General features: G+C 36.4%; 2 protein-coding genes and 1 long non-coding RNA gene across 14 annotated transcripts; 2 read left to right on the forward strand and 1 right to left on the reverse strand.

Moving 5' to 3' along the window:
• The first annotated feature begins 17,632 nt into the window (after positions 1 to 17,632).
• On the forward strand, positions 17,633 to 35,023 carry LOC309719288 (uncharacterized protein). 12 transcript variants are annotated; one of them, XR_014280211.1, is made up of 9 exons: positions 17,633 to 17,647; positions 17,777 to 18,039; positions 19,633 to 19,663; positions 20,610 to 20,641; positions 21,767 to 21,793; positions 25,641 to 25,748; positions 32,519 to 34,565; positions 34,755 to 34,891; positions 34,978 to 35,023. XR_014280211.1 is itself a non-coding variant. In XM_082555299.1 (5 exons), exons 1-2 carry the CDS (start codon positions 26,207 to 26,209, stop codon positions 32,886 to 32,888), a joined length of 6,522 nt encoding a protein of 2,173 aa, XP_082411425.1. In that variant the 5' UTR covers positions 26,060 to 26,206; the 3' UTR covers positions 32,889 to 32,908; positions 33,001 to 34,565; positions 34,755 to 34,891; positions 34,978 to 35,023. The 12 variants fall into 12 exon arrangements, 5 of the variants coding, with proteins under 5 accessions (XP_082411425.1, XP_082411422.1, XP_082411424.1 ...); XR_014280212.1 differs by lacking the exon at positions 17,633 to 17,647 and adding an exon at positions 25,969 to 26,053 and having other exon boundaries at positions 17,749 to 18,039; XR_014280213.1 differs by lacking the exon at positions 17,633 to 17,647 and having other exon boundaries at positions 17,751 to 18,039.
• A 2,577-nt stretch (positions 35,024 to 37,600) lies between these two features.
• Positions 37,601 to 41,683, reverse strand: LOC309719507 (uncharacterized protein; the record flags this gene model as incomplete). Its single annotated transcript, XM_082555670.1, has 7 exons — positions 41,033 to 41,683; positions 40,366 to 40,465; positions 39,810 to 40,169; positions 39,454 to 39,522; positions 39,199 to 39,345; positions 38,544 to 38,723; positions 37,601 to 37,609 (listed from the first exon to the last, which is right to left on the reverse strand). Exons 2-7 carry the CDS (start codon positions 40,462 to 40,464, stop codon positions 37,601 to 37,603), a joined length of 864 nt encoding a protein of 287 aa, XP_082411796.1. The 5' UTR covers position 40,465; positions 41,033 to 41,683.
• A 40-nt stretch (positions 41,684 to 41,723) lies between these two features.
• LOC309719318 lies at positions 41,724 to 47,270 on the forward strand. The gene is made up of 3 exons (XR_014280220.1): positions 41,724 to 41,960; positions 42,356 to 45,820; positions 45,930 to 47,270. It is a non-coding gene; the product is annotated as an uncharacterized lncRNA (long non-coding RNA).
• The last annotated feature ends 24,819 nt before the right edge of the window (positions 47,271 to 72,089 follow it).

A 72,089-nucleotide genomic window follows, 5' to 3' on the forward strand; every position in this document is an offset into this window, starting at 1 on the left:
ACAGCTTCCCAGCCAGCCAATCATGTATGTGGGCTCCAGGCATTCAAATTTGCATATTGGGGAATTCGTGGCTTCTAAGTCAACAAGTCATCCGTGTCATATATCTCTAAAAATTCATATTTTAATGATAAATTGTCAACACTTGAAGATTCCCCCATCTCTTCTGAACAAAACGGTGTAAGAATGACCGTTCTAGCTCCTACGGTTAGGAAATTATGGTCATTTGTTTGAGGGGAGTCATCATTATGAGAAATAGACTGCAATGATCCTGTGTCTCTCTGTGCTGCGTGTGTAAAAAGGATGCACCTGTTTTGGAGGGAAAGAGTGCACAGGCTCTCTGATTGGTGGATTCAAATTCAGCAGCTCCCAGGCTGACCTAGAAACTCACTTTTCTCTCCCTGTGTGTGTGTGTGTGTGTGTGTGTGTGTGTGTGTGTGTGTGTGTGTGACAGAGAGAGAGAGAGAGAGAGAGAAAGGCTTTTAATGGGATGATCTCATTCTAAGATTTAAATTCAATATATTTAGACTGGTTGACTGAATTGGATCTTGTGTGTGTGTCTCTCTGTGCATGTGTGTTTTCTTATGTGTACATATTTGTGATTGTGTGGCTGTTATAGATTTTTTTGCTGATTTTTTTCATTTAACAAGTATAGTTGAGGGACGTTCAGCATGTTCATCATTTTTTCAGCTGTCCATTTTTGCTTTTCCAATTTTTCTGTTTAAGTTATTACTATTGTGCTAAATCATACCATTTCTGCTATTTTATAAGATTTGTGCCAAATACCGTATTTCTGCCAAATATAGTATTTCTGATTAATTATAGTTTTTTCTACCAAATCATAGTACAGTATTTCTGCTTTTTATAAAGTATTTCTGCTAAATTATAGTATTTCTACTTTTTATAGTATTTGTGCTAAATTATAGTATTTCTGCCAAATTATAATATTTGTGCTAAAACATAGTCTTAATTTAAAATTACAATATTCATAGTTCATCACAGTGTCTCTGGTAAATCACAATATTTCTGCTCTGTTGTACTATTTTTCTAAATCATAGTGTTTCTGTAATGTTTAAGTATTTTTGGCTAAATATATTCTTTCTGTTATCTTATACTATTTCTCCTAAATTCTTGTATTTTTGAGAAGTTATCATGTTTCTGGTAAGTTACAATATTTCTGCTAAATTCTGCTATGCTATTGTATTTCTGCCAAGTATTATGTTTCCTCTAAGATATTGCAGTTCTGCTAAGTTATTCCATTTTAGCAAACTTATTTTGCTTCTGTAAAGTTTTTACAATTTCTGCAACTTTTCAGCTTTTTCAGCTAGTTTTTGCATACAGCTTCAGCTTTAAGCATCCACACTGCATTTTCGCAGGAAATGCAAATTTTTCTAGTTATTATTATTCTTAGGACTTCCGTACACTTTTCGCCGTTAAACTACTTCCACAATTTTCAGCCGATTTTCACCGTTCAAATTTTAAACTATTCAGCTATTTTTGCTCTTTCCGGCTATGACTTTTGCTATTTTTAACTATTATACTTTTTTAAATATTCCACTTTTTTCCTTTAATTTGTCCCATTGAAATGAATGGGAAACTTCAGCAATTCTGCTAAAATTTGCTTGTTTTTGAAACTTAACTACTTCCTCATACTTTCACCTAGAACAACCATTCAAATTTTAAAATGTTCACAAATTATTGGGCTATTCAGGTATGATTCAGCTTTTTCAAATCTTTTACTGTTTTACTTTTATGCCTCTTAAAGTTTTGAGTTGCAAAATTGTGATTTTTCACAAAATACATGCGTTGTTATGGTTGCTATGCTCTTGGCTTCCAGTGTGCCACTGAAGCTTTTGCAGTCTTCTCTTCATGTCCGAACAACTGTTTGCTACTTGCTCAATATTCACTCAACTTCCACAAATTATACATCAAAACGTAGGTATTTTTTCTGGCTTTCAGAAAATGTCACTATCATTGTTGTGGTATTCATAGAACTTTCGCAAATCTCCTCAGACTAACACAAGGTCAGAAAACTCTCCATATAAAGTCAATGGAGAGTTTGTTCAAAATCACCGCTGCATTTCTGTAATGAGAGGCATATTCGAATCGTCATATCTCCTTAACGAAGCAAAGTTAAGACATGAGGCTTGTCCCGGCATATCTTCAGACACTCCTGACGCTCACAATTCAAGAATTTCTTTCTCAACTATTACCGTTCTGAAATGAGTTGGACTTGTTTGAGGGTAGGAAATTCGTCCTTCGCTCAGATTTCTTCAGATTTCAAAGTCTGGAAATGAACCACTTTTTTCTCTCGTCATAACTTTTTGTTGGATTTCCACAGAGACCTGAAAATTTCCATGATTGTTCACCAAAGCCTGCTGTCTCTTACGGTGAAAGAATGATATCGATACTCCAAATAGATTTCAAGTTACAAAGCGTTGTTTGAGGGCAAGTCAAGGCAGTTTTTGCTTCGCTCTACTCAGTTATGGTGCATTAGAAGTCAAATATCTTTAATAATTCATATTTTAATGATAAATTGTAAACACTGGAAGATTCCCCCATGTCTTCTGAACAAAACGGTGTAAGAATGACCGTTCTAGCCCCTACGGTTAGGAAATTATGGTCATTTGTTTGAGGGGAGTCGTCACTATGAGAAATAGACTGCAATAATCCTGTGCCTCTCTCTGCTGCGTGTGTAAAAAGATGCACCTTTTTTGGCGGGAAAACGTAAACAGCCACTCTGATTGGTGGATTTAAATTCGGCAGCTCTCTCCCTCTGTGTCTGTCTGTGTGTGTGTGTGTGTGTGTGTGTGTGTTTGTTTAGTGGGAGAGAGAGGACCCTGCCCTTATTTGGCAGCATGTCATTGTAGGATTTAAATTGAATATAGATAGACTGATTGACTGGATTAGAGCCTGTGTTTGTGTGTCCCTCTCTGCATTTCTGTTTCAATATGCCTCCATATTTGTAATTTTGTAAGTTATTGCTATTCTGCTAAATCATAGTATTTCTGGTACTTTTTGGTACTTGTGCTAAATACAGTATTTCTGCTAAATTATAGTATTTCTGCTTTATTATACTATTTGTGCTAAAACATAGTATTTCTACTAAATGTAGTATTTCTGCTTTTTATACTATTTGTGCTAAATTATAATATTTCTGCTTTTTATACTATTTGTGCTAAATTATAATATTTCTGCTTTTTATACTATTTGTGCTAAATTATAATATTTCTGCTTTTTATACTATTTGTGCTAAAACATAGTATTTCTACTAAATGTAGTATTTCTGCTTTTTATACTATTTGTGCTAAATTATAATATTTCTGCTTTTTATACTATTTGTGCTAAATTATAATATTTCTGCTTTTTATACTATTTGTGCTAAAACATAGTATTTCTACTAAATGTAGTATTTCTGCTTTTTATACTATTTGTGCTAAATTATAATATTTCTGCTTTTTATACTATTTGTGCTAAATTATAATATTTCTGCTTTTTATACTATTTGTGCTAAAACATAGTATTTCTACTAAATGTAGTATTTCTGCTTTTTATACTATTTGTGCTAAATTATAATATTTCTGCTTTTTATACTATTTGTGCTAAATTATAATATTTCTGCTTTTTATACTATTTGTGCTAAATTATAATATTTCTGCTTTTTATACTATTTGTGCTAAAACATAGTATTTCTACTAAATGTAGTATTTATGCTTAATCATACTATTTCTGCTTTTTATAGGATTTGTGCCTAATATATTATTTCTGCTTTTTATAGGATTTGTGCTTAATATAGTATTTCTGCTAAATTATAGTATTTCTGCTTTTTATAGTATTTGTGCTAAAACATAGTATTTCTACTAAATGTAGTATTTATGCTTAATCATAGTATTTCTATATATTTCTGCCAGGTCCCCAGGCAGCCAATCCTCTGTGAGGACTTAGACATTCAAATTTTCAAATCAGGGCCTGCACGGTTTCCCAGCCAATCATATATGTGTCCTGAGGCATTCAAATTTGCATATTGGGGCCTTCGTGGCTTCTAAGCCAGCCAATCATATCTGAGGGCTGAGGAATTCAAATCCACAAATCAGGGCCTGCACGGCTTCCCAGCCAGCCAATCACATATGTGGTCTCAGGCATTCAAATTTGCATATTGGGGAATTCGTGGCTTCTAAGTCAACAAGTCATCCATGTCATATATCTCTAAAAATTCATATTTTAATATTAAATTGTCAACACTTGAAGATTCCCCCATCTCTTCTGAACAAAACGGTGTAAGAATGACCGTTCTAGCCCCTACGGTTAGGAAATTACGGTCATTTGTTTGAGGGGAGTCGTCACTATGAGAAATAGACTGCAAAAATCCTGTGTCTCTCTGTGCTGCTGCGTGTGTAAACAGATGCACCTGTTTTGGTGGGGAAAACGTAAACAGCCTCTCTGATTGGTGGATTCAAATTCACCAGCTCCCAGGCTGACCTAGAAACTTACTTCTCTCTCCCTGTGTGTGTGTGTGTGTGTGTGTGTGTGTGTGTGTGTGTGTGTGTGTGTGTGACAGAGAGAGAGAGAGAGAGAGAGAGAGAGAAAGGCTTTTAATGGGATGATCTCATTCTAAGATTTAAATTCAATATATTTAGACTGGTTGACTGAATTGGATCTTGTGTGTGGGTCCCTCTGTGCATGTGTGTTTCCTCATGTGTACATATTTGTGATTGTGTGGCTGTAATAAAGTTTTTTTGCAGATTTTTGTCATTTAACAAGTATATTTGAGGGAACCTCAGCATGTTCAGCATTTTTTCAGCTGTCCATTTTGCTTTTCCAATTTTTCTGTTTAACTTATTACTATTGTGCTAAATCATACTATTTCTGCTATTTTATAAGATTTGTGCTTAATATAGTATTTCTGCTATATTTAGTATTTCTGATTAATTATAGTTTTTCTACTAAATCATAGTACAGTATTTCTGCTTTTTATGGGATTTGTGCTAAAACAAAGTATTTCTACTAAATGTAGTATTTGTGCTTAATCATACCATTTCTGCTTTTTATAGGATTTGTGCTTAATATAGTATTTCTGCTAAATTATAGTATTTCTGCCAAATTATAATATTTGTGCTAAAACATAGTCTCAATTTAAAATTACAATATTCATAGTTCATCACAGTGTCTCTGGTAAATCACAATATTTCTGCTCTGTTGTACTATTTTTCTAAATCATAGTGTTTCTGTAATGTTTAAGTATTTTTGGCTAAATATATTCTTTCTGTTATCTTATACTATTTCTCCTAAATTCTTGTATTTTTGAGAAGTTATCATGTTTCTGGTAAGTTACAATATTTCTGCTAAATTCTGCTATGCTATTGTATTTCTGCCAAGTATTATGTTTCCTCTAAGATATTGCAGTTCTGCTAAGTTATTCCATTTTAGCAAACTTCTTTTGCTTCTGCAAAGTTTTTACAATTTCTGCAACTTTTCAGCTTTTTCAGCTACTTTTTGCATACAGCTTCAGCTTTAAGCATCCACACTGCATTTTCGCAGGAAATGCAAATTTTTCTAGTTCTTTATTGTGTGGATGCTTTAAGCATCCACACTATTGAGTTCCTGTTTCTCTTTATTCTTTATTCTACTTTATTATTCCAGTTGCTTCCGTACACTTTTTGGCACTTAACTACTTCCACAATTTTCAGCCGATTTTCACCGTTCAAATTTTAAACTATTCTGCTATTTCTGCTAATGATCGCTATGACTTTTGCTATTTTTTGCTATTATACTTTTTAAAATATTCCACTTTTTTCCTTTAATTTGTCCCATTGAAATGAATGGGAAACTTCCAAAATTCTGCTAAATTTTGCTTGTTTTTGAAACTTAACTACTTCCTCATACTTTCACCTAGAACAACCATTCAAACTTTAAAATGTTCACAAATTATTGGGCTATTCATGTATGATTCAGCTTTTTCAAATCTTTTACCATTTTGCTTTTATACCTCTTAAAGTTTTGAGTTGCACAATTGTGATTTTTCACAAAATACATGCGTTGTTATGGTTGCTATGCTCTTGGCTTCCAGTGTGTCACTGAAGGTTTTGCAATTTTCACTTCATGTCCGAACAACTTCTTGCTACTTGCTCAATTTTCACTCAACTTCCACAAATTATACATCAAAACGTAGGTATTTTTGCTGGCTTTCAGAAAATGTCACTATCATTGTTGTGGGATTTATAGAATTTTGGCAAATCTCCTCAGACCAACACAAGGTCAGAAAACTCTCCATACAAAGTCAATGGAGAGTTTGTTCAAAATCATCGCTGGATTTCCGTAATGAGAGGCATATTCGAATCGTCATATCTCCTTAACGAAGCGACTTTAAGACATGAGGCTTGTCCCGGTATATCTTCAGACACTCCTGACGCTCACAATTCAAGAATTTCTTTCTCACCTATTACCGTTCTGAAATGAGTTGGACTTGTTTGAGGGTAGGAAATTCGTCCTTCGCTCAGATTTCTTCAGATTTCAAACTCTGGAAATGAAGCACTTTTTTCTCTCGTCATAACTTTTTGTTGGATTTCCACAGAGACCTGAAAATTTCCATGATTGTTCACCAAAGCCTACTGTCTCTTACGGTGTAAGAATGATATCGATACTCCAAATAGATTTAGAGTTACAAAGCGTTGTTTGAGGGCAAGTCAAAGCAGTTTTTGCTTCGCTCTGCTCAGTTATGGTGCATTAGAAGTCAAATATCTTTAATAATTCATATTTTAATGATAAATTGTTAACACTGGAAGATTCCCCCATCTCTTCTGAACAAAACGGTGTAAGAATGACCGCTCTAGCCCCTACGGTTAGAAAATTATGGTCATTTGTTTGAGGGGAGTCGTCACTATGAGAAATAGGCTGCAATAATCCTGTGCCTCTCTGTCCTGCGTGTGTAAAAAGATGCACCTGTTTTGGCGGGAAAACGTAAACAGCCACTCTGATTGGTGGATTTAAATTCGGCAGCTCTCTCCCTCTGTGTGTGTGTGTGTGTGTGTGTGTGTGTGTGTGTGTGTGTGTGTGTGTGTGTGTTTAGTGGGAGAGAGAGGACCCTGCCCTTATTTGGCAGCATGTCATTGTAGGATTTAAATTGAATATAGTTAGACTGGTTGACTGGATTAGAGCCTGTGTTTGTGTGTCCCTCTGTGCATTTGTGTTCCAATATGCCTCCATATTTGTAATTTTGTAAGTTATTACTATTCTGCTAAATCATACTATTTCTGCTTTTCATAAGATTTGTGCCTAATATAGTATTTCTGCTAAATTATAGTATTTATTCTTTTTATAGGATTTGTGCCTAACATAGTATTTCTGCTAAATTATAGTATTTCTGCTTTTTATACTATTTGTGCCTAATATAGTATTTCTGCTTTTTATAAGATTTGTGCCTAATATAGTATTTCTGCTTTTTATAGGATTTGTACCTAATATAGTATTTCTGCTTTTTATAGGATTTGTGCTTAATATAGTATTTCTGCTAAATTATAGTATTTCTGCTTTTTATAGTATTTGTGCTAAAACATAGTATTTCTACTAAATGTAGTATTTATGCTTAATCATAATATTTCTATATATTTCTGCCAGGTCCCCAGGCAGCCAATCCTCTGTGAGGACTGAGAAATTCAAATTTTCAAATCAGGGCCTGCACAGCTTCCCAGCCAGCCAATCATATATGTGGCCTCAGGCATTCAAATTTGCATATTGGGGAATTCGTGGCTTCTAAGTCAACAAGTCATCCATGTCGTATATCTCTAAAAATTCACATTTTAATGATAAATTGTTAACACTGGAAGATTCCCCCATCTCTTCTGAACAAAACGGTGTAAGAATGACCGCTCTAGCCCCTATGGTTAGGAAATTATGGTCATTTGTTTGAGGGGAGTCCTCACTATGAGAAATAGGCTGCAATAATCCTGTGCCTCTCTCTGCTGCGTGTGTAAAAAGATGCACCTGTTTTGGCGGGAAAAAGTACACAGGCTCTCTGATTGGTGGATTCAAATTCAGCAGCTCCCAGGCTGACCTAGAAACTTACTTCTCTCTCCCTGTGCATTTTTATGCTGATTTTTTTCATTTAACAAGTATATTTGAGGGACCCTCAGCATGTTCAGCATTTTTTCAGCTGTCCATTTTGCTTTTCCAATTTTTCTGTTTAACTTATTACTATTGTGCTAAATCATACTGTTTCTGCTATTTCATAAGATTTGTGCTTAATATAGTATTTCTGCTTTTAATAGGATTTGTGCTTAATATAGTATTTCTGCTTTTTATAGAATTTGTGCTTAATATAGTATTTCTGCTTTTTATATGATTTGTGCTTAATATGGTATTTCTGCTAAATTATGGTATTTCTGCTTTTTATAGGATTTGTGCTAAAACATAGTATTTCTACTAAATGTAGTATTTATGCTTAATCATACTATTTCTGCTTTTTATAGGATTTGTGCTTAATATAGTATTTCTGCTAAATTATAGTATTTCTGCTTTTTATAGGATTTGTGCTAAAACATAGTATTTCTACTAAATGTAGTATTTATGCTTAATCATAGTATTTCTATATATTTCTGCCTGGTCCCCAGGCAGCCAATCCTCTGTGAGGACTTAGACATTCAAATTTTCAAATCAGGTCCTGCACGGTTTCCCAGCCAATCATATATGTGTCCTGAGGCATTCAAATTTGCATATTGGGGACTTCATGGCTTCTAAGCCAGCCAATCATATCTGAGGGCTGAGGAATTCAAATCCACAAATCAGGGCCTGCACAGCTTCCCAGCCAGCCAATCATGTATGTGGGCTCCAGGTATTCAAATTTGCATATTGGGGAATTCGTGGCTTCTAAGTCAACAAGTCATCCGTGTCATATATCTCTAAAAAATTCATATTTTAATGATAAATTGTCAACACTTGAAGATTCCCCCATCTCTTCTGAACAAAACGGTGTAAGAATGACCGTTCTAGCTCCTACGGTTAGGAAATTATGGTCATTTGTTTGAGGGGAGTCGTCATTATGAGAAATAGACTGCAATGATCCTGTGTCTCTCTGTGCTGCTGCGTGTGTAAAAAGGATGCACCTGTTTTGGAGGGAAAGAGTGCACAGGCTCTCTGATTGGTGGATTCGAATTCAGCAGCTCCCAGGCTGACCTAGAAACTCACTTTTCTCTCCCTGTGTGTGTGTGTGTGTGTGTGTGTGTGTGTGTGTGTGTGTGTGTGTGTGTGTGTGTGACAGAGAGAGAGAGAGAGAGAGAGAGAGAGAAAGGCTTTTAATGGGATGATCTCATTCTAAGATTCAAATTCAATATATTTAGACTGGTTGACTGAATTGGATCTTGTGTGTGTGTGTCTCTCTGTGCATGTGTGTTTTCTTATGTGTACATATTTGTGATTGTGTGGCTGTTATAGATTTTTTTGCTGATTTTTTTCATTTAACAAGTATAGTTGAGGGACCTTCAGCATGTTCATCATTTTTTCAGCTGTCCATTTTTGCTTTTCCAATTTTTCTGTTTAAGTTATTACTATTGTGCTAAATCATACTATTTCTGCTATTTTATAAGATTTGTGCCAAATACCGTATTTCTGCCAAATATAGTATTTCTGATTAATTATAGTTTTTTCTACCAAATCATAGTACAGTATTTCTGCTTTTTATAGGGTTTGTGCTTAATATAGTATTTCTGCTAAATTATAGTATTTCTGCTTTTTATAGTATTTGTGCTAAATTATAGTATTTCTGCCAAATTATAATATTTGTGCTAAAACATAGTCTTAATTTAAAATTACAATATTCATAGTTCATCACAGTGTCTCTGGTAAATCACAATATTTCTGCTCTGTTGTACTATTTTTCTAAATCAGTGTTTCTGTAATGTTTAAGTATTTTTGGCTAAATATATTCTTTCTGTTATCTTATACTATTTCTCCTAAATTCTTGTATTTTTGAGAAGTTATCATGTTTCTGGTAAGTTACAATATTTCTGCTAAATTCTGCTATGCTATTGTATTTCTGCCAAGTATTATGTTTCTTCTAAGATATTGCAGTTCTGCTAAGTTATTCCATTTTAGCAAACTTCTTTTGCTTCTGCAAAGTTTTTACAATTTCTGCAACTTTTCAGCTTTTTCAGCTACTTTTTGCATACAGCTTCAGCTTTAAGCATCCACACTGCATTTTCGCAGGAAATGCAAATTTTTCTAGTTATTATTGTGTGGATGCTTTAAGCATCCACACTATTGAGTTCCTGTTTCTCTTTATTCTTTATTATTATTTTTATTATTATTATTCTAGTTGCCACTTTTTCTGCTTTCTTTGGCACTTAACTACTTCCACAATTTTTATGCTATTTTCACCGTTCAAATTTTATACTATTCTGCTATTTCTGCTAAACATCGCTATGATTTTTGCTATTTTTTGCTATTATACTTTTTAAAATATTCCACTTTTTTCCTTTAATTTGTCCCATTGAAATGAATGGAAAACTTCCAAAATTCTGCTAAATTTTGCTTGTTTTTGAAACTTAACTACTTCCTCATACTTTCGCCTAGAACAACCATTCAAACTTTAAAATGTTCACAAATTATTGGGCTATTCAGGTATGATTCAGCTTTTTCAAATGTTTTACTGTTTTACTTTTATGCCTCTTAAAGTTTTGAGTTGCAAAATTGTGATTTTTCACAAAATACATGCGTTGTTATGGTTGCTATGCTCTTGGCTTCCAGTGTGCCACTGAAGGTTTTGCAATTTTCACTTCATGTCCGAACAACTTCTTGCTACTTGCTCAATTTTCACTCAACTTCCACAAATTATACATCAAAACGTAGGTATTTTTGCTGGCTTTCAGAAAATGTCACTATCATTGTTGTGGGATTTATAGAATTTTCGCAAATCTCCTCAGACCAACACAATGTCAGAAAACTCTCCATATAAAGTGAATGGAGAGCTTGTTCAAAATCACCGCTGGATTTCTGTAATGAGAGGCATATTCGAATCGTCATATCTCCTTAACGAAGCGACTTTAAGACATGAGGCTTGTCCCCGAATATCTTCAGACACCCCTGACGCTCACAATTCAAGAATTTCTTTCTCACCTATTACCGTTCTGAAATGAGTTGGACTTGTTTGAGGGTAGGAAGTTCGTCCTTCGCTCAGATTTCTTCAGATTTAAAACTCTGGAAATGAACCACTTTTTTCTCTCGTCATAACTTTTTGTTGGATTTCCACAGAGACCTGAAAATTTCCATGACTGTTCACCAAAGCCTGCTGTCTCTTACGGTGAAAGAATGATATCGATACTCCAAATAGATTTCGAGTTACAAAGCGTTGTTTGAGGGCAAGTCAAGGCAGTTTTTGCTTCGCTCTACTCAGTTATGGTGCATTACAAGTCAAATATCTTTAATAATTCATATTTTAATGATAAATTGTAAACACTGGAAGATTCCCCCATCTCTTCTGAACAAAACGGTGTAAGAATGACCGCTCTAGCCCCTACGGTTTGGGAATTATGGTCATTTGTTTGAGGGGAGTCCTCACTATGAGAAATAGGCTGCAATAATCCTGTGCCTCTCTGTGCTGCGTGTGTAAAAAGAGGCACATGTTTTGGCGGGAAAAAGTACACAGGCTCTCTGATTGGTGGATTCAAATTCAGCAGCTCCCAGGCTGACCTAGAAACTTACTTCTCTCTCCCTGTGCATTTTTTTGCTGATTTTTTCATTTAACAAGTATATTTGAGGGACCCTCAGCATGTTCAGCATTTTTTCAGCTGTCCATTTTGCTTTTCCAATTTTTCTGTTTAACTGATTACTATTGTGCTAAATCATACTATTTCTGCTATTTTATAAGATTTGTGCCTAATATAGTATTTCTGCTAAATTACAATATTTCTGCTTTTTATACTATTTGTGCTAAAACATAGTATTTCTACTAAATGTAGTATTTATGCTTAATCATACTATTTCTGCTTTTTATGGGATTTGTGCCTAATATAGTATTTCTGCTTTTTATAGGATTTTTGCTCAAACATAATATTTCTACTAAATGTAGTGTTTATGCTTAATCATCCTATTTCTGCTTTTTATAGGATTTGTGCTTAATATAGTATTTCTGCTAAATTATAGTATTTCTGCTTTTTATAGTATTTGTGCTAAAACATAGTATTTCTACTAAATGTAGTATTTATGCTTAATCATAGTATTTCTATATATTTCTATATATTTCTGCCAGGTACCCAGGCAGCCAATCTTCTGTGAGGACTGAGACATTCAAATTTTCAAATCAGGGCCTGCACGGCTTCCCAGCCAATCATATATGTGTCCTGAGGCATTCAAATTTGCATATTGGGGCCTTCATGGCTTCTAAGCCAGCCAATCATATCTGAGGGCTGAGGAATTCAAATCCACAAATCAGGGCCTGCACAGCTTCCCAGCCAGCCAATCATGTATGTGGGCTCCAGGTATTCAAATTTGCATATTGGGGAATTCGTGGCTTCTAAGTCAACAAGTCATCCATGTCATATATCTCTAAAAATTCATATTTTAATGATAAATTGTCAACACTTGAAGATTCCCCCATCTCTTCTGAACAAAACGGTGTAAGAATGACCGCTCTAGCCCCTATGGTTAGGAAATTATGGTCATTTGTTTGAGGGGAATCCTCACTATGTGAAATAAACTGACAGAAGCAGGTCTATGTCTCTGTGCTGCGTGTGTAAAAAGATGCACCTGTTTTGGCGGGAAAACGTAAACAGCCTCTCTGATTGGTGGATTCAAATTCAGCAGCTCCCAGGCTGACCTAGAAACTTAGTCCTCTCTCCCTGTGTGTGTGTGTGTGTGTGTGTGTGTGTGTGTGTGTGTGTGTGTGTGTGTGTGTGTGTGTGTGTGTGTGTGTGTTTGTTTAGTGGGAGAGAGAGGACCCTGCCCTTATTTGGCAGCATGTCATTGTAGGATTTAAATTGAACATAGTTAGACTGGTTGACTGGATTAGAGCCTGTGTTTGTGTGTCCCTCTGTGCATTTGTGTTTCAATAAGTTATTACTATTCTGCTAAATCATAGTATTTCTGGTACTTTTCGGTACTTGTGCTAAATACAGTATTTCTGCTAAATCATACTATTTCTGCTTTTCATAGGATTTATGCCTAATATAGTATTTCTGCTAAATTATAGTATTTCTGCTTTTTATAGGATTTGTGCCTAACATAGTATTTCTGCTAAATTATAGTATTTCTGCTTTTTATAGGATTTGTGCCTAACATAGTATTTCTGCTAAATTATAGTATTTCTGCTTTTTATACTATTTGTTCTAAATTATAGTATTTCTGCTTTTTATAGGATTTGTGCTTAATATAGTATTTCTGCTAAATTATAGTTTTTCTTCTTTTTATAGTATTTGTGCTAAAACATAGTATTTCTACTAAATGTAGTATTTATGCTTAATAATAGTATTTCTATATATTTCTGCCAGGTCCCCAGGCAGCCAATCCTCTGTGAGGACTGAGACATTCAAATTTTCAAATCAGGGCCTGCACAGTTTCCCAGCCAATCAAATAAGTGTCCTGAGGCATTCAAATTTGCATATTGGGGCCTTCGTGGCTTCTAAGCCAGCCAATCATATCTGAGGGCTGAGGAATTCAAATCCACAAATCAGGGCCTGCACGGCTTCCCAGCCAGCCAATCACATATGTGGTCTCAGGCATTCAAATTTGCATATTGGGGAATTCGTGGCTTCTAAGTCAACAAGTCATCCATGTCATATATCTCTAAAAATTCATATTTTAATATTAAATTGTCAACACTTGAAGATTCCCCCATCTCTTCTGAACAAAACGGTGTAAGAATGACCGTTCTAGCCCCTACGGTTAGGAAATTACGGTCATTTGTTTGAGGGGAGTCGTCACTATGAGAAATAGACTGCAAAAATCCTGTGTCTCTCTGTGCTGCTGCGTGTGTAAACAGATGCACCTGTTTTGGTGGGGAAAAGTGCACAGCCTCTCTGATTGGTGGATTCAAATTCACCAGCTCCCAGGCTGACCTAGAAACTTACTTCTCTCTCCCTGTGTGTGTGTGTGTGTGTGTGTGTGTGTGTGTGTGTGTGTGTGTGTGTGTGTGTGTGTGTGTGTGTGTGTTGTGTGTGTGTGTGACAGAGAGAGAGAGAAAGCCTTTTAATGGGATGATCCCATTGTAAGATTCAAATTCAATATATTTAGACTGGTTGACTGAATTGGATCTTGTGTGTGTGTCTCTCTGTGCATGTGTGTTTCCTCATGTGTACATATTTGTAATTGTGTGGCAGTCATAAATTTTTTTGCTGATTTTTGTCATTTAACAAGTATATTTGAGGGAACCTCAGCATGTTCAGCATTTTTTCAGCTGTCCATTTTGCTTTTCCAATTTTTCTTTTTAACTTATTACTATTGTGCTAAATCACACTATTTCTGCTATTTTATAAGATTTGTGCTTAATATACTATTTCTGCTTTTATAGGATTTGTGCTTAATATACTATTTCTGCTTTTATAGGATTTGTGCTTAATATACTATTTCTGCTTTTATAGGATTTGTGCTTAATATAGTATTTCTGCTTTTCATAGGATTTGTGCTTAATATAGTATTTCTGCTAAATTTAGTATTTCTGATTAATTATAGTCTTTCTACTAAATCATAGTACAGTATTTCTGCTTTTTATGGGATTTGTGCTAAAACAAAGTATTTCTACTAAATGTAGTATTTATGCTTAATCATACCATTTCTGCTTTTTATAGGATTTGTGGTTAATATAGTATTTCTGCTAAATTATAGTATTTCTGCCAAATTATAATATTTGTGCTAAAACATAGTCTTAATTTAAAATTACAATATTCATAGTTCATCACAGTGTCTCTGGTAAATCACAATATTTCTGCTCTGTTGTACTATTTTTCTAAATCATAGTGTTTCTGTAATGTTTCAGTATTTTTGGCTAAATATATTCTTTCTGTTATCTTATACTATTTCTCCTAAATTCTTGTATTTTTGAGAAGTTATCATGTTTCTGGTAAGTTACAATATTTCTGCTAAATTCTGCTATGCTATTGTATTTCTGCCAAGTATTATGTTTCCTCTAAGATATTGCAGTTCTGCTAAGTTATTCCATTTTAGCAAACTTCTTTTGCTTCTGCAAAGTTTTTACAATTTCTGCAACTTTTCAGCTTTTTCAGCTACTTTTTGCATACAGCTTCAGCTTTAAGCATCCACACTGCATTTTCGCAGGAAATGCAAATTTTTCTAGTTCTAGTTGCTTCCGTACACTTTTTGGCACTTAACTACTTCCACAATTTTCAGCCGATTTTCACCGTTCAAATTTTAAACTATTCTGCTATTTCTGCTAATTTACGCTACGATTTTTGCTATTTTTAACTATTATACTTTTTAAAATATTAAGCTTTTTTCCTTTAATTTGTCCCATTGAAATGAATGGGAAACTTCTGCAATTCTGCTAAAATTTGCTTGTTTTTGAAACTTAACTACTTCCTCATATTTTCACCTAGAACAACCATTCAAACTTTAAAATGTTCATAAATTATTGGGCTATTCAGGTATGATTCAGCTTTTTCAAATCTTTTACTGTTTTACTTTTATGCCTCTTAAAGTTTTGAGTTGCAAAATTGTGATTTTTCACAAAATACATGCGTTGTTATGGTTGCTATGCTCTTGGCTTCCAGTGTGCCACTGAAGGTTTTGCAATTTTCACTTCATGTCCGAACAACTTCTTGCTACTTGCTCAATTTTCACTCAACTTCCACAAATTATACATCAAAACGTAGGTATTTTTGCTGGCTTTCAGAAAATGTCACTATCATTGTTGTGGGATTTATAGAATTTTTGCAAATCTCCTCAGACCAACACAAGGTCTCAAAACTCTCCATATAAAGTCAATGGAGAGCTTGTTCAAAATCATCGCTGGATTTCTGTAATGAGAGGCATATTCGAATCGTCATATCTCCTTAACGAAGCGACTTTAAGACATGAGGCTTGTCCCCGAATATCTTCAGACACCCCTGACGCTCACAATTCAAGAATTTCTTTCTCACCTATTACCGTTCTGAAATGAGTTGGACTTGTTTGAGGGTAGGAAATTCGTCCTTCGCTCAGATTTCTTCAGATTTCAAACTGTGGAAATGAACCACTTTTTTCTCTCGTCATAACTTTTTGTTGGATTTCCACAGAGACCTGAAAATTTCCATGATTGTTCACCAAAGCCTGCTGTCTCTTACGGTGAAAGAATGATATCGATACTCCAAATAGATTTCGAGTTACAAAGCGTTGTTTGAGGGCAAGTCAAGGCAGTTTTTGCTTCGCTCTACTCAGTTATGGTGCATTAGAAGTCAAATATCTTTAATAATTCATATTTTAATGATAAATTGTAAACACTGGAAGATTCCCCCATCTCTTCTGAACAAAACGGTGTAAGAATGACCGCTCTAGCCCCTACGGTTTGGAAATTATGGTCATTTGTTTGAGGGGAGTCCTCACTATGAGAAATAGGCTGCAATAATCCTGTGCATCTCTGTGCTGCGTGTGTAAAAAGAGGCACCTGTTTTGGCGGGAAAACGTAAACAGCCACTCTGATTGGTGGATTTAAATTCGGCAGCTCTCTCCCTCTGTGTGTGTGTGTGTGTGTGTGTGTGTGTGTGTGTGTGTGTGTTTAGTGGGAGAGAGAGGACCCTGCCCTTATTTGGCAGCATGTCATTGTAGGATTTAAATTGAATATAGTTAGACTGGTTGACTGGATTAGAGCCTGTGTTTGTGTGTCCCTCTGTGCATTTGTGTTTCAATAAGTTATTACTATTCTGCTAAATCATAGTATTTCTGGTACTTTTCGGTACTTGTGCTAAATACAGTGTTTCTGCTAAATCATACTATTTCTGCTTTTCATAGGATTTGTGCCTAACATAGTATTTCTGCTAAATTATAGTATTTCTGCTTTTTATCGGATTTGTGCCTAACATAGTATTTCTGCTAAATTATAGTATTTCTGCTTTTTATACTATTTGTTCTAAATTATAGTATTTCTGCTTTTTATAGGATTTTTGCCTAATATAGTATTTCTGCTTTTTATAGGATTTGTACCTAATATAGTATTTCTGCTTTTTATACTATTTGTGCCTAATATAGTATTTCTGCTAAATTACAGTATTTCTGCTTTTTATACGATTTGTGCTAAAACATAGTATTTCTACTAAATGTAGTATTTATGCTTAATCATACTATTTCTGCTTTTTATGGGATTTGTGCCTAATATAGTATTTCTGCTTTTTATAGGATTTTTGCTCAAACATAGTATTTCTACTAAATGTAGTGTTTATGCTTAATCATCCTATTTCTGCTTTTTATAGGATTTGTGCTTAATATAGTATTTCTGCTAAATTATAGTATTTCTGCTTTTTATAGTATTTGTGCTAAAACATAGTATTTCTACTAAATGTAGTATTTATGCTTAATCATACTATTTGCATATTGGGGAATTCGTGGCTTCTAAGTCAACAAGTCATCCATGTCATATATCTCTAAAAATTCACATTTTAATGATAAATTGTCAACACTTGAAGATTCCCCCATCTCTTCTGAACAAAACGGTGCAGTGACCGTTCTAGCCCTTACGGTTAGGAAATTATAGTCACTTGTTTTGAGGGGAATCCTTAATGGATAATGTTTATATATATATATTTGTCTTTAAAACATCTTTGCAGACTGACTGTCCTGGACTGGTTGTTGTTGTTTTTTTTTTCAGGTCTGGTGAACTCAGCTCTTTGGTGTTGGTGTTCAGGAGTAGAGCCTTCTAATAATATTTATTCAAGTTATAGATTTAAAGTTCTGCGAGTTTTTTCTGTAGCAAATAAATATTGTATAGAATATTTAAAATCACCTACATTTTTGATGTTTACAATGCCCATTGTGTGTAATACTGGAATTTCCTACTACCCGTGAACGCCTCATCTTTTACCTGACTGCCGGACATCCGCCTTTCCGCACACTTCGCTGAGTCCGCTCTGGGTGAGTGCTGCCGCTCTGCTTCTCCTCTTCTCTCCTAAATGTTTATAGTCTGTTTGTGTGATTTAACGAGTTCTTTTAGTGATTTATAAAGCCAACCGAGGTATAACTCATATTAGAGTAACACAGTGGTTGCTTTTTCTTAGTGAAACTTTGTCATTTTTGTATGTAAAAGGAGTGTTTGATGAGCTAACAACCCGATGCTAATGCCTAGCGCTCCTTTGAGCCCAGTGTGAAATGAAAATTTGACTGTGAACCACGGTTATTGTGTTGTTTTATTAATTACATTTGGTGTGTTTGTCAGTCTGTTACATAAGGTGCAGTTAGTTCTCTTCACAAATCAGTTGGTTAAAACAGCCTCATTCTTTATGCTGTAAAGTTTTTAACGAACCGCCATCTTAGATTCAGTGTCAGCTGTCGGCAAGATCAAAGGAGCCATTTTACCGCCTCTGACCGAACACGGGAGAAAAAGAGTCACGTTTGTCCAGGTCTTGTGGGTTAATTAAGACAAAGGAGGGGGAGAAACTGAGGATTAAACATAGGCTATGTCCCCACATACACGGGTATTTTTGAAAACGGAGATTTTCCGTTTCTGTTTTAAAAAACAATCCCGTCCACACATAAATGCAGAAATGAAGGAGAACGCTGCTAGGAACATACCAAAGCAGCAGGTGGCGCTATATTCCTAACCGTGTAGAAATGTTGGCCAATCAGAAGTCTAGAAGCCTCGGTGGGAAATGGTAAACAAAGATGGGGCATAGAAGCAGAACCGAGTCATATCTGTGGGGGGACAGTAACTGTGTGCGCATATGTAAGCATTTAAACACTGCAGAGAGAACAATTAACAGTAACCGTATTGTAGAAATGCATTTCACCGAAACAATAACGTTGCGCACAGTGTGACGTCAAAAAAGGCGCTGCGTTTTCTCCGTTTCCCTGTCCACACATAAATGCAAAAACGGAGTTTTCGAAAATATTCTGGCAAGCGTTTTTAGTTTTTCAGTGACCGAAAACGCCGTTTAAGTGTGGACGAAAGGTGCAAACGCATAGAAAAATCTCCATTTTCAAAAGTACGTGTGGACATAGCCCAAGAATAATAAGAACTCCTAATATGTAGACTTTAATTTTTAAGAACTGTTTAACAAAGGCTTGTTTGTGCCAACCTAAATCTGCAGCACAGTTTAAATTCTCACTTTGTGGGAAATTAATGAAATAAACAACAGCCCACCTTCACATAAATAAAATATGGCAGTGTATTATTATTAGTATGGTACATAGATATTTATTTTAAAACTACAGCATATTTACTATGATACTATGTGCAGTTGGTAATATTTTAGGAAGTAGAATTTGAATGCAGACCACCTCAAATATTAAAGCCTTAAAAATATGTCGTGCAGTTTTTCATGTATGAGTGTTTTGCAATCTTAAATGAGATGTAGACCAAAGAAAACAGAGGAGAGTTGTTGTTTGTATTCCAGCTGTAGTAAACAAAGAAGTTTAGTGAATCTTTTTGACAACAGAGAGTGATGCAGTATTGATGCTGATTTGAGTTTTCTGATCCTGTATTTTTGTTCTTTGTCTTTTGTTACACAGAGTGAAATAAAGCTTGGTTTTGCCTTTGCTGGTAAGTAAACAGTGATTGTAACTGAAGCAATATGAAATTGGGATTGTGTAACATTTTTAGCAATTTACATACAATAGTTTGGCTTTTTGTGATATCTTGCCATTTGCTCATGGGCAAAAACACATTTAGGATTTATAAGCAGGAAACACCCCCCCCCCCCCCCCACTAGATCTCTGAGTGTCCCTAAAAATGTCCCTGAAGTTTAATAGGCCATTTATGTCTAATTTTAAAGGCTTATCAAAGCATTTCTGTAGTAATTATTGTTTTTATTACACATGTTAAGGCCATTTGAGACTCTGCAATTAAATTTTGCCCTCTTTAGACTAAAGTGAGTTCATTTTGTCTGAGGTACAGTGCTGGGAAAAGTCTTTTTTTCCTTGCAGATTTATTTTGTTCATGCTTTTTTGTCGCATGTTTCAAATCATCTAACAGGGATGATATGAATAAATACAAAAAAGCATTTTAAAGGGATGATTTCACATATGAAGCAGAGAAAACCAAACCAGAGCTATCTGTTCTAATGTGAGAAGATGCTGGTCTCTAATACCCAGCTGTGGAAGCCCTGATACGAAGAACTACCATCAAGCATTTATAGTATCAAGTATCATTTGTGATTGTTGCATGCTTTGAAACTGTGATGTTATCATTTGATCAAGTGTGCAGTGCGAGCAAATCATTGCTTGTGGTATCTGCTGTGTTATGTAATAGCACCAAAGTATTAGAGCTTTACGTTAATGAGGAATTTCTGTGGCTTATTGCAGATCGATAAAACGACACATCACCTTAATAAAGACAGAAATCTTTAATAAGGTGCAGAAAGAGAAGATCGGGTGTTTATAGTAAACAAAGAATTTAACATTTTTTTTTCACTACAGATTGTGATGCAGTATTGACTCTGATGCTGATTTCAGTTGTCTCATTCTGTATTTTTGTTCTTTTGTTACAGAGTGAAACAGAACTTCGGTTTTGCCTTTGCTGGTAAGTAAGCAGCAATTGTAACTGCAGTAATATGACATTGTCACTGTGTAACATGTTTAGCAACTTACCTAACGTAGTTTGGTTTTTGTGACATTACCATTTACTGATGGGCAAAAACAAATGGTCAGAATTTATACTTTGTAGCAGCAAAGGCCCCACACATGACCTCTGACTGTCCCTGAAGTTTAACAGGCCATTTGTGTCTGATTTTTATGTTTGAACACAAACAACTGTTTTTATACAGTTGTTCATGTTCTCCGTTTGTTTATGGATTTACCTAGCAGACATAACTATGAACGCATTTTAGGTGAGTTAGTGTAAGTGGTAGCTTAAACACTTAAGAGCACCACAGTTGTTGATTTATATCTTCACTCATATTCTGCTTATGTATTACATTAAAGTCAGACCACTATAGAAGTATTTTTGCCTGAGTGAACAGAAGTGGTACGTTAAACATTTAAGCAATAATAAAAGACTAAGAGAACCAGAGTTGTGAGTAGGCAATGTTGTGTATGTTAAAGCCTGTGTGTAATTTATGTACACTAAGTTTAAATCAGTTTCTTAATAAGTTGCTTGATACAATGTGTTTGAAAATTATATATAAAAGGGAAATATTGCAAAATACAAAAAGATTCCTGCCAACAGGTACAATGGAAGGACTTTTTATTATAATTTTTAAGAAATTAATTGCAAAAATGGCGTGCCACTGTTGTTACTATAACATGTCAGAATTTACATGTATTTTAGGATTTACATATTCAGATCAGAACTAAAACCTAATGAGGTTTTCCGTTGATTCTAACAGTTGTGGTTTTTCCACACTTTATTAAGCACTGACTTGTGATAGAAAATGATGGAGCTAAAAAGCCATAATCTGTACCAACAAATATTGGTGCCTCTTCTTTGCACTTCTGTAGTATGCATGCCTTTATTACACATGTTATCGTCATGTGAGACTCTGTAACTAAAGTTTGTCCTCTTTAGACTACAGTGAGTTCATAAAGGCTTGAAGAAATTGAGGATCTTACTAGTTATTTCATGTCACAGTAAATTGGATTGTGTGTGAAGAGGTTCAACAGTGTAAGTCATTAAACAGTGATCTGATGTGTTGTTTCCTTTCTCTAGGATACTGATCTGATCGTCGCAAGTCTGGTAAGTATAGGTTTTGTCTGCAGTACAGTGCTGAGAAAGGTCTTTCTTCCTTGCAGATTTATTTTGTTTATGCTTTTTTTCACATGTTTCAAATCATCTAACAAGGATGACCTGGATAAATACAAAAAGCAGTTTTAAAGTGATGATTTCATTTTTGAACCAGAACAACCTGGTCTAATGTAAAAACATATTGGTCTCTAATACCCAGCTGTGGATGCCCTGATAGCAACAATTACCATCAAGCATTTACAGTAACTGGTAATGACTGGTTTACATCACTGGTTGATTTTGGTCCACCATAATTTCAGAATTGTCTTAATTAGATCCAAACAGGACAGGCAAAAAAAGAAAAGAAAAAAGTCTTAATTAAGGCCCAATATAGGGTTTTCAAGTCATACCAAGTACCACGGTGGTTAGCACTGTTGCCGCACAGCAAGAAGGTCCTGAGTTTAATTCCAACATCAGGCCGGGGTCTTTCTGTGTGGAGTTTGCATGTTCTCCCGGTGTTTGCGTGGGTTCCCTCCGGGTACTCCGGCTTCCTCCCACCGTCCAAAGACATGCAGCTTGTGGGGATAGGTTAATTGAATAATCCAAATTGTCACTAGGTGTGTATCTGCGAATGAATGTGAGTGCGAATGGTTGTCTGTCCCTGTGTGTTGGCCCTGCGACAGACTGGCGACCTGTCCAGGGTGTACCCTGCCTCTCGCCCTATGACAGGTGGGATAGGCTCCAGTGCCCCCTGAAAAGGATAAGCGGAAGCGAATGGATGGATGGATGGATGGATGGATGGATAGGGTTTTCAAGTCATACCAAGTATCTTAATTTCATTAAAGTCCAGACTGATTCGTTTACACCAAGTGTTTTGTTTCATTCATTCAATTGGACTTGCTTGTGTGCTTCAGATCCTAAGTGTGATTAAACTTAAGCCCAGGACCTGATGAGTTGATGTAGGTCCTGAAGTAGTAAAGGAACTCTGGGACATCACAGTAACAGCACCATGTTTGACTTTAATGCTGGTGTTTTTCTCTCACTATAGATGATTCAGTTTAGTGCAGTTAGTCAGCACAGCTCTTGGTTATCATCGAGATATTATTAGGCAACTTGTTTTTGCCTGTTCAGCTACAATATCTGGGAGCGTTTTTGTTTTCTGGGGTCTCCAGATCCTTAGAAATCTCTTTGTAAACCTTTACAGAACTATATGTGTTTGTTTCACATTAGAGCAGCTCACGACTAGCAGTTTAGGGACAATTAAATATTCACATAGGGCAGGGGTCTCAAACTCCACTCTTCAAGGGCCGGTGTCCTGAAGCTTTTCCACGTGTCCCTGTTACAAAACACCTGAATAACATTTGTAGGTCATTAGTGAGAGTATAGAATTTGACTGTGTTGAAGTGGCATCCCCGAAGACTGTTCAAATTTAAGTAATTTAAGTGTTTGGAAAAATGTACTTCTAAAAGTACTTTCATTGCATCATGTTCATTCACTCATGAGCTGCTATAACATGAATCAAATGGCTGAATTACCACCTCAGCATGCAGTCACGTTCTGTAGAGTTTTGCTAATGACCTACTAATGTTATTCAGGTGTGTTGCAACAGGGACACATAGAAAAGTTTCTGGACACCAGGCCTTAAGGACCAGAGTTTGAGACCACTGGTGGTAGGGCATTGTGGATTTCAAAAGCTTCTTCCCTTAAATCACTGCCTAAAAAATGCTTTTTGTAATTTGTCATAATGACTTGCAAAATATAGGTGGGATGAAAACATAAACATAAGACATTTTATAGTGGCCTGATATTTTTATCAAGGCTGTTTTTTGAAAATAATCCTGCCCTAATTTACAAAAGATGAACTGTCTGAAAGTCATGTTTGTTTGTTTGTTTGTTTAAGAAATGTGGGAATCTCCAGCAAAGATCTTACATGCAACAGCTCAGATACAGCACTCACTTCTGTTCTTTTTATCATGAAATGATCTACAAAGAAATGATCATCATACTAAATTTTGCTAATTAGGCCTTTATATCAGCTATGATAAGTTTATTATAGATTTAGTGTAGTGCTTATTGCTGTGTATCAAACATGCCCCAAATGTGACTGAAATATGTAGAAACTGCTGTGTAGAAACTAGCTGTTTCCAAATTTCTCATTTTGCCAAAATTCATACAGAGTGACCTGAAACTGTGCTGTAACCTCAGTGTGTTGGTTTTGTTGGACCATTTAATATTTACAGTAAGTTACTGTAGCAGCACGTCTTAGTTTGAGTTTATAGACTTAGTTTATTGTTTTAATAGAATGTAAAAATGTCCTTATAACAGTTCCACCATCATTTGTTAAACATTGTCATTCTGTTCAGTCCAATAATTTACTGTAGAAGTCTTTAGTATTTAAAGCCCTACATGTATTGTATTTTTGAGATTATAAGGCATAATGTCAATAAACAAGCCTGTTTTTAAGGCAGATTAAGCCAAACAAACAGTCAGATAAGTCAAACTTTATTCAAGTCATTCACAAACAACTCTCAACACTGTTCAGTTGTAACACATAAAATACAGAACAATACACTCACGTTTTCAGTTCATTCCTCATCCACAAATCCATCAAACTCTTCATGGGTTGATCAGTTTGAAATCTGCTTCTTAAGCATGTCTCTTAGCACGTGCCAGGTCCTTGTACACACACCATAATGTTATGTTGAAGCACCGTACGAATTACTCTGCGAGGGTCCTGACTATGGTAGCCATAATGCTCTGACAATACATCAAGTAGCTTACGAAGTCTTACTAAAATATTTGACAGAATTTTGAGCGCTGTGTACCACAGAAATCCCGTTTGAGGTCAGTAAGCATAACCAGAATCGATACGCTAGGCACATTGTATGTTTTTGAGATAATGACAGGATTTTAGGTGTGCCATATAGTCTGAAGAATATGGTAAATCCAAGCATGTTGGAAATATGACTAATTCCATGCCTTTTGTGTCTTACAGGTGACCTGCTGCAGAAGATCCTCTCTCTCTCTATCATTATAAGCAATTCTGTCTATCCTATCACTCTCCCAACTCTATCTAATTTGAAAGCCATTCTATCTTGTATCCCTCTATCCCTACTGCTCTATCTAATTTGAAAGCCATTCTATCTTGTATCCCTCTATCCCTACTGCTCTATCTAATTTGAAAGCCATTCTATCTTGTATCCCTCTATCCCTACTGCTCTATCTAATTTGAAAGCCATTCTATCTTGTATCCCTCTATCTCTACTGCTCTATCTAATTTGAAAGCCATTCCATCTTGTATCCCTCTATCCCTACCGCTCTATCTAATTTGAAAGCCATTCCATCTTGTATCCCTCTATCTCTACTGCTCTATCTAATTTGAGAATCCAAGTTTTGAGAATCCTTTCAGAATCCAATTTTCAGAAATCCAAGTTACCAGAACTTGATCTATCTGTTACAGAATTCTGAGAGATCTCTGCTCTCACTGCTCTTTCTTTCCTGTCATTAAGCTCTCTCACATTCAGTCATTTTGCTTTAAATTACAAGTTGAATATACAGTAGTAGAATTACAGTACAGTAGAACTTATAGTAGAAACTACTTACACAGCCCTACATTTGTCATTTTAATTTTGCATTAGACTTTAGTTTGGACTGCTAGTTTGGCTTACTTTGATCAATTGTATAAAATATCACCTTTTTATAAGTTTATTTGTAATAAGATAATCTGGTTATTTTGTAATACATACATTCAGATAAATAATAAATTAGATCCAGTCTGTTAGTCTGTTTCATTGGCTATAACATTTGACTGCAAGTTTATAGTATTATTATTTAAGGACTAACCCATTTTGTCACTCAGTGTAAGTATTCAGTCAGTATTGTCATCGAGAAGTGCCTGAGGACCCAGACTTCCTGTTTCCTGACTGCTGCAGAACATCCAGCTGAAGAAACCCCGTTTCTAAAAGAGGTACAATAAAACGGACCAAATTGTTTCCAGAGAACTTTGAATTTCCTTTATTTTGAGTTTGGAGTACAAATCAGCTTTTTAACATCTATTCATATATTCATAAAAACATTTTATAGTATAATAGTACATTTCTCAGATTTAACAGTAACTTAAGGAGTTATAAGTTTTTCTGTGTTTCAAGGTTCAGTTTTGTTTATATTTGTGTATAACCACATATAAGCTCCAGATTGTACTTCAGCAAAATGCCAAGAAAAAGTCAAAGGTCGCAGTCCCTGAAGCTTAGATGGCAAAAGCAGAAAGAACAGGTGAATGTTTCTCAGAGCAGTGAGCAGGTAAAGGTGTGTGTTTCAGCTTTTCCCAGCACAGAAGTGCAGAGCAGTGTTCAGACAGCCACAGTGTCTTATGCAGATGTGGTAAAAAGAAGTGTTCCCTCAGTGTCTGTCCCAGAGCCTGAAGTTATGCAGGTAATCCAGACTAAACCCCAGCTAACTGTACAAACACAGCATGATGGACAAGCTCCAGGACAGTCTCATGTACAGGTTACAAACAGTGAAAGTCCACGAGTGAGTAGCGTCTGTGCTTCCCGAAGCCAGGCCGCTCCTAGGTATGGAAAGTACCGGAATCAGCAATGCATGGCTAACAGTTTGGTTTTCCTGTCATTCTTACACGAGGATGAATTTATTACCAGAGCAGATCTAAACCGTGTGTTGGACAAAGGCCATGCCGTCTATTCAGATGCCAGACTGAGGTTTGTGAACAGTGTGTTTCTAGCCTGCGATGAACTTCCCTCAGTTGTTACCAGCCGCACACACGAGTATCAAGTCGACATGTCTCAGTTTGCTCATTACGGCACATTTGATGGTACAGATCACTTTCCGAGCCTTGAACAGGGATTACAGTGTTTGGCTTCAGACGTTCGCTATGCTTTGCTAGTCATGGGAGGAACAGTCATCGCTGTTAGCAGGCTGACTTCAGGTGAATATGCATATTTTGATCCTCACCCACGTAAGTCTACTGGTATGCCATTGTCGCTAAGTGTAAGTGGTGGAACTGCAGTTATGTTGAAATTCACACGTCTTAATGACATGATTGACAGGATCAAACGTTTGTACAGAATGTTCAGCATCGCACCAAGCTGTACTTATGAGCTACAGCCCATCGAGTTTCACAGTGAAAACGCTGCTGACCAAAGAGATGCTAATCAAACCACCGAATACAGACAAACAGCTACAACTGTTACAGCACCAGCTTTAAATGAAGCCGTTCATGAAATAAACTCCCAAAGATCTACTGACCAGACACAGAAGACTGTGAGAGACACTTTAACGACTGAAGTGACATCATCCAGAGTGGATTATTCAAATGAGACAGCTGCTACTGAAAACAACCATCTTCCTTCTGAGTATTTAGAAAAAGAAACATCTGCATCCTCTGTGAGAGAAACGCAGGTAACATCAGATTCTGTTCCTCAGAATGATTCAAACACTGCCTACTGTTTAACTAATATAACAGAGGAACTCTCAGATAAACTGCTGAAATATAATAAACAGCAAAGGAGAAAAATAAGGAGAAGATTATTAGCCCAAGAAAAAGTACCACAGAGAAAGGAAAATCAGAAGAAGAAAGAAAGGCAGATGTACAGGTTTGATGAAAGCTTCAAGACAAAGAAAAAAAACTCAACTAAGAAGTGTAATGATCCTGATCACAGACAGAAAAAGAGCATGTACAAAAATGAATTGTATAAATTAAATGCTACCTATAAGGAGAAACAGAGAGAACATTTAAGAAAGATGTATAGGGAAAGTGCTAAAATTAGAGAGAGAAAAAGAGAATGTGTCATAAGGACATATAAAGACAATCCCCTATTCAGAGAAAAGCAGAAGGAACGTGTAACAAGAACATATAGAGAGTCTCCCATATTCAGAGAAAAGCAGAAAGAGCGTATAAGAAGAATATACAGAACTTGTGCTGGATTCAGAGAGAAACACAAAGCTTACATGAGGTCATATGTATATAACCTATATAAAAAAAGCGAAGATTTTAAACAGAAAAAACGATCTTATATGACAAAGCGGTATGGAGAAGAAAAACAATTTCAGCAACAACACAAGGACAATATGAGAGAACGAATGAGAGTAAAATATTGGAACGGTTTTTCTTTCAGACAGATGCATAATATCAGATGTGCAATGAATATAAAACGGAAATATCGCCAGATGCATCGACCAGCTGAGAGTTTACAGTGTCATCCAGAGAACACTTTAATGAATGAGGCCATATCTCGTTTCAGATCAAACATTAAGTCAGCACCATCTTATGTTTGTACTGTTTGTCTAAAAGCTTCTTTTCCTAATCAGGTGAAAATCTGCAAAAGAGAAAATTACTCAAAACACCAGACTGTAGCTCATCAGTGCCTAACTGGTAAATTTGTTCATGTGTGTGATGAAGCATGTCATGATCACTGCAGCTTTCCTGTTGAGAGAAAAAAAGAGTATATCTGTCACACATGTCACAGTTCCCTCAAAAGTGGATGCATGCCCAGGCTTGCTGCTGTTAACGGTTTAGAACTGCAGGATATTCCAGCTGAACTTTGTGATCTCAACATTCTGGAGAGACATCTGATTGCCAAATGCATACCATTTGCTAAGATTATTCCTCTTCCAAAGGGGAGACAGAGACTCATACGTGGTAATGTGGTGTGTGTACCATCTGAGGTCCAACAAACAGTTGACAGTTTACCGAGGATCAGAAGCCAATCACAGATCATGAGGATAAAGCTGAAAAGACGACTGTGCTACAAAGGCCATCAGCTGTTCCAGACTGTCACCTGGTCTAAACTCATTCAAGCTCTGCGTAAACTGAAACAAATTCATCCACAGTACACAGATATTATTATCAGAGATGATGCATTGCTTTGTGATCCAACGTTACCTGATGATGACAGCAGTGATGAAGCCAGCATGGCAAGTGATGATTATAATGAAGCAGATTTAATGGAAATTGACAACTATGAAAAAGATGCCCTTTTGTGTGAAAGTGAGTCTCAAAGTGACCAAGATATTAATATGCAATCCTGTGATGAACAACCAGAGGAACAAAATCCAGATGAACCAGAAAGTGATTTGAACAATGGAGGTTTTGCTCTAGAAAGTTGTCTGCAGCCCGTAGACATTTCAGAAGAGATTCTCTGTTTCACTGATAACACATATTGTGTGGCTCCTGCAGAAAGAAACAATCCTGTTAGCTTCTTCAGAACTCCTCATTTGGAAGCCATGGCATTTCCTGTGCAGTTTCCTACTGGTCAGAATACACTGGATGAAAAGAGACGTCTTAAACTCACACCAAGTGCTTACTTCAAGTCAAGGCTTTTCAACATTGATGCAAGATTTGCTAAAGACACAAATTACCTGTTTTTCTCACAGTTTGTCACTGAAATACACTTGGCTAATTCCAGCATGACAATACAGCTAAGGAAAGGTAAAACTATGACCAAAGATGGACGCAAAATCACATCAGGAATGTTACAAAGTAAGACAGAAGTAGAGAAGCTGGTAAGAAATAAAGATGCAATCAGATTTATGCAGCCACTCAGAGGAACTCCAGCTTACTGGCAGAAAACTACCAGAGATCTATTCAGCATGGTTCGCCAAATAGGAACACCTCAGTTCTTTGTCACTTTCTCTGCTGCTGAGATGAGATGGCCTGAAGTGATTCAAGCAATAAAGAGACAGCAAGGTGAAGAGGTTGATTTTGAAGCCCTGGACTGGTCAGAAAAGTGTGAAATTCTAAGATCAAATCCAGTAACCACCATGCGAATGTTTGATAAACGTGTTGAGGCTTTGTTCAGAGATTTGCTTTTTTCTCCTGCACAGCCCCTTGGTGAGATCATTGATTACTTTTACAGAGTTGAGTTCCAGCACAGAGGTAGTCCACATATACACATGTTGCTGTGGATTCGAGAAAAGGTAGAAGCAGATGTGGATGACGACCAAACTGTCTGTGACTTTGTTGACAGATACATCTCAGCTCAACTCCCTGATCCAGAAAAACAACCTGAACTGCACAAAAAAGTCACTGAGCTACAAAAGCACAGCAAAAACCACACAAAGACATGCTTTAAGAGTGTGAACTCTGGTTGTAGATTTGGGTTTCCCAAACCACCAGCCACAAGAACAATGATTGTGAGACAGGATGAGGATTCAGACACTGAAGCTGCAAAAGCCAAACTCAGACCTTTGTTGAACCTGCTGAAGGAACCTGAAGCTGCTTCCCTCACCATAGAGCAGATTCTGTCACGATGCAACTTGACAATGAATGAGTATGAACAGTGCCTCCAAGACATAAACAAGAAAACAGCTCTGATTCTGAAACGTGACCCAAATGAGTGTTGGATCAACAATTACAACCCAGACCTGCTTGAAGCCTGGAACTCTAATTTAGATGTCTCATTCATTTTGAATGCCTATTCATGTATAGAATACCTCTGTAAATATATAACAAAGAAAGAATCTGGCCTCTCTGAATACCTGAAGACAGTTATTGACAACTCTGATAAGAACACCGTCAATGAGTGTGATGAAATGAGAGCTGTGATGCAGGCTTACTCAAAAAAGAGAGAAATCAGCGCACAGGAGTGTGTGACTCGAGTCTGTGGCCTAAAAATGAAAAAATGTTCCCGCAGTGTTGTATTTGTACCAACAGATGATAACCCAGTAAAAATGAGTCGGCCCATGAGCTTCCTGGAAAGCACAACACACGACAGTTGTAATATTTGGATGACAAGTTTGAGTGATAAATACAAATGCAGACCTGAGACCCCAGAATATGAGGAAATGTCACTGGCTGATTTTGCTGCCTTGTGCAGGTTGGTAAGTGGTCCAAATGAAGGAAAAGATGTGCTTCCTCTTCTAAACCAGCTTGGATTTGTACAAAGGCGAAAGAATGATAAACCAGCTATAATCAGATATTACCACTTTTCACAGGAAAAAGATCCTGAGCAATATTATGGTCGACTGTTGAGACTTTACCTTCCACACAGATCAGAGCAGGAACTGAAACCACAAGGGTTCCAAACCTATCAGTCCTTCTACAACTCAGGTTTTGTACGACTTCCATGTTCAGACCACAGTGAGTCTGTGAAAAGGGTTGTGAAAAGAAATAAAGACAAGTATGAGAAGAACTCTGAGGATATTGAGAGTGCACTGGAAGAGTTTGAACAAAATAGGGATGTTGTGATTGATGAATGGTGTAATCTGGCTCCTGAATCTGAAGTTGTGAGGCTGCAATGTGATGAGAATCTTCCTGAGAGACATTCTGATGATGAGAACGAACAGGAGAATGTCCCCGACTACAGTCGTCAGTCTGATGCTGTAACAGAGATCAGAGCCATCAGAGAACAACCTGCAGTAGATCCAGCCGTGGTACGTGTAATGTATCAGAATCTGAACCAGAAGCAGGCCTGCGTGTTCTATGCCATAAGAGACTGGTGTATTCAGCGAGTTTGTGGTTTGAACCCAGATCCATTTTTCTTCTATATCAATGGTGGTGCAGGAACTGGAAAGTCACACCTGATTAAGTGTATTCACTCTGAAGCATCAAAGATCCTGAGCAGACTGCCTGCTAATGCAGAAGAAGCTGACATATCAAATCCAACTGTTTTACTGACTTCATTTACCGGTACAGCAGCTTTTTCTATCAATGGCTCTACATTACATTCTCTACTGAAACTACCCAGGAGTCTGAAACCACCCATTCAAGGACTTGGTAACCAACTGGATGAAGTCAGATCTGAGCTGATGAATGCTGAAATTATTGTTATTGATGAGATTTCAATGGTTTCAAAACCCCTTTTTGCTTATGTGGATGCAAGACTGAAACAAATCAAAGGCACTCAGAGACCTTTTGGTGGAATGTCAGTTTTAGCTGTTGGAGATTTTTACCAGCTGCCACCAGTGCGACAGTCTAAACCTCTCTGTGTTTACGATCCAGAACAGATTGACCTATGGCAGGAACATTTTCAGATGATCACTCTAACCGAGATCATGCGTCAGAAAGATGATGTGGCCTTTGCAGAGATGCTGAACAGGATTAGAGTCAAAGAAAAGACAGATGAGCTTTCTCAGTGCGACAGAGATTTGTTGTCACAGGCTGTGACTGCACCAGAAGAATGTCCAACTGAGGTCTTACACATTTATGCCACCAACAAGAATGTGGAATCCCACAACACAGATACCCTGAAGAAGCTTCATTCAAACATCATAATCATCAATGCAGACGATTTCCAGAAGGATAAATGTACAGGCAGAATGGAACGAAGAGACAAACCATTTACAGGTGGGAGAAATGATTTACCTGACACTCTGAATGTTGCTGAAGGAGCTCGAGTCATGCTGACCAGAAACTTGGACACACTAAACGGTTTGGTCAACGGTGCTTTTGGTATACTGGTAAAGGTGGTGAGATCTGAAAATGATGGACACATAATTAAACTGGGGCTCAGAATGGACAACCGGCAGCCTATGAGACACAACCGCAGTGCTAATGCAGCATCTGATGATCTGGTTTACATTGAGAGAGCAGAGGAGAGTCTGAAGTTTAAAGGAGCAGTACGCAGACAGTTTCCTGTAAAGCTAGCATTCGCCTGCACAATTCACAAAACTCAGGGTCTTACAACACAGACAGCTGTAGTTTCAATGAAGAACATTTTTGAACCAGGTATGGCTTACGTTGCTCTCAGCAGGGTGACGTCTCTCAGTGGACTCTATTTGCAGGACTTGGATGAGAAAAAGATTTACGCCAATCCCGAGGTAACTGCAGCGCTCCAAACCATGAGACAAGCCAGTGTTGAGGAAATGATGCCTCTTCTTCAGGTCAGAGAAACAGCCAGCAGACTTGACACTCTTACACTGATCCATCACAATACGGAGGGTTTGCCATCTCACATCAGTGACATCAAGAGTCATCATGAAATGTGTTTAGCAGATGTTTTGTGTCTCACTGAGTCTCACCTTCAAGGCTCCTTTGTTGCAGACAGTCTTCATTTGGATGGCTACACCATGTTCAAACGCAACAGACATGTTTCCTACACAAACTTTCCTCACATGGCCAGCAGAAGTGGTGGGGGAGTTGTTGTGTATTTGAGGAATCATTTTCAGGTTCAGGTAAAACAGTATCTGCATAATGTCACTGATCTTGAGTTTTTAGTGTTGAAGGTTCAGGCTCCATTCCCTGCACTCATTGCTGTTGTGTACAGACCCCCTGACTACAGTTTGACACCATTCATGCAAAACCTGGTAAGTCTTTTAGATTCACTTGAAATAATGGACTGTCACCCAATAATTGTGTGTGGAGATTTTAATGAGAACCAGTTGCAGAGTGGAAGAAAACAGATTCTGGAGCAGTTTCAGTCGAGAGGGTATTCACAGCTGATCACTTCTGGCACTACAGACAAGAACACCCTGCTTGACCTCATTTTTATTTCTCAGCCACAGAAATGTCTGTATTCAGGTGTTCTGAGATCATATTACAGTTACCACAACCCTGTCTTTTGTGTCCTGTCCTCGAGCCAATCATGAAGTCGTCTGGTGAGTTTTGAAACAATTACAGATCATGTTTGTTACAGAGTTTACTGATTGTAGAGCATGAAAAAGATTTTTCATTGAAAAAAGGGTCTTCCCTACTCTGTCTGTCAGAAGACCCTTTCTTATTGCAATGTTATTAATCATTTCACCAAATCATTGCTGAACTTCATGCAGAGCAGAGAACATCTGCTATCATGCACCTCTGATCTGAAATGTGCTGCAACATTTATTAAACCAACATCATTTCTTTTATTCTCATGTTTTAAATGACTAAATCTTTTTACTGTGACGTATGTAGCTCAACAAACGAGATCTTCCCCTCCAAGGGCTTGAAAATATGAAATAGTAAATAAATAAATCCCACATAAATGCAGGTATTTATTATGGGTCACATGAATAAATACAGACAATTATATTTTCTTGATTATAGTAGCTTTTGTAGAATCAAAAGTTTTTGTGATGAATGAGTTTTTGCTTATCATGTTTTACAGGTAAAAAATGTCAAAAGTTATAAACTATCTTTAGGCTACCAGAGATGTCTATAATGATACATTATGTAGAGAAAAACATTAGTACAGCTTACAGAATATGTATAAAAACTGATTTAGAAGTAAATGGATAGTTTTCTGAAAGTTCCCGACTACAGTTTAACACCACCCACCCAGATCAGCCCCCAAGTGTCTATGTAATGCTGGTATGGTGTGTGAGTTTGACTTGGCCTTTATCCGGGTGGGTTTGGGTTTGGGTGGATAAAGGCCAAGTCAGAATTCTCTGAGCAGCTGGAAAAAGCTGCTAATAAACAAAGACATCAAAAAGTGTGGGCTTTAGGTGTAGCCCCCGCTTTCTGATGCACTAATTAGACTTAGTAACCGACACCCCATACCAGCATTACATAGACACTTGGGGGCTGAGCTGGGTGGGTGGTGTTATAAGCACGTGTTTTGTTAGATATATTTTTTCAGACACCATCTTCATGAACTGCTGAGCCAAACTTGATCCATCAGTGCTGGACTGCACAGATAACTACATGCCACAAGGAGACTGCTGTGTTATGAATTGCCATACCAGTGTGTCTTCAATGGAGAAGATGACACACCCATCACCTGACCTCCTGCCTGATCTGGAGACCATCATCATGCTACCACACTACACACCTCTGAGACCATCAATGATGACTCATACTGAGGAAACTGTATTTCCTGTCAGAGATGCTCAGTGATCCTCAGAGCAGAGAGCGGTATGATTCTTTATTTTTGATTTAAAAAAACAAATGTCAGTGTTTTTTAATTCAATTAATTAATTAAAATCCTGTTTATTGCATAAATAATTCCACACTCAAATGATTATACTTGTTGACACTTTTTGAGTTTTAATTCACATTATGGATTACAAATCTATGCTTTTTCTACTCTGTCTCTCTGTGCAGGTATTGCTGTCTTCTGAGTTCTTCAGTGTTCCAACTGAGACATTCAAACCTCACTGCAGAGCTCATGTCTTTCCTCACCATCATGTGAGTGTGAGATTGCTCTGGATTCTGGTTATATGGCCTGCAGCACCTATAAGGTATTTCAATATTGTTCATTGTATAACTTATTTGTAGTTTTTAGGCCTTAACACAAATAAAATGTTCCTTTTTCTGTATTTTTTAGAATAAGCTCGTCCAGTGTGCCTGCATTCCAGCTTCACAGAAAAGAACATCAGACACCAGCGAGGGAGGATAAGAAAGACAGACACAACAACATTGTCATCCCCTATGTAGCCGGTGTATCAGAAAAACTCAGGAGAGTTTTCTCCAAATACGACATCCCAGTGTACTTCAGACCCAGTAACACACTCAGACAGAAACTGGTTCACCCGAAAAACAAAACTCCTAAACACAAACTTAACAATGTGGTGTACGCTGTACAGTGCAGCGAGGAATGCCTGGACTTCTACATCGGAGAGACCAAACAGCCACTTCACAAGCACATGGCACAACATAGAAGAGCCACCTCCACGGGACAAGACTCAGCAGTTCATCTGCATCTAAAGGACAAAGGTCAGTCTTTGAGGATGCCAATGTTCACATTTTGGACAGATGGAGGAGTGAAAGAAGCCATTTACGTCCACTGTGAGCGACCATCTTTAAACAGAGGCGGTGGTTTATGACACCAACTGTCTGCCATCTATAATCCAGTTTTGAGTTCCCTCCCCAGACACCGTAACGTCCACTCACATCCTGGGAGTGGGCGTGGGTGATTTCCTGACCTCGGGAAATCACATGATAGGGTGGGGCCAGGTTTCACAATGAGCTCACCCGAAACCCTGGCTGATTGGGACCCACACCCACTTTCACACCTTGGCTCATGTGATTAGGTAGAGGATCATCAGGGGGTTCTTTGTCCCTCTTTGGGGGGAAACTCCCACTGGGTTTAAATCTGGGACTCTCCACCATTGACCCTTAGAACTGAAGAAGCTTCTCGGATGAGAGGTGAAACGTCTTCAAGGAACTCAAAGAAGTCCAGACGCTTTTCTTTCCAAGCTCCTTAGACTTCACTTGTGTTAATTACATTTTATTTGTTGTTGTTTTCTTTTAGATTTATATGCAGTGATTGGATGTGGTGGAGCTTTGTTAACCGTGTGGAAAACATCTGTTTGTGATGATATTTACAATGAGGCTTTAAGGTGACAGTTTCCATGTAATTTCAATCCTCTTACTAAGCAAAAACATGTTTGCAATTAACATATTTTTTCAGTTTTGTCTTTTGGATTTATGGTTAACATTCCTCTGTGACAGCAAATACTAAACTGGTCCAAGTAACCAGCATATCATTGGCCAAAGGCAAAAAGGACCACATGTCACACTAGCAATGAATTTTTGACTGTGTTTGTGTTAGTATAGAGTAGGTCTAACAGTGGTTTTCCACATCTGCTCTAATATATATAGATAATGGGTCAGACATATAAAGTCATTTTGAAAAGTTCATAAAGGTCATTTATATGTGTTCCTCTTTATCATTTTATATCAGGTCAAACAGCAGACTTGAGTTTTGATCAGGGTAGAACCATAACATTCATGCTAATGGTTCTACTGTTTACAGTTACTTTATGATGGATTTCACCCTGGTCACAGCACTATCTGAAAAGCTGTTAGAGGTAAAGTTAAGCCAATTAATACCTCATCATAAGTCACTCTCTAACGCAGGGCAGTGATTATTATTCACTGTAATTTATTCCACAACAATGTTCTTTATTTGATTCTTTAAATATGCACATCGATTGTTTAGCTGTGTGACTCTCCACACCTGAAATATATCACAATGTGGACTTCATTTCGACAGTATTTTGTAGATTGGTACCATATTTATCATCGAATCATCTTGTGCATTTATTAACTAAATGTTGTTTGGTTTTTTTTTTGTTTGTTTGTTTGGGGTTTTTATGTTGCCATTTTTACATTTCACCAACTGTGTAAATTCTGCAATTTTACCTTGGTTTTGTTTCACATCAGTTTATCTGCTGGCTGGTATTCCTGTCTTCCTTCTCTCACCCCAACCGGTCGCAGCAGATGGCCGCCCCTCCCTGAGCCTGGTTCTGCTGGAGGTTTCTTCCTGTTAAAAGGGAGTTTTTCCTTCCCACTGTCGCCAAAGTGCTTGCTCATAGGGGTCATATGTCATATGATTGTTGGGTTTTTCTCTGTATCTATGAAGCGCCTTAAGGTGACTTTTGTTGTGATTTGGCGCTATATAAATTGAATTGAATTGGTTTTCTTTCTTTTCTAATGTTTCTGGTCATTTTTCACAGTTAAACAAGTAACTTTGAGGTTACTTCATCGTTTTCAGCTGTTATCTGTATAAATTTTTTTCCTAATAATTACATTTCTGCAAAATTATAGCAGTTCTGGTAAGTTGTAATATTTCTGCCAAGTTATTAATTTTTGACTAAATTATTACATTTCTGCTAAGTTGTAGCTTCTGGTAAACTACAACATTTCTGCTGAATTGTTATGTTTCTTCTAAGTTATTGCATTTCTGATAAGTTATTACATTTTTGCTAACTTGATGTTGTTCTGCAAAGTTATTAAAATTTCAACAACTTTTTAAACACTGACTTTGATTTCTTCAGCTTCTTCAGCTATTTTCAACTATTTTCAGCAGACAGCTTCAGCTTTACAGCATGCACACTGCATTTTCGCAGGAAATGCAAATTTTTCTAGTATAGATTTGTTTAACTGACTGAAGCAATGACAACAGTCTTCTCCTGAACACCAACACCAAGGAGGTGGTAAAGAGTTCACCAGACCTAAAAACAAAACAAAACAATGCAGGACAGTCTGCAAAGATGTTGAGTCAGTCAGACATCGTGCAGAGCAGATGAGGAAGAAGTTGTAATCTAAAATGGAGAACAATAAATACAGCCACCTAAGCATCCTCACAGGACAAGATGAACTGCAGTGAGAGGGTCATCTTACTGCACTGCAGGACTCAGAGGTTCAGGACGGTCTTTATCCCCATTGCCATGAGGCTTTTTAAAAGAAACTACACATGTTCTTCTCACATTTATTTCTTTTACTCTAATAAACACTGGTAGTAATCATATGAATTCTGAGCTAAATGGACTTGCCCTGATAGGCTTCAGCCAGCACAGAAGCTAATACACCACAGCACTTAGGGAAACTGAAACTGACTGTTATTAATGTTTTCAAACTGTTTAAGAAAAACATATATAATCTTTCAGCCTTCTAAAAAACACACATAAAAACAGTATTATATGATGTTGAACATACAGATAGGCAGTTGTTGGCCTACAGGAGTGTTCTTTATCGAAGGTTTTAAGTGCTTAAAAAGTCTGTTAAGCTCTGTACAGAGCATGCAATGTAACTGTACATTAGAGAGTGTTTTATAAACCATGTCTTCTGTTTCATTTAATAAACATGAGACTGCTTTATGCATTTTCAGCTATTTATTAGATTTTATCAGATTAAAAAACACTTAGCATAAGAATGCAGTTGAAACTATAACTTTTAAATATTGTTTAAATGAATGAACATAGCAACTTGAACATTTTAAAAAATACAAACAAAACAAATGAACTATATTTATATATATAGATCTATATATATATATACATATCTATATCTATATCTATATCTATATATATATCTATATATATCTATATCTATATATATTTATTCTGGTTTTTTTATGTGTACTATTTGTTTTCCTTTGATTTTTACAGTAAAAGTGATCCTGTGCTTCTCAAACTCCTCCTCGTAGGGCTTCCACATCTCCTCTTCAATGAAGAGGGTTTCTCCAGTTAGAAGGAGAACTTGCAGCTGGGTGGACTGCAGTGCACTGCACTGCTCTGCAGTGGCCACACCAACTACAGTTACTTGAGTACTTTCATCTTCCTTTGTCTGTCAATACACAAAAAGCATATATTTAATATGGTAATCACGTCTTGATGCATGCTCAATGATCCATGTAAGTAAATCCCAAAAGGATGATTCTGTTCATCTGGACGTAGCATTTTCAAGTGGGAGAAATGTTTTGTCACTCATCCAGGTGACTTCTTCAGTCTGTTTTACCCAATCTTTTAAACAGTACATTGCATAATGACTGAAACTAGCCCACTGAAGAAGCAATAGGCTGGGAGGTCAGTTAATTGGTCAGTAATATACAAATTGTCACGGGCACTGATCAAAGACCACAGAAACCTGCAGTCCGCTGAGACTGAAGAAGTCACTTGGATGAGTGATGAAACATTTCTCCCACTTGAAAATGCTACGTCCAGATGAACAGAGTCAATCTTTTGGACCACCTATAATTCTAAACATTTTGGCAAATGACATTGCTATTACATGTTGGTACAAACATATGGCTTCTTCATACCTCAGTCTTTGTATGGGAAGTTGACTGGAGCTGTACTCCATAGGCGGAGCGGTGCACTTTCACATGGGAGATCTTTACCTGATCTCCCACACGAACGTCAACAATTGACGCCTCCCTCCACAAGGAGACAGTCATTGTATATCCATCCTGAAATCACAAAAATGACAGAATGAAACATTTATTCATTAACTAATGGAAATCTCAAATATGCCTATTTTCACCATTTTCAATATTACACTTTAGTTGCACCATTACCTGTTTTAGCTGGAGAGTGCGTATTGGCACCAGTTGTTTGCCTGAGCAAACTGTCCTCACTGCCGAACACTGAAAATTCAATTAAAATATAATGTCAGTTATAGTGATTGCATAAATCTGTGTGTGTACATCTAGGTGCTACTTTCTTGACTTACTACATCTATTATTTTATTATTGTTGTTAATGATAAATCTACAACCATTTACAAAATAATAGTGGTTGATCTTGTTCTCACAATTTTGTGTTTGTTTGACAAGAACAATAAAATTATTATTTTTACTTTTAAAGACAAAAAAGTAATGGTTTCTTTGAAAACCTGAAGCAATATCAATTCTGATGGAACCACAAATATTTACCTCCACAACCTCCCCTTCCACTGTCATGAGCCCTCCAGATGTTGGGCTCATCTTTAGTGGTGTTACTGGGGAAGGTGGATTAAGCAGCTCCTCCGCCTTAATGATGAGGGCCTCCGAGACTGCCAGGGCAGGAGCTTTAAAGAACTGTGTCCTCGCAGTGATATTGATGAGATAAGGGGGAGCTTGGCCCCTCAGCTCATGTCCCCTCATCATGTAGGACATGTCCTGTTTTACTTTGGAGGAGAACTCTTCAAACAAGGTGATCTTCAGCACTGTTTCACCGTCTGTGATTGCTGCCACTTTATTTTTTTTTGTTGACAGTGCTTTGACCTCTCCATCCTCAGTAACCCAGCTGATCACCTGATAAATACATAAATAAAGAAATGTATTTCTATGATCTTACTCCATAGTCACGTTCATACATGTGAAAGTCTACATCATATGATTGTTGGGTTTTTCTCTGTATTTATTATTGTACGATCTACTGTACAATATAAAGCGCCTTAAAGCGACTGTTGTGATTTGATGCTATATAAATAAAATTGAATTGAATCACCTTTAGCTGGTCACAACATTTCAACACCCGGATATGAATGGGTGGGGGCCGGAAATACGGCGTCTCAGGCCGGTTGTCAGTCAGTTTCCTTAAGGCCATTCTGAAAATAAAAAAAGCAAAATAAACACATTAACAGGTTCATACATTTCTGCTGGATACAGTTCTGACAGAATACAGTAACACCTGTTGCTTTCATGTCATCTCTTCACATTTTGATATAAAACAAACACATCATGAACTTCCTCAACCCTACGTGTGTTTCTGAGGTTCCTGCTTGATATTTACATACCTGAAAACATTTCAATATTTTTGTAAAAACACAAATTATCTTTACAAAATGTTGGTCTGAAAATTAATTAAACGCTTATGAGCCTTCATAAAATACATACAGACGGAGACATGAGTAATCACCAGGACATTAACGGTAATAATTCTGCAGTGAAAAATAGCGTTTATAATGGAAGTCAATGGGACGAAAACGTCCACTAGGGCTCTAAGAGGATGTGTATTGTTAGCTTAGCCACTGAAGCTAATTTAAGGAAGTCAGACTTGACGGTCTTTATATTCACAGGAACTTAAATGGCTAGATTTTTTATCTTTCACTACATTATAATGTGTTATACATAGTATAAAGGCACTAAAAAACGGCTTCAATATCAATACTTACGTTTTATGAAGTTCTTAATATCACAAGAGCACAAAGTAGAAGAGCTGTGACTGTGTCTGTAAGTTTCTTCAGAAAGACCGGGAAAGGGACCGCTGGTCTTTGATGTTACAAATTGTGATGCAATCTGTTGCCATCGGCCTGATTGGCTAACTATGATTGTTGTTTTTCCCAATTGTACTGCCTTGTGTTGATTTTGTCCCTTTACTTTAGGGCGGTTTTTGTTGGTGATCAGACCCGATTCTTGTCTAATTTGAATTATGAAATTATCAGTACTATTTTATAAGTCTCAAACTTACAATTTAAAACGTATAAAATTACTGGTCTTTTTTATTTTTTATGTAGTTAATGTATTATGTAGTTTTTTTAAAGTTCGACTGCTAAAGCCCTGCATGTATTTTTTTAGATGAGCTTTTATTTTGAAAGTGGCGATCTCTTTTCCTGGTGTCATGGAAGCACGCCTAACAGATCCACGTTACTGCTAGTCCCCGGGACAGAGTGCGGGAAATCAATGCGGTTCGAATACGTTCATAGACGCAGGAGTGCTAATTCCCTCCAGATTTCGTCCGAAGGCGCAGGTTTCAAGGCTGCACACGGTGACTGAGCATCCTAACATTTCAAAATTCAAAGGGTCAAGCTTCAAGGTTTTACTTCAAAAAGGTAAGCTAAACTTGGTCAACACAGCATTTGGAGTATGCATTTGAAGTACACTTGGAATTGGGACAGCCGTTGTCCCGTGGCGGTGACGTAATCACACTCAAAGTGTGCGGTCTCTTAATTGGGACACAGCCATAGTGTGTGTGTTCACCTCTGTTTTCGTTAGATTGTCTGCGTTACTTCTACGTTCTCTGCTATCTATCAGCCCCTGTGTTTTCTCTGCTGGACATCCCCTCTGAGTTTCCATGTCTCAGGTTTTCTAATGATGTTTCAGGTATAGCTTTCCCAGCTTAGGTTTTGTTTTTTCTTTTTTGTCTCTTTCTCCTAATGCCACACACTTTGCCTCAGTAACTGTAACATTCAGATGACTACTATCCAATTATTTCTCTGATGGTTATGCAAGAAGAGCCTAATAAACTTAAAGCCAGAAGACCGTAAAGCAGAGGTATAACTGTATGAGCTACAAAGTTTAAATGTTTTATCACAATCATAGTGTGCAGCTCACAAACAGCTGATTGTTTTAGTGTTTTCTCGGAAATATCAGATGTAACTAGTGATGTCACAATGAAAATGAAATAATATTGAACAGTATAGAATCAGACATGTTAGAATTTGCTTAAAATTCTACTTGTTTTATTTTTAAAAATTGTGCAACATTTTGTTTTTCAGATGTTTTTGCTGAATTGATCAAGACTGACTGTAAGAGTGTAAACATCGAGTAACTATGATGTTCGAGCCCTCTCAAGAACAGGTAAATAGTCATTTAGAGATTAAATTTGTCCCAGTTACTTTGTTCTACTCTGTCTGTAAAGCTTCACTTTTGTCACACTTCCTGCCTCCAAGAAGCTGAAGTAGAAGTAGAACTCTGCACCAGAACCTTTTTGTGACTTTTGTGACATTTCTGTCAATGGTGTAATTGTTGGTCTTTTGTGAATTCTAAGTAGGTGATTACTGAAAGGCAAGAGAGAAACCGAAGGCATCAGGTGACCTGTGATATGTCAGAGCTACAGAGAGGAATATTTGTGACAAGTATCCAACATTTGGGGAAAAATAGTTTCAAAGATGCATATTAAACAGGCAAGCTTTCATATTTAGAGGACAAAAACTATTACTTACTTTTAATCATTATTATGTGGTTAAGTACTGGACTGTGTGCTTTTGAGGCCAAGTCACACAGGGTTTCTTAGCTTAGACTGATGAGTATTTGAAATGTCAGCAATTCTTGATTGTAACACCTTTTATTGTAGTTTTAACACTGATGAATCAGCTTTCATAAATGAAGCAAATGTTTCATTTATCTATATTAATACCGTAAGTAATGCTTAGTAGAATCATCTTTGCTGAATCCAATGGTGAAACATGGAGAATTTTTCCTCTACTCTGAGTAGAGCTAGATTTGGTTAAAAACGACAAAAATAAGTATGGCATTTGACAAAATACTAAAGGTTTTTTGCTTTGCTTTTTGGAATGTTTGTAAGTTGTGCATTGATAACTTCCCTTTTTAACCAGTGTCAAACAATGACTGGGTGACCAGTGTTGTCATCATCAGGGCAGGCCAGCACAGCAGGAAAAGTGAAATGGCCAGGCTGAGAGTTACAGTGTGATGCAAAAGTTTGGGCAACCTTGTTAATAGTCATTATTTTCCTGTATAAATTGTTGGTTGTTACAATGAAAAATGTCAGTTAAATATATCATATAGGAGACACACACAGTGATATTTGAGAAGTGAAATGCAGTGTATTGGATTTACAGAAAGTGTGCAATATTTTTTTTTTAGACAAAATCAGGCCGGTGCATAAATTTGGGCACCACAAAAAAAGACATGAAATCAATATTTAGTAGATTCACCCTTTGCAGAAATTACAGCCTCTAAACACTTCCTGTAGGTTCCAATGAGAGTCTGGATTGTGGTTGAAGGTATTTTGGACCACTCCTCTTTACAAAACATCTCTAGTTCATTCAGGTTTGATGGCTTCCAAGCATGGACAGTCACACCACAGATTTTCAATAATATTCAGGTCTGGGGACTGAGATGGCCATTCCAGAACGTTGTACTTGTTCCTCTGCATGAAAGCCTTAGTGGATTTTGAGCAGTGTTTCGGGTCGTTGTCTTGTTGAAAGATCCAGCCTCAGCGCAGCTTCAGCTTTGTCACTGATTCCTGGACATTGGTCTCCAGAATCTGGTGATACTGAGTGGAATCCATGTGTCCCTGCACTGGCCACACAGCCCCACAGCATGATGGAGCCACCACCATATTTTACTGCAGGTAGCAGGTGTTTTTCTTGGAATACTGTATTCTTTTTCCTCGATGCACTACGCCCCTTGTTATGCCCAAATAACTCAGTTTTAGTTTCATCAGTCCACAGCACCTTATTCCAGAATGAAGCTGGTTTGTCCAAATGTGCTTTAGCAAACCTCAAGCGGCTCTGTTTGTGCTGTGGGTGGAGAAAGGCTTCCTCTGCATCACTCTCGCATACAGCATCTGCTCGTGTAAAGTGCGCCGAATGGTTGAACGATGCACAGTGACTCCATCTGCTGCAAGATGATGTTGTAGGTCTTTGGTGCTGGTCTGTGGATCGACTCTGAATGTTCTGACCATTCGTCGCTTCTGTCTATCCGAGATTTTTCTTGGTCTGCCACTTCCAGCCTTAACTTGAACTGAGCCTGTGTCTTCCATTGTCTCAATATGTTCCTAACTGTGGAAACCGACAGCTTAAATCTCTGAGATAGCTTTGTGTGTCCTCCCCCTAATTCATGATGGTGAACAATCTTTGTCTTCAGGTCATTTGAGAGTTGTTTTCAGCCGCTATGTTGCTACTCTCCAGAGAAAATGAAAATAGGAGGGAAACTTACAGTAGACCCCCTTAAATACTCTTTCTCATTATTGGATTCACCTGTGTATGTAGGTCAGGGGTCACTGAGATTACCGAGCCAATTTGAGTTCCAACAATTAGTTCTAAAGGTTTTGGAATCAATAAAATGACAACAGTGCCCAATTTTATGCACCTGCCTGATTTTGTTTAAACAATTATCACACACTTTCTGGTCATTTCACTTTTCAAATATCACTGTGTGTGTCTCCTATATGATATATTTAACTGACATTTTTTATCATAACAATCAATCATTTATACAGGAAAATAATGACTATTAACAATTTTGCCCAAACTTTTGCATCACACTGTAAGTTAGGCATCGGCTGGGTGTTCAGTTCTCACCTGTTCCTGTTTAGGGAGAGACATCAAGCCTCTTAGGGTAAGAAAGAACAGTAGAGAACTCAGCGATTATGACAAGTCCCCTTATTACCACTGTTTGTCTCACAACCAATACCATTTTTTTCCTGAAGCCTAAAGCTTACCATATTGTTTTAATTAAACCTGCAGCAATGTGCTTTTTTTCTTAACAAAATGGCACATAAGAAAAAGGTTTAATTTTGACACTTAAATTTATTCCCAGAAATAACTTTTAATACTCAGGTAAATTTAATATCAGTTATTTGTACTCAAATGCTATTTATTAAAATTATTTATACTTGTATTAGAATGTTACTGTGATAAAGGTATCCTTTTAGGTACTGTACTCTGTAGGACACTAAGAAAGGAGAGTGATCATATTCTGTGAGCCCTGGTAAATAATGGTTGTTCACAGAATTATAAATGACTTTGACTGTAACTCCTGCTCCATCTTGAGCGCCATCATCTAACCCTGAAAAAGTCTCTAGCCTTTGTCAGTATGTGTAAGACTGGCTTTCTATATGGTTTAGTGCAGACTGAGCTTCGGGACCCTGTTGTCCTTTTTTTCTGATCGGTGCTGGTGTGTAGCTGGCAATGCAGTGTGTAAGCACACTGTTTTGCCCTTTCAAACAGTACATTTTTCAGAACTGAAGCTGCAGGTTGTATCTTCACACCAGCACCGAGACAGACCAACAGTGGGACAAATCCAAACAGCAGTAAGTGCTGAGATTCATATTCAGGACTGACCCTTTAATGTTCTTTTATAACCTGTTATAAGTAATATGTATAAGTATTTTTTTCTTTTATATTTGTTATTGCTATTTTTTTTTTTCAGGGTTTGGAACCAGGGCCAGTTCCATGGATCAATGAACTCAAAGACATTTTTGAATAATGATGCAGGTACAATGTCAAGTTGTTGTTGTTGTTATTATTATTATTGTTATTGTTATTGCATAGATGACTTTCACAGTGCCTTGTTTTATCCTCACATTATTATGGTCCTTTAAAGGAGTACGCTGTACAAGAACTTGGCTGGTGACCCACTTTACATCTCCTTGCTAAACACTGGAAAATCATGCAAAGACATTGATGTAACAAATTGACCTCTTACCGCAACCATGGCCTTCAGTGACAAGAAGACCAGTCTTAAGACAGCATTGGTGAGCGTGTTCTCTAACCAGGAGCCCAGATTACCCACAAAATCTGTAAACATTTACCAAGATCCTCCTCTTTACCTGCCACTGCCACTCAGTACAGGCTGGATCCCACACAGAGTGTGCATGTCTACAGTGAGGAGGAACTCTTCAACCTTGAAAGCTTACTGGTCACAGAGGACATGGTACATAAGATTGAGACAGCAAAAGGAGAACACACAGCTGACCAGGAATGGCATCAGCTCAACAATGCAAGGATCACATCTTCATCTTGTTATGTGAGGGGTGAAATTGTACAGAGAATGCTCTATTTTGAGACATATGTCAGAATACTGGAGAACAAAGAGAACAAAATATTTGACACCATTATTGTGCCCACTCTATCAGATGAGCTATTTTTCTGTTTAACTCATTACTATTGTGCTAAATCATACTATTTCTGCTTTTAATAGGATTTGTGCCAAATATAGTATTTCTGCTTTTTATAGGATTTGTGCTTAATATACTATTTCTGCTTTTTATAGGATTTGTGCTTAATATAGTATTTCTGCTTTTATAGGATTTGTGCTTAATATAGTATTTCTGCTTTTTATAAGATTTGTGCTTAATATAGTATTTCTACTAAATGTAGTATTTATGCTTAATCATAGTATTTCTGCTTTTTATAGGATTTGTGCTTAATATAGTATTTCTGCTTTTTATAAGAATTGTGCTTAATATAGTATTTCTGCTAAATGTAGTATTTATGCTTAATCATACTATTTCTGCTTTTCATAGGATTTGTGCTTAATATAGTATTTCTGCTAAATTTAGTATTTCTGATTAATTATAGTTTTTCTACTAAATCATAGTACAGTATTTCTGCTTTTTATGGGATTTGTGCTAAAACAAAGTATTTCTACTACATGTAGTATTTATGCTTAATCATACCATTTCTGCTTTTTATAGGATTTGTGCTTAATATAGTAATTCTGCTAAATTATAGTATTTCTGCCAAATTATAATATTTTTGCTAAAACATAGTCTTAATTTAAAATTACAATATTCATAGTTCATCACAGTGTCTCTGGTAAATCACAATATTTCTGCTCTGTTGTACTATTTTTCTAAATCATAGTGTTTCTGTAATGTTTAAGTATTTTTGGCTAAATATATTCTTTCTGTTATCTTATACTATTTCTCCTAAATTCTTGTATTTTTGAGAAGTTATCATGTTTCTGGTAAGTTACAATATTTCTGCTAAATTCTGCTATGCTATTGTATTTCTGCCAAGTATTATGTTTCCTCTAAGATATTGCAGTTCTGCTAAGTTATTCCATTTTAGCAAACTTCTTTTGCTTCTGCAAAGTTTTTACAATTTCTGCAACTTTTCAGCTTTTTCAGCTACTTTTTGCATACAGCTTCAGCTTTAAGCATCCACACTGCATTTTCGCAGGAAATGCAAATTTTTCTAGTTATTATTATTATTATTCTAGTTGCTTCCGTACACTTTTTGGCACTTAACTACTTCCACAATTTTCAGCCGATTTTCACCGTTCAAATTTTAAACTATTCTGCTATTTCTGCTAATTTACGCTACGATTTTTGCTATTTTTAACTATTATACTTTTTAAAATATTCCACTTTTTTCCTTTAATTTGTCCCATTGAAATGAATGGGAAACTTCTGCAATTCTGCTAAAATTTGCTTGTTTTTGAAACTTAACTACTTCCTCATATTTTCACCTAGAACAACCATTCAAACTTTAAAATGTTCACAAATTATTGGGCTATTCAGGTATGATTCAGCTTTTTCAAATCTTTTACTGTTTTACTTTTATGCCTCTTAAAGTTTTGAGTTGCAAAATTGTGATTTTTCACAAAATACATGTGTTGTTATGGTTGCTATGCTCTTGGCTTCCAGTGTGCCACTGAAGGTTTTGCAATTTTCACTTCATGTCCGAACAACTTCCTGCTACTTGCTCAATTTTCACTCAACTTCCACAAATTATACATCAAAACGTAGGTATTTTTGCTGGCTTTCAGAAAATGTCACCATCATTGTTGTGGGATTTATAGAATTTTTGCAAATCTCCTCAGACTAACACAAGGTCAGAAAACTCTCCATATAAAGTGAATGGAGAGCTTGTTCAAAATCACCGCTGGATTTCTGTAATGAGAGGCATATTCGAATCGTCATATCTCCTTAACGAAGCAAAGTTAAGACATGAGGCTTGTCCCCGAATATCTTCAGACACCCCTGACGCTCACAATTCAAGAATTTCTTTCTCACCTATTACCGTTCTGAAATGAGTTGGACTTGTTTGAGGGTAGGAAATTCGTCCTTCGCTCAGATTTCTTCAGATTTCAAACTGTGGAAATGAACCACTTTTTTCTCTCGTCATAACTTTTTGTTGGATTTCCACAGAGACCTGAAAATTTCCATGATTGTTCACCAAAGCCTGCTGTCTCTTACGGTGAAAGAATGATATCGATACTCCAAATAGATTTCAAGTCACAAAGCGTTGTTTGAGGGCAAGTCAAGGCAGTTTTTGCTTCGCTCTACTCAGTTATGGTGCATTAGAAGTCAAATATCTTTAATAATTCATATTTTAATGATAAATTGTAAACACTGGAAGATTCCCCCATCTCTTCTGAACAAAACGGTGTAAGAATGACCGCTCTAGCCCCTACGGTTTGGAAATTATGGTCATTTGTTTGAGGGGAGTCCTCACTATGAGAAATAGGCTGCAATAATCCTGTGCCTCTCTGTGCTGCGTGTGTAAAAAGAGGCACATGTTTTGGCGGGAAAAAGTACACAGGCTCTCTGATTGGTGGATTCAAATTCAGCAGCTCCCAGGCTGACCTAGAAACTTACTTCTCTCTCCCTGTGCATTTTTTTGCTGATTTTTTCATTTAACAAGTATATTTGAGGGACCCTCAGCATGTTCAGCATTTTTTCAGCTGTCCATTTTGCTTTTCCAATTTTTCTGTTTAACTTATTACTATTGTGCTAAATAATACTATTTCTGCTATTTTATAGGAATTGTGCCTAATATAGAATTTCTGCTAAATTACAATATTTCTGCTTTTTATACTATTTGTGCTAAAACATAGTATTTCTACTAAATGTAGTATTTATGCTTAATCATACTATTTATGCTTTTTATGGGATTTGTGCCTAATATAGTATTTCTGCTTTTTATAGGATTTTTGCTCAAACATAGTATTTCTACTAAATGTAGTGTTTATGCTTAATCATCCTATTTCTGCTTTTTATAGGATTTGTGCTTAATATAGTATTTCTGCTAAATTATAGTATTTCTGCTTTTTATAGTATTTGTGCTAAAACATAGTATTTCTACTAAATGTAGTATTTATGCTTAATCATAGTATTTCTATATATTTCTGCCAGGTCCCCAGGCAGCCAATCCTCTGTGAGGACTGAGAAATTCAAATTTTCAAATCAGGGCCTGCACGGCTTCCCAGCCAATCATATATGTGTCCTGAGGCATTCAAATTTGCATATTGGGGCCTTCATGGCTTCTAAGCCAGCCAATCATATCTGAGGGCTGAGGAATTCAAATCCACAAATCAGGGCCTGCACAGCTTCCCAGCCAGCCAATCATGTATGTGGGCTCCAGGTATTCAAATTTGCATATTGGGGAATTCGTGGCTTCTAAGTCAACAAGTCATCCATGTCATATATCTCTAAAAATTCATATTTTAATGATAAATTATCAACACTTGAAGATTCCCCCATCTCTTCTGAACAAAACGGTGTAAGAATGACCACTCTAGCCCCTATGGTTAGGAAATTATGGTCATTTGTTTGAGGGGAATCCTCACTATGTGAAATAAACTGAAAGAAGCAGGTCTATGTCTCTGTGCTGCGTGTGTAAAAAGATGCACCTGTTTTGGCGGGAAAACGTAAACAGCCTCTCTGATTGGTGGATTCAAATTCAGCAGCTCCCAGGCTGACCTAGAAACTTACCTCTCTCCCTGTGTGTGTGTGTGTGTGTGTGTGTGTGTGTGTGTGTTTAGTGGGAGAGAGAGGACCCTGCCCTTATTTGGCAGCATGTCATTGTAGGATTTAAATTGAACATAGTTAGACTGGTTGACTGGATTAGAGCCTGTGTTTGTGTGTCCCTCTGTGCATTTGTGTTTCAATAAGTTATTACTATTCTGCTAAATCATACTATTTCTGCTTTTCATAGGATTTATGCCTAATATAGTATTTCTGCTAAATTATAGTATTTCTGCTTTTTATAGGATTTGTGCCTAACATAGTATTTCTGCTAAATTATAGTATTTCTGCTTTTTATAGGATTTGTGCCTAACATAGTATTTCTGCTAAATTATAGTATTTCTGCTTTTTATACTATTTGTTCTAAATTATAGTATTTCTGCTTTTTATAGGATTTGTGCTCAATATAGTATTTCTGCTAAATTATAGTTTTTCTTCTTTTTATAGTATTTGTGCTAAAACATAGTATTTCTACTAAATGTAGTATTTATGCTTAATAATAGTATTTCTATATATTTCTGCCAGGTCCCCAGGCAGCCAATCCTCTGTGAGGACTGAGACATTCAAATTTTCAAATCAGGGCCTGCACAGTTTCCCAGCCAATCAAATAAGTGTCCTGAGGCATTCAAATTTGCATATTGGGGCCTTCGTGGCTTCTAAGCCAGCCAATCATATCTGAGGGCTGAGGAATTCAAATCCACAAATCAGGGCCTGCACGGCTTCCCAGCCAGCCAATCACATATGTGGTCTCAGGCATTCAAATTTGCATATTGGGGAATTCGTGGCTTCTAAGTCAACAAGTCATCCATGTCATATATCTCTAAAAATTCATATTTTAATATTAAATTGTCAACAGTTGAAGATTCCCCCATCTCTTCTGAACAAAACGGTGTAAGAATGACCGTTCTAGCCCCTACGGTTAGGAAATTACGGTCATTTGTTTGAGGGGAGTCGTCACTATGAGAAATAGACTGCAAAAATCCTGTGTCTCTCTGTGCTGCTGCGTGTGTAAACAGATGCACCTGTTTTGGTGGGGAAAAGTGCACAGCCTCTCTGATTGGTGGATTCAAATTCACCAGCTCCCAGGCTGACCTAGAAACTTACTTCTCTCTCCCTGTGTGTGTGTGTGTGTGTGTTTGTGTGTGTGTGTGTGTGACAGAGAGAGAGAGAGAGAGAGAGAAAGCCTTTTAATGGGATGATCCCATTGTAAGATTCAAATTCAATATATTTAGACTGGTTGACTGAATTGGATCTTGTGTGTGTGTCTCTCTGTGCATGTGTGTTTCCTCATGTGTACATATTTGTAATTGTGTGGCAGTCATAAATTTTTTTGCTGATTTTTGTCATTTAACAAGTATATTTGAGGGAACCTCAGCATGTTCAGCATTTTTTCAGCTGTCCATTTTGCTTTTCCAATTTTTCTGTTTAACTTATTACTATTGTGCTAAATCACACTATTTCTGCTATTTTATAAGATTTGTGCTTAATATACTATTTCTGCTTTTATAGGATTTGTGCTTAATATAGTATTTCTGCTTTTTATAAGATTTGTGCTTAATATAGTATTTCTGCTAAATGTAGTATTTATGCTTAATCATACTATTTCTGCTTTTCATAGGATTTGTGCTTAATATAGTATTTCTGCTAAATTTAGTATTTCTGATTAATTATAGTCTTTCTACTAAATCATAGTACAGTATTTCTGCTTTTTATGGGATTTGTGCTAAAACAAAGTATTTCTACTAAATGTAGTATTTATGCTTAATCATACCATTTCTGCTTTTTATAGGATTTGTGCTTAATATAGTATTTCTGCTAAATTATAGTATTTCTGCCAAATTATAATATTTGTGCTAAAACATAGTCTTAATTTAAAATTACAATATTCATAGTTCATCACAGTGTCTCTGGTAAATCACAATATTTCTGCTCTGTTGTACTATTTTTCTAAATCATAGTGTTTCTGTAATGTTTAAGTATTTTTGGCTAAATATATTCTTTCTGTTATCTTATACTATTTCTCCTAAATTCTTGTATTTTTGAGAACTTATCATGTTTCTGGTAAGTTACAATATTTCTGCTAAATTCTGCTATGCTATTGTATTTCTGCCAAGTATTATGTTTCCTCTAAGATATTGCAGTTCTGCAAAGTTATTCCATTTTAGCAAACTTCTTTTGCTTCTGCAAAGTTTTTACAATTTCTGCAACTTTTCAGCTTTTTCAGCTACTTTTTGCATACAGCTTCAGCTTTAAGCATCCACACTGCATTTTCGCAGGAAATGCAAATTTTTCTAGTTATTATTCTAGTTGCTTCCGTACACTTTTTGGCACTTAACTACTTCCACAATTTTCAGCCGATTTTCACCGTTCAAATTTTAAACTATTCTGCTATTTCTGCTAATTTACGCTATGATTTTTGCTATTTTTAACTATTATACTTTTTAAAATATTCCACTTTTTTCCTTTAATTTGTCCCATTGAAATGAATGGGAAACTTCAGCAATTCTGCTAAAATTTGCTTGTTTTTGAAACTTAACTACTTCCTCATATTTTCACCTAGAACAACCATTCAAACTTTAAAATGTTCACAAATTATTGGGCTATTCAGGTATGATTCAGCTTTTTCAAATCTTTTACTGTTTTACTTTTATGCCTCTTAAAGTTTTGAGTTGCAAAATTGTGATTTTTCACAAAATACATGTGTTGTTATGGTTGCTATGCTCTTGGCTTCCAGTGTTCCACTGAAGGTTTTGCAATTTTCACTTCATGTCCGAACAACTTCCTGCTACTTGCTCAATTTTCACTCAACTTCCACAAATTATACATCAAAACGTAGGTATTTTTGCTGGCTTTCAGAAAATGTCACCATCATTGTTGTGGGATTTATAGAATTTTTGCAAATCTCCTCAGACTAACACAAGGTCAGAAAACTCTCCATATAAAGTGAATGGAGAGCTTGTTCAAAATCACCGCTGGATTTCTGTAATGAGAGGCATATTCGAATCGTCATATCTCCTTAACGAAGCAAAGTTAAGACATGAGGCTTGTCCCCGAATATCTTCAGACACCCCTGACGCTCACAATTCAAGAATTTCTTTCTCACCTATTACCGTTCTGAAATGAGTTGGACTTGTTTGAGGGTAGGAAATTCGTCCTTCGCTCAGATTTCTTCAGATTTCAAACTGTGGAAATGAACCACTTTTTTCTCTCGTCATAACTTTTTGTTGGATTTCCACAGAGACCTGAAAATTTCCATGATTGTTCACCAAAGCCTGCTGTCTCTTACGGTGAAAGAATGATATCGATACTCCAAATAGATTTCAAGTTACAAAGCGTTGTTTGAGGGCAAGTCAAGGCAGTTTTTGCTTCGCTCTACTCAGTTATGGTGCATTAGAAGTCAAATATCTTTAATAATTCATATTTTAATGATAAATTGTAAACACTGGAAGATTCCCCCATCTCTTCTGAACAAAACGGTGTAAGAATGACCGCTCTAGCCCCTACGGTTTGGAAATTATGGTCATTTGTTTGAGGGTAGTCGTCACTATGAGAAATAGGCTGCAATAATCCTGTGCCTCTCTGTGCTGCGTGTGTAAAAAGAGGCACATGTTTTGGCGGGAAAAAGTACACAGGCTCTCTGATTGGTGGATTCAAATTCAGCAGCTCCCAGGCTGACCTAGAAACGTACTTCTCTCTCCCTGTGCATTTTGTTGCTGATTTTTTTCATTTAACAAGTATATTTGAGGGACCCTCAGCATGTTCAGCATTTTTTCAGCTGTCCATTTTGCTTTTCCAATTTTTCTGTTTAACTTATTACTATTGTGCTAAATAATACTATTTCTGCTATTTTATAAGATTTGTGCCTAATATAGTATTTCTGCTAAATTACAATATTTCTGCTTTTTATACTATTTGTGCTCAAACATAGTATTTCTGCTAAATGTAATGTTTATGCTTAATCATCCTATTTCTGCTTTTTATGGGATTTGTGCTTAATATAGTATTTCTGCTAAATTATAGTATTTCTGCTTTTTATAGTATTTGTGCTAAAACATAGTATTTCTACTAAATGTAGTATTTATGCTTAATCATACTATTTCTGCTTTTTATGGGATTTGTGCCTAATATAGTATTTCTGCTTTTTATAGGATTTTTGCTCAAACATAGTATTTCTACTAAATGTAGTGTTTATGCTTAATCATCCTATTTCTGCTTTTTATAGGATTTGTGCTTAATATAGTATTTCTGCTAAATTATAGTATTTCTGCTTTTTATAGTATTTGTGCTAAAACATAGTATTTCTACTAAATGTAGTATTTATGCTTAATCATAGTATTTCTATATATTTCTGCCAGGTCCCCAGGCAGCCAATCCTCTGTGAGGACTGAGAAATTCAAATTTTCAAATCAGGGCCTGCACGGCTTCCCAGCCAATCATATATGTGTCCTGAGGCATTCAAATTTGCATATTGGGGCCTTCATGGCTTCTAAGCCAGCCAATCATATCTGAGGGCTGAGGAATTCAAATCCACAAATCAGGGCCTGCACAGCTTCCCAGCCAGCCAATCATGTATGTGGGCTCCAGGTATTCAAATTTGCATATTGGGGAATTCGTGGCTTCTAAGTCAACAAGTCATCCATGTCATATATCTCTAAAAATTCATATTTTAATGATAAATTGTCAACACTTGAAGATTCCCCCATCTCTTCTGAACAAAACGGTGTAAGAATGACCGCTCTAGCCCCTATGGTTAGGAAATTATGGTCATTTGTTTGAGGGGAATCCTCACTATGTGAAATAAACTGAAAGAAGCAGGTCTATGTCTCTGTGCTGCGTGTGTAAAAAGATGCACCTGTTTTGGCGGGAAAACGTAAACAGCCTCTCTGATTGGTGGATTCAAATTCAGCAGCTCCCAGGCTGACCTAGAAACTTAGTCCTCTCTCCCTGTGTGTGTGTGTGTGTGTGTGTGTGTGTGTGTGTGTGTGTGTGTGTGTGTGTTTAGTGGGAGAGAGAGGACCCTGCCCTTATTTGACAGCATGTCATTGTAGGATTTAAATTGAACATAGTTAGACTGGTTGACTGGATTAGAGCCTGTGTTTGTGTGTCCCTCTGTGCATTTGTGTTTCAATAAGTTATTACTATTCTGCTAAATCATAGTATTTCTGGTACTTTTCGGTACTTGTGCTAAATACAATATTTCTGCTAAATCATACTATTTCTGCTTTTCATAGGATTTATGCCTAATATAGTATTTCTGCTAAATTATAGTATTTCTGCTTTTTATAGGATTTGTGCCTAACATAGTATTTCTGCTAAATTATAGTATTTCTGCTTTTTATAGGATTTGTGCTTAACATAGTATTTCTGCTAAATTATAGTATTTCTGCTTTTTATACTATTTGTTCTAAATTATAGTATTTCTGCTTTTTATAGGATTTGTGCTTAATATAGTATTTCTGCTAAATTATAGTTTTTCTTCTTTTTATAATATTTGTCCTAAAACATAGTATTTCTACTAAATGTAGTATTTATGCTTAATAATAGTATTTTATATATTTCTGCCAGGTCCCCAGGCAGCCAATCCTCTGTGAGGACTGAGACATTCAAATTTTCAAATCAGGGCCTGCACAGTTTCCCAGCCAATCAAATAAGTGTCCTGAGGCATTCAAATTTGCATATTGGGGCCTTCATGGCTTCTAAGCCAGCCAATCATATCTGAGGGCTGAGGAATTCAAATCCACAAATCAGGGCCTGCACGGCTTCCCAGCCAGCCAATCACATATGTGGTCTCAGGCATTCAAATTTGCATATTGGGGAATTCGTGGCTTCTAAGTCAACAAGTCATCCATGTCATATATCTCTAAAAATTCATATTTTAATATTAAATTGTCAACAGTTGAAGATTCCCCCATCTCTTCTGAACAAAACGGTGTAAGAATGACCGTTCTAGCCCCTACGGTTAGGAAATTACGGTCATTTGTTTGAGGGGAGTCCTCACTATGAGAAATAGGCTGCAATAATCCTGTGTCTCTCTGTGCTGCTGCGTGTGTAAACAGATGCACCTGTTTTGGTGGGGAAAAGTGCACAGCCTCTCTGATTGGTGGATTCAAATTCACCAGCTCCCAGGCTGACCTAGAAACTTACTTCTCTCTCCCTGTGTGTGTGTGTGTGTGTGTGTGTGTGTGTGTGTGTGACAGAGAGAGAGAGAGAGAGAGAGAGAGAGAGAGAGAGAGAGAGAGGCTTTTAATGGGATGATCTCATTCTAAGATTTAAATTCAATATATTTAGACTGGTTGACTGAATTGGATCTTGTGTGTGGGTCTCTCTGTGCATGTGTGTTTCCTCATGTGTACATATTTGTGATTGTGTGGCTGTAATAAATTTTTTTGCAGATTTTTGTCATTTAACAAGTATATTTGAGGGACCCTCAGCATGTTCAGCATTTTTTCAGCTGTCCATTTTGCTTTTCCAATTTTTCTGTTTAACTTATTACTATTGTGCTAAATCACACTATTTCTGCTATTTTATAAGATTTGTGCTTAATATACTATTTCTGCTTTTATAGGATTTGTGCTTAATATAGTATTTCTGCTAAATGTAGTATTTATGCTTAATCATACTATTTTTGCTTTTCATAGTATTTGTGCTTAATATAGTATTTCTGCTAAATTTAGTATTTCTGATTAATTATAGTTTTTCTACTAAATCATAGTACAGTATTTCTGCTTTTTATGGGATTTGTGCTAAAACAAAGTATTTCTACTAAATGTAGTATTTGTGCTTAATCATACCATTTCTGCTTTTTATAGGATTTGTGCTTAATATAGTATTTCTGCTAAATTATAGTATTTCTGCCAAATTATAATATTTGTGCTAAAACATAGTCTCAATTTAAAATTACAATATTCATAGTTCATCACAGTGTCTCTGGTAAATCACAATATTTCTGCTCTGTTGTACTATTTTTCTAAATCATAGTGTTTCTGTAATGTTTAAGTATTTTTGGCTAAATATATTCTTTCTGTTATCTTATACTATTTCTCCTAAATTCTTGTATTTTTGAGAAGTTATCATGTTTCTGGTAAGTTACAATATTTCTGCTAAATTCTGCTATGCTATTGTATTTCTGCCAAGTATTATGTTTCTTCTAAGATATTGCAGTTCTGCTAAGTTATTCCATTTTAGCAAACTTCTTTTGCTTCTGCAAAGTTTTTACAATTTCTGCAACTTTTCAGCTTTTTCAGCTACTTTTTGCATACAGCTTCAGCTTTAAGCATCCACACTGCATTTTCGCAGGAAATGCAAATTTTTCTAGTTCTTTATTATTGTGTGGATGCTTTAAGCATCCACACTATTGAGTTCCTGTTTCTCTTTATTCTTTATTATTATTATTATTATTATTCTTCAAGTTGCTCGTTTTTCGTCCTTTAACTACTTCCACAATTTTTGTGCTATTTTCACCGTTCAAATTTTAAACTATTCTGCTATTTCTGCTAATTTGCGCTATGATTTTTGCTATTTTTTGCTATTATACTTTTTAAAATATTAAGCTTTTTTCCTTTAATTTGTCCCATTGAAATGAATGGAAAACTTCCAAAATTCTGCTAAATTTTGCTTGTTTTTGAAACTTAACTACTTCCTCATACTTTCGCCTAGAAAAACCATTCAAACTTTAAAATGTTCACAAATTATTGGGCTATTCAGGTATGATTCAGCTTTTTCAAATCTTTTACCGTTTTACTTTTATGCCTCTTAAAGTTTTCAGTTGCAAAATTGTGATTTTTCACAAAATACATGCGTTGTTATGGTTGCTATGCTCTTGGCTTCCAGTGTGACACTGAAGCTTTTGCAGTCTTCTCTTCATGTCCGAACAACTTCTTGCTACTTGCTCAATTTTCACTCAACTTCCACAAATTATACATCAAAACGTAGGTATTTTTGCTGGCTTTCAGAACATGTCACTATCATTGTTGTGGGATTTATAGAATTTTGGCAAATCTCCTCAGACCAACACAAGGTCTCAAAACTCTCCATATAAAGTCAATGGAGAGCTTGTTCAAAATCACCGCTGCATTTCTGTAATGAGAGGCATATTCGAATCGTCATATCTCCTTAACGAAGCGACTTTAAGACATGAGGCTTGTCCCGGTATATCTTCAGACACTCCTGACGCTCACAATTCAAGAATTTCTTTCTCACCTATTACCGTTCTGAAATGAGTTGGACTTGTTTGAGGGTAGGAAATTCGTCCTTCGCTCAGATTTCTTCAGATTTCAAACTGTGGAAATGAACCACTTTTTTCTCTCGTCATAACTTTTTGTTGGATTTCCACAGAGACCTGAAAATTTCTCTGACTGTTCACCAAAGCCTGCTGTCTCTTACGGTGAAAGAATGATATCGATACTCCAAATAGATTTAGAGTTAGAAAGCGTTGTTTGAGGGCAAGTCAAGGCAGTTTTTGCTTCGCTCTGCTCAGTTATGGTGCATTAGAAGTCTAATATCTTTAATAATTCATATTTTAATGATAAATTGTTAACACTGGAAGATTCCCCCATCTCTTCTGAACAAAACGGTGTAAGAATGACCGCTCTAGCCCCTACGGTTAGGAAATTATGGTCATTTGTTTGAGGGGAGTCCTCACTATGAGAAATAGGCTGCAATAATCCTGTGCCTCTCTGTCCTGCGTGTGTAAAAAGATGCACCTGTTTTGGCGGGAAAACGTAAACAGCCACTCTGATTGGTGGATTTAAATTCGGCAGCTCTCTCCCTCTGTGTCTGTGTGTGTGTGTGTGTGTGTGTGTGTGTGTGTGTGTGTGTGTGTGTGTGTGTGTATAGTGGGAGAGAGAGGACCCTGCCCTTATTTGGCAGCATGTCATTGTAGGATTTAAATTGAATATAGTTAGACTGGTTGACTGGATTAGAGCCTGTGTTTGTGTGTCCCTCTGTGCATTTGTGTTTCAATATGCCTCCATATTTGTAATTTTGTAAGTTATTACTATTCTGCTAAATGATACTATTTCTGCTTTTCATAAGATTTGTGCCTAATATAGTATTTCTGCTAAATTATAGTATTTATTATTTTTATAGGATTTGTGCCAAACATAGTATTTCTGCTAAATTATAGTATTTCTGCTTTTTATACTATTTGTGCCTAATATAGTATTTCTGCTTTTTATAGGATTTGTGCCTAATATAGTATTTCTGCTTTTTATAGGATTTGTACCTAATATAGTATTTCTGCTTTTTATAGGATTTGTGCTTAATATAGTATTTCTGCTAAATTATAGTATTTCTGCTTTTTATAGTATTTGTGCTAAAACATAGTATTTCTACTAAATGTAGTATTTATGCTTAATCATAGTATTTCTATATATTTCTGCCAGGTCCCCAGGCAGCCAATCCTCTGTGAGGACTTAGACATTCAAATTTTCAAATCAGGGCCTGCACAGTTTCCCAGCCAATCATATATGTGTCCTGAGGCATTCAAATTTGCATATTGGGGCCTTCATGGCTTCTAAGCCAGCCAATCATATCTGAGGGCTGAGGAATTCAAATCCACAAATCAGGGCCTGCACAGCTTCCCAGCCAGCCAATCATGTATGTGGGCTCCAGGTATTCAAATTTGCATATTGGGGAATTCGTGGCTTCTAAGTCAACAAGTCATCCATGTCATATATCTCTAAAAATTCATATTTTAATGATAAATTGTCAACACTTGAAGATTCCCCCATCTCTTCTGAACAAAACGGTGTAAGAATGACCGCTCTAGCCCCTAAGGTTAGGAAATTATGGTCATTTGTTTGAGGGGAATCCTCACTATGTGAAATAAACTGAAAGAAGCAGGTCTATGTCTCTGTGCTGCGTGTGTAAAAAGATGCACCTGTTTTGGCGGGAAAACGTAAACAGCCTCTCTGATTGGTGGATTCAAATTCAGCAGCTCCCAGGCTGACCTAGAAACTTAGTCCTCTCTCCCTGTGTGTGTGTGTGTGTGTGTGTGTGTGTGTGTGTGTGTGTTTAGTGGGAGAGAGAGGACCCTGCCCTTATTTGGCAGCATGTCATTGTAGGATTTAAATTGAACATAGTTAGACTGGTTGACTGGATTAGAGCCTGTGTTTGTGTGTCCCTCTGTGCATTTGTGTTTCAATAAGTTATTACTATTCTGCTAAATCATAGTATTTCTGGTACTTTTCGGTACTTGTGCTAAATACAGTATTTCTGCTAAATCATACTATTTCTGCTTTTCAAAGGATTTATGCCTAATATAGTATTTCTGCTAAATTATAGTATTTCTGCTTTTTATAGGATTTGTGCCTAACATAGTATTTCTGCTAAATTATAGTATTTCTGCTTTTTATAGGATTTGTGCCTAACATAGTATTTCTGCTAAATTATAGTATTTCTGCTTTTTATACTATTTGTTCTAAATTATAGTATTTCTGCTTTTTATAGGATTTGTGCTTAATATAGTATTTCTGCTAAATTATAGTTTTTCTTCTTTTTATAGTATTTGTGCTAAAACATAGTATTTCTACTAAATGTAGTATTTATGCTTAATAATAGTATTTCTATATATTTCTGCCAGGTCCCCAGGCAGCCAATCCTCTGTGAGGACTGAGACATTCAAATTTTCAAATCAGGGCCTGCACAGTTTCCCAGCCAATCAAATAAGTGTCCTGAGGCATTCAAATTTGCATATTGGGGCCTTCCTGGCTTCTAAGCCAGCCAATCATATCTGAGGGCTGAGGAATTCAAATCCACAAATCAGGGCCTGCACGGCTTCCCAGCCAGCCAATCACATATGTGGTCTCAGGCATTCAAATTTGCATATTGGGGAATTCGTGGCTTCTAAGTCAACAAGTCATCCATGTCATATATCTCTAAAAATTCATATTTTAATATTAAATTGTCAACACTTGAAGATTCCCCCATCTCTTCTGAACAAAACGGTGTAAGAATGACCGTTCTAGCCCCTACGGTTAGGAAATTACGGTCATTTGTTTGAGGGGAGTCGTCACTATGAGAAATAGACTGCAAAAATCCTGTGTCTCTCTGTGCTGCTGCGTGTGTAAACAGATGCACCTGTTTTGGTGGGGAAAAGTGCACAGCCTCTCTGATTGGTGGATTCAAATTCACCAGCTCCCAGGCTGACCTAGAAACTTACTTCTCTCTCCCTGTGTGTGTGTGTGTGTGTGTGTGTGTGTGTGTGTGTGTGTGTGTGTGTGTGTGTGTGTGTGTGACAGAGAGAGAGAAAGCCTTTTAATGGGATGATCCCATTGTAAGATTCAAATTCAATATATTTAGACTGGTTGACTGAATTGGATCTTGTGTGTGTCTCTCTCTGTGCATGTGTGTTTCCTCATGTGTACATATTTGTAATTGTGTGGCAGTCATAAATGTTTTTGCTGATTTTTGTCATTTAACAAGTATATTTGAGGGAACCTCAGCATGTTCAGCATTTTTTCAGCTGTCCATTTTGCTTTTCCAATTTTTCTGTTTAACTTATTACTATTGTGCTAAATCACACTATTTCTGCTATTTTATAAGATTTGTGCTTAATATACTATTTCTGCTTTTATAGGATTTGTGCTTAATATAGTATTTCTGCTTTTTATAAGATTTGTGCTTAATATAGTATTTCTGCTAAATGTAGTATTTATGCTTAATCATACTATTTCTGCTTCTCATAGGATTTGTGCTTAATATAGTATTTCTGCTAAATTTAGTATTTCTGATTAATTATAGTCTTTCTACTAAATCATAGTACAGTATTTCTGCTTTTTATGGGATTTGTGCTAAAACATAGTATTTCTACTAAATGTAGTATTTATGCTTAATCATACCATTTCTGCTTTTTATAGGATTTGTGCTTAATATAGTATTTCTGCTAAATTATAGTATTTCTGCCAAATTATAATATTTGTGCTAAAACATAGTCTCAATTTAAAATTACAATATTCATAGTTCATCACAGTGTCTCTGGTAAATCACAATATTTCTGCTCTGTTGTACTATTTTTCTAAATCATAGTGTTTCTGTAATGTTTAAGTATTTTTGGCTAAATATATTCTTTCTGTTATCTTATACTATTTCTCCTAAATTCTTGTATTTTTGAGAAGTTATCATGTTTCTGGTAAGTTACAATATTTCTGCTAAATTCTGCTATGCTATTGTATTTCTGCCAAGTATTATGTTTCCTCTAAGATATTGCAGTTCTGCTAAGTTATTCCATTTTAGCAAACTTCTTTTGCTTCTGCAAAGTTTTTACAATTTCTGCAACTTTTCAGCTTTTTCAGCTACTTTTTGCATACAGCTTCAGCTTTAAGCATCCACACTGCATTTTCGCAGGAAATGCAAATTTTTCTAGTTATTATTCTAGTTGCTTCCGTACACTTTTTGGCACTTAACTACTTCCACAATTTTCAGCCGATTTTCACCGTTCAAATTTTAAACTATTCTGCTTCTTCTGCTAATGTGCGCTATGACTTTTGGTATTTTTAACTATTATACTTTTTAAAATATTAAGCTTTTTTCCTTTAATTTGTCCCATTGAAATGAATGGGAAACTTCAGCAATTCTGCTAAAATTTGCTTGTTTTTGAAACTTAACTACTTCCTCATATTTTCACCTAGAACAACCATTCAAATTTTAAAATGTTCACAAATTATTGGGCTATTCAGGTATGATTCAGCTTTTTCAAATCTTCTACTGTTTTACTTTTATGCCTCTTAAAGTTTTGAGTTGCAAAATTGTGATTTTTCACAAAATACATGCGTTGTTATGGTTGCTATGCTCTTGGCTTCCAGTGTGCCACTGAAGGTTTTGCAATTTTCACTTCATGTCCGAACAACTTCCTGCTACTTGCTCAATTTTCACTCAACTTCCACAAATTATACATCAAAACGTAGGTATTTTTGCTGGCTTTCAGAAAATGTCACCATCATTGTTGTGGGATTTATAGAATTTTGGCAAATCTCCTCAGACTAACACAAGGTCAGAAAACTCTCCATATAAAGTGAATGGAGAGCTTGTTCAAAATCACCGCTGGATTTCTGTAATGAGAGGCATATTCGAATCGTCATATCTCCTTAACGAAGCAAAGTTAAGACATGAGGCTTGTCCCCGAATATCTTCAGACACCCCTGACGCTCACAATTCAAGAATTTCTTTCTCACCTATTACCGTTCTGAAATGAGTTGGACTTGTTTGAGGGTAGGAAATTCGTCCTTCGCTCAGATTTCTTCAGATTTCAAACTGTGGAAATGAACCACTTTTTTCTCTCGTCATAACTTTTTGTTGGATTTCCACAGAGACCTGAAAATTTCCATGATTGTTCACCAAAGCCTGCTGTCTCTTACGGTGAAAGAATGATATCGATACTCCAAATAGATTTTGAGTTAGAAAGCGTTGTTTGAGGGCAAGTCAAGGCAGTTTTTGCTTCGCTCTACTCAGTTATGGTGCATTACAAGTCAAATATCTTTAATAATTCATATTTTAATGATAAATTGTAAACACTGGAAGATTCCCCCATCTCTTCTGAACAAAACGGTGTAAGAATGACCGCTCTAGCCCCTACGGTTTGGAAATTATGGTCATTTGTTTGAGGGGAGTCCTCACTATGAGAAATAGGCTGCAATAATCCTGTGCCTCTCTGTGCTGCGTGTGTAAAAAGAGGCACATGTTTTGGCGGGAAAAAGTACACAGGCTCTCTGATTGGTGGATTCAAATTCAGCAGCTCCCAGGCTGACCTAGAAACTTACTTCTCTCTCCCTGTGCATTTTTTTGCTGATTTTTTCATTTAACAAGTATATTTGAGGGACCCTCAGCATGTTCAGCATTTTTTCAGCTGTCCATTTTGCTTTTCCAATTTTTCTGTTTAACTTATTACTATTGTGCTAAATAATACTATTTCTGCTATTTTATAAGATTTGTGCCTAATATAGTATTTCTGCTAAATTACAATATTTCTGCTTTTTATACTATTTGTGCTAAAACATAGTATTTCTACTAAATGTAGTATTTATGCTTAATCATACTATTTCTGCTTTTTATGGGATTTGTGCCTAATATAGTATTTCTGCTTTTTATAGGATTTTTGCTCAAACATAATATTTCTACTAAATGTAGTGTTTATGCTTAATCATCCTATTTCTGCTTTTTATAGGATTTGTGCTTAATATAGTATTTCTGCTAAATTATAGTATTTCTGCTTTTTATAGTATTTGTGCTAAAACATAGTATTTCTACTAAATGTAGTATTTATGCTTAATAATAGTATTTCTATATATTTCTGCCAGGTCCCCAGGCAGCCAATCCTCTGTGAGGACTGAGACATTCAAATTTTCAAATCAGGGCCTGCACAGTTTCCCAGCCAATCAAATAAGTGTCCTGAGGCATTCAAATTTGCATATTGGGGCCTTCGTGGCTTCTAAGCCAGCCAATCATATCTGAGGGCTGAGGAATTCAAATCCACAAATCAGGGCCTGCACGGCTTCCCAGCCAGCCAATCACATATGTGGTCTCAGGCATTCAAATTTGCATATTGGGGAATTCGTGGCTTCTAAGTCAACAAGTCATCCATGTCATATATCTCTAAAAATTCATATTTTAATATTAAATTGTCAACACTTGAAGATTCCCCCATCTCTTCTGAACAAAACGGTGTAAGAATGACCGTTCTAGCCCCTACGGTTAGGAAATTACGGTCATTTGTTTGAGGGGAGTCGTCACTATGAGAAATAGACTGCAAAAATCCTGTGTCTCTCTGTGCTGCTGCGTGTGTAAACAGATGCACCTGTTTTGGTGGGGAAAAGTGCACAGCCTCTCTGATTGGTGGATTCAAATTCACCAGCTCCCAGGCTGACCTAGAAACTTACTTCTCTCTCCCTGTGTGTGTGTGTGTGTGTGTGTGTGTGTGTGTGTGTGTGTTTGTGTGTGACAGAGAGAGAGAGAGAGAGAGAGAAAGCCTTTTAATGGGATGATCCCATTGTAAGATTCAAATTCAATATATTTAGACTGGTTGACTGAATTGGATCTTGTGTGTGGGTCTCTCTGTGCATGTGTGTTTCCTCATGTGTACATATTTGTAATTGTGTGGCAGTCATAAATTTTTTTGCTGATTTTTGTCATTTAACAAGTATATTTGAGGGAACCTCAGCATGTTCAGCATTTTTTCAGCTGTCCATTTTGCTTTTCCAATTTTTCTGTTTAAGTTATTGTGTGGATGCTTTAAGCATCCACACTATTGAGTTCCTGTTTCTCTTTATTCTTTATTATTATTATTATTATTCTAGTTGCTTCCGTACACTTTTTGGCACTTAACTACTTCCACAATTTTCAGCCGATTTTCACCGTTCAAATTTTAAACTATTCTGCTATTTCTGCTAATTTACGCTATGATTTTTGCTATTTTTAACTATTATACTTTTTAAAATATTCCACTTTTTTCCTTTAATTTGTCCCATTGAAATGAATGGGAAACTTCAGCAATTCTGCTAAAATTTGCTTGTTTTTGAAACTTAACTACTTCCTCATATTTTCACCTAGAACAACCATTCAAACTTTAAAATGTTCACAAATTATTGGGCTATTCAGGTATGATTCAGCTTTTTCAAATCTTTTACTGTTTTACTTTTATGCCTCTTAAAGTTTTGAGTTGCAAAATTGTGATTTTTCACAAAATACATGTGTTGTTATGGTTGCTATGCTCTTGGCTTCCAGTGTTCCACTGAAGGTTTTGCAATTTTCACTTCATGTCCGAACAACTTCCTGCTACTTGCTCAATTTTCACTCAACTTCCACAAATTATACATCAAAACGTAGGTATTTTTGCTGGCTTTCAGAAAATGTCACCATCATTGTTGTGGGATTTATAGAATTTTTGCAAATCTCCTCAGACTAACACAAGGTCAGAAAACTCTCCATATAAAGTGAATGGAGAGCTTGTTCAAAATCACCGCTGGATTTCTGTAATGAGAGGCATATTCGAATCGTCATATCTCCTTAACGAAGCAAAGTTAAGACATGAGGCTTGTCCCCGAATATCTTCAGACACCCCTGACGCTCACAATTCAAGAATTTCTTTCTCACCTATTACCGTTCTGAAATGAGTTGGACTTGTTTGAGGGTAGGAAATTCGTCCTTCGCTCAGATTTCTTCAGATTTCAAACTGTGGAAATGAACCACTTTTTTCTCTCGTCATAACTTTTTGTTGGATTTCCACAGAGACCTGAAAATTTCCATGATTGTTCACCAAAGCCTGCTGTCTCTTACGGTGAAAGAATGATATCGATACTCCAAATAGATTTCAAGTTACAAAGCGTTGTTTGAGGGCAAGTCAAGGCAGTTTTTGCTTCGCTCTACTCAGTTATGGTGCATTAGAAGTCAAATATCTTTAATAATTCATATTTTAATGATAAATTGTAAACACTGGAAGATTCCCCCATCTCTTCTGAACAAAACGGTGTAAGAATGACCGCTCTAGCCCCTACGGTTTGGAAATTATGGTCATTTGTTTGAGGGTAGTCGTCACTATGAGAAATAGGCTGCAATAATCCTGTGCCTCTCTGTGCTGCGTGTGTAAAAAGAGGCACATGTTTTGGCGGGAAAAAGTACACAGGCTCTCTGATTGGTGGATTCAAATTCAGCAGCTCCCAGGCTGACCTAGAAACGTACTTCTCTCTCCCTGTGCATTTTGTTGCTGATTTTTTTCATTTAACAAGTATATTTGAGGGACCCTCAGCATGTTCAGCATTTTTTCAGCTGTCCATTTTGCTTTTCCAATTTTTCTGTTTAACTTATTACTATTGTGCTAAATAATACTATTTCTGCTATTTTATAAGATTTGTGCCTAATATAGTATTTCTGCTAAATTACAATATTTCTGCTTTTTATACTATTTGTGCTCAAACATAGTATTTCTGCTAAATGTAATGTTTATGCTTAATCATCCTATTTCTGCTTTTTATGGGATTTGTGCTTAATATAGTATTTCTGCTAAATTATAGTATTTCTGCTTTTTATAGTATTTGTGCTAAAACATAGTATTTCTACTAAATGTAGTATTTATGCTTAATCATACTATTTCTGCTTTTTATGGGATTTGTGCCTAATATAGTATTTCTGCTTTTTATAGGATTTTTGCTCAAACATAGTATTTCTACTAAATGTAGTGTTTATGCTTAATCATCCTATTTCTGCTTTTTATAGGATTTGTGCTTAATATAGTATTTCTGCTAAATTATAGTATTTCTGCTTTTTATAGTATTTGTGCTAAAACATAGTATTTCTACTAAATGTAGTATTTATGCTTAATCATAGTATTTCTATATATTTCTGCCAGGTCCCCAGGCAGCCAATCCTCTGTGAGGACTGAGAAATTCAAATTTTCAAATCAGGGCCTGCACGGCTTCCCAGCCAATCATATATGTGTCCTGAGGCATTCAAATTTGCATATTGGGGCCTTCATGGCTTCTAAGCCAGCCAATCATATCTGAGGGCTGAGGAATTCAAATCCACAAATCAGGGCCTGCACAGCTTCCCAGCCAGCCAATCATGTATGTGGGCTCCAGGTATTCAAATTTGCATATTGGGGAATTCGTGGCTTCTAAGTCAACAAGTCATCCATGTCATATATCTCTAAAAATTCATATTTTAATGATAAATTGTCAACACTTGAAGATTCCCCCATCTCTTCTGAACAAAACGGTGTAAGAATGACCGCTCTAGCCCCTATGGTTAGGAAATTATGGTCATTTGTTTGAGGGGAATCCTCACTATGTGAAATAAACTGAAAGAAGCAGGTCTATGTCTCTGTGCTGCGTGTGTAAAAAGATGCACCTGTTTTGGCGGGAAAACGTAAACAGCCTCTCTGATTGGTGGATTCAAATTCAGCAGCTCCCAGGCTGACCTAGAAACTTAGTCCTCTCTCCCTGTGTGTGTGTGTGTGTGTGTGTGTGTGTGTGTGTGTGTGTGTGTGTGTGTGTGTGTGTGTTAGTGGGAGAGAGAGGACCCTGCCCTTATTTGACAGCATGTCATTGTAGGATTTAAATTGAACATAGTTAGACTGGTTGACTGGATTAGAGCCTGTGTTTGTGTGTCCCTCTGTGCATTTGTGTTTCAATAAGTTATTACTATTCTGCTAAATCATAGTATTTCTGGTACTTTTCGGTACTTGTGCTAAATACAATATTTCTGCTAAATCATACTATTTCTGCTTTTCATAGGATTTATGCCTAATATAGTATTTCTGCTAAATTATAGTATTTCTGCTTTTTATAGGATTTGTGCCTAACATAGTATTTCTGCTAAATTATAGTATTTCTGCTTTTTATAGGATTTGTGCTTAACATAGTATTTCTGCTAAATTATAGTATTTCTGCTTTTTATACTATTTGTTCTAAATTATAGTATTTCTGCTTTTTATAGGATTTGTGCTTAATATAGTATTTCTGCTAAATTATAGTTTTTCTTCTTTTTATAATATTTGTCCTAAAACATAGTATTTCTACTAAATGTAGTATTTATGCTTAATAATAGTATTTTATATATTTCTGCCAGGTCCCCAGGCAGCCAATCCTCTGTGAGGACTGAGACATTCAAATTTTCAAATCAGGGCCTGCACAGTTTCCCAGCCAATCAAATAAGTGTCCTGAGGCATTCAAATTTGCATATTGGGGCCTTCATGGCTTCTAAGCCAGCCAATCATATCTGAGGGCTGAGGAATTCAAATCCACAAATCAGGGCCTGCACGGCTTCCCAGCCAGCCAATCACATATGTGGTCTCAGGCATTCAAATTTGCATATTGGGGAATTCGTGGCTTCTAAGTCAACAAGTCATCCATGTCATATATCTCTAAAAATTCATATTTTAATATTAAATTGTCAACAGTTGAAGATTCCCCCATCTCTTCTGAACAAAACGGTGTAAGAATGACCGTTCTAGCCCCTACGGTTAGGAAATTACGGTCATTTGTTTGAGGGGAGTCCTCACTATGAGAAATAGGCTGCAATAATCCTGTGTCTCTCTGTGCTGCTGCGTGTGTAAACAGATGCACCTGTTTTGGTGGGGAAAAGTGCACAGCCTCTCTGATTGGTGGATTCAAATTCACCAGCTCCCAGGCTGACCTAGAAACTTACTTCTCTCTCCCTGTGTGTGTGTGTGTGTGTGTGTGTGTGTGTGTGTGTGACAGAGAGAGAGAGAGAGAGAGAGAGAGAGAGAGAGAGAGAGAGGCTTTTAATGGGATGATCTCATTCTAAGATTTAAATTCAATATATTTAGACTGGTTGACTGAATTGGATCTTGTGTGTGGGTCTCTCTGTGCATGTGTGTTTCCTCATGTGTACATATTTGTGATTGTGTGGCTGTAATAAATTTTTTTGCAGATTTTTGTCATTTAACAAGTATATTTGAGGGACCCTCAGCATGTTCAGCATTTTTTCAGCTGTCCATTTTGCTTTTCCAATTTTTCTGTTTAACTTATTACTATTGTGCTAAATCACACTATTTCTGCTATTTTATAAGATTTGTGCTTAATATACTATTTCTGCTTTTATAGGATTTGTGCTTAATATAGTATTTCTGCTAAATGTAGTATTTATGCTTAATCATACTATTTTTGCTTTTCATAGTATTTGTGCTTAATATAGTATTTCTGCTAAATTTAGTATTTCTGATTAATTATAGTTTTTCTACTAAATCATAGTACAGTATTTCTGCTTTTTATGGGATTTGTGCTAAAACAAAGTATTTCTACTAAATGTAGTATTTGTGCTTAATCATACCATTTCTGCTTTTTATAGGATTTGTGCTTAATATAGTATTTCTGCTAAATTATAGTATTTCTGCCAAATTATAATATTTGTGCTAAAACATAGTCTCAATTTAAAATTACAATATTCATAGTTCATCACAGTGTCTCTGGTAAATCACAATATTTCTGCTCTGTTGTACTATTTTTCTAAATCATAGTGTTTCTGTAATGTTTAAGTATTTTTGGCTAAATATATTCTTTCTGTTATCTTATACTATTTCTCCTAAATTCTTGTATTTTTGAGAAGTTATCATGTTTCTGGTAAGTTACAATATTTCTGCTAAATTCTGCTATGCTATTGTATTTCTGCCAAGTATTATGTTTCTTCTAAGATATTGCAGTTCTGCTAAGTTATTCCATTTTAGCAAACTTCTTTTGCTTCTGCAAAGTTTTTACAATTTCTGCAACTTTTCAGCTTTTTCAGCTACTTTTTGCATACAGCTTCAGCTTTAAGCATCCACACTGCATTTTCGCAGGAAATGCAAATTTTTCTAGTTCTTTATTATTGTGTGGATGCTTTAAGCATCCACACTATTGAGTTCCTGTTTCTCTTTATTCTTTATTATTATTATTATTATTATTCTTCAAGTTGCTCGTTTTTCGTCCTTTAACTACTTCCACAATTTTTGTGCTATTTTCACCGTTCAAATTTTAAACTATTCTGCTATTTCTGCTAATTTGCGCTATGATTTTTGCTATTTTTTGCTATTATACTTTTTAAAATATTAAGCTTTTTTCCTTTAATTTGTCCCATTGAAATGAATGGAAAACTTCCAAAATTCTGCTAAATTTTGCTTGTTTTTGAAACTTAACTACTTCCTCATACTTTCGCCTAGAAAAACCATTCAAACTTTAAAATGTTCACAAATTATTGGGCTATTCAGGTATGATTCAGCTTTTTCAAATCTTTTACCGTTTTACTTTTATGCCTCTTAAAGTTTTCAGTTGCAAAATTGTGATTTTTCACAAAATACATGCGTTGTTATGGTTGCTATGCTCTTGGCTTCCAGTGTGACACTGAAGCTTTTGCAGTCTTCTCTTCATGTCCGAACAACTTCTTGCTACTTGCTCAATTTTCACTCAACTTCCACAAATTATACATCAAAACGTAGGTATTTTTGCTGGCTTTCAGAACATGTCACTATCATTGTTGTGGGATTTATAGAATTTTGGCAAATCTCCTCAGACCAACACAAGGTCTCAAAACTCTCCATATAAAGTCAATGGAGAGCTTGTTCAAAATCACCGCTGCATTTCTGTAATGAGAGGCATATTCGAATCGTCATATCTCCTTAACGAAGCGACTTTAAGACATGAGGCTTGTCCCGGTATATCTTCAGACACTCCTGACGCTCACAATTCAAGAATTTCTTTCTCACCTATTACCGTTCTGAAATGAGTTGGACTTGTTTGAGGGTAGGAAATTCGTCCTTCGCTCAGATTTCTTCAGATTTCAAACTGTGGAAATGAACCACTTTTTTCTCTCGTCATAACTTTTTGTTGGATTTCCACAGAGACCTGAAAATTTCTCTGACTGTTCACCAAAGCCTGCTGTCTCTTACGGTGAAAGAATGATATCGATACTCCAAATAGATTTAGAGTTAGAAAGCGTTGTTTGAGGGCAAGTCAAGGCAGTTTTTGCTTCGCTCTGCTCAGTTATGGTGCATTAGAAGTCTAATATCTTTAATAATTCATATTTTAATGATAAATTGTTAACACTGGAAGATTCCCCCATCTCTTCTGAACAAAACGGTGTAAGAATGACCGCTCTAGCCCCTACGGTTAGGAAATTATGGTCATTTGTTTGAGGGGAGTCCTCACTATGAGAAATAGGCTGCAATAATCCTGTGCCTCTCTGTCCTGCGTGTGTAAAAAGATGCACCTGTTTTGGCGGGAAAACGTAAACAGCCACTCTGATTGGTGGATTTAAATTCGGCAGCTCTCTCCCTCTGTGTCTGTGTCTGTGTGTGTGTGTGTGTGTGTGTGTGTGTGTGTGTGTGTGTGTGTGTGTGTGTGTGTGTGTGTGTGTGTGTGTGTATAGTGGGAGAGAGAGGACCCTGCCCTTATTTGGCAGCATGTCATTGTAGGATTTAAATTGAATATAGTTAGACTGGTTGACTGGATTAGAGCCTGTGTTTGTGTGTCCCTCTGTGCATTTGTGTTTCAATATGCCTCCATATTTGTAATTTTGTAAGTTATTAC

The sequence above is a fragment of the Aulonocara stuartgranti genome, assembly GCF_965226115.1.
Source record: "Aulonocara stuartgranti genome assembly, chromosome: 12".
Lineage (NCBI taxonomy): Eukaryota > Metazoa > Chordata > Actinopteri > Cichliformes > Cichlidae > Aulonocara > Aulonocara stuartgranti.

What these genes read in the sequence shown, in the direction of transcription:
- LOC309719288 (XM_082555295.1), top strand. Translation starts at nt 26,207, where the DNA reads ATGCAGGTAATCCAGACTAAACCCCAGCTAACTGTACAAACACAGCAT.